Source organism: Peromyscus eremicus, chromosome 3, assembly GCF_949786415.1.
Source record: "Peromyscus eremicus chromosome 3, PerEre_H2_v1, whole genome shotgun sequence".
In the NCBI taxonomy this organism is placed as follows: domain Eukaryota; kingdom Metazoa; phylum Chordata; class Mammalia; order Rodentia; family Cricetidae; genus Peromyscus; species Peromyscus eremicus.
In genome coordinates this window covers 29,830,025-29,902,113 of record NC_081418.1, presented here as the reverse complement: position 1 = coordinate 29,902,113, position 72,089 = coordinate 29,830,025, and the positions used below count along the sequence as shown (strand labels likewise).

The 72,089-nt window shown below is 41.7% G+C and overlaps 1 protein-coding gene across 1 annotated transcript; it reads right to left on the bottom strand.

The window, feature by feature from the left end:
• Window positions 1–33,333: 33,333 nt before the first annotated feature.
• On the bottom strand, window positions 33,334–64,750 carry Cav1 (caveolin 1). Its single transcript, XM_059257396.1, has 3 exons — window positions 64,459–64,750; window positions 62,899–63,063; window positions 33,334–34,713 (listed from the first exon to the last, which is right to left on the bottom strand). The coding sequence occupies exons 1-3, from the start codon at window positions 64,486–64,488 to the stop codon at window positions 34,372–34,374; spliced, it is 537 nt and encodes a 178-aa protein (XP_059113379.1). The 5' UTR covers window positions 64,489–64,750; the 3' UTR covers window positions 33,334–34,371.
• Between the last annotated feature and the right edge of the window lie 7,339 nt (window positions 64,751–72,089).

Below are 72,089 nucleotides of genomic sequence, written 5' to 3'. Positions count from 1 at the left end.
CTATCTATCTATCATCTACCTACCTAGTGTGTGTGTGTGTGTGTGTGTGTGTGTGTGTGTGTGTGTACCAAGTATGGAGAGGTTAGAGGACAACTTGTAGTCAGTTCTCTTCCTTTCACCATGAAGTCCTTGACATTGAACTCCCGGTCTAAGGTCTTGGTAGTGCCTTTACCCTCTGAGCCATCTTGCTGGCTCCTGTTGTAATTTCCCACCATGGACTTAACTGCATATTCCCTTAGCTGGTTCCTCTGTAGATCAACTCCATGTGATTGAAGGAACTGAAATCTAGATAACTCTCTGCAAGTATCCAAGGCCCCGTGAGGTGAGGAATCGAGCCAGTTCCTGCTTTCCGTGGTTATGTTGAGGATTAACATGTTGCCTGCCAATTGCTCAGAGCAGAGCCGGATGTGCTTATCATTACCTCCATTGTCATCATCACTATTGTCAGTTTGTGCAGGACAAAGTCTCAGGGAGGCGATGTGAGTTAGCATGAGCTCTTACAAGCAGGAAGCAATGGTAGAAGTTGACTTTCTAGGTAGGAGTTGGCTATGGTAGTTTTAAGAGCTGCACTCGATTTGGAGGCCAGGCCTTGGTCATATACTAGGCAACCACAGAAGTCCACATTGCAGAGCACTTATTGGGTGCCACATGCAGAGAGCTGTTTAATAAATACCTCTTGCTGATAAACGTGATGAAGTTTTATGGCTGCTCTCAGCCTACACGATGCATTCAAGTAGTGTAATCGGTAATGGAACAAGAACTTTCCTGTATTGCCTATTAGACTCTCCTAGGGAATGCCAGTAACTCGGGCTGTGATGGAAATGAGTCTGTGATGATAGCAACTTAATGAGAAAGTTAGTGTGGCAGCCAAGTTCCCTTTCAGCTGCCTTAAATTTTACCTTTATTGTCTCAGTGCTTTTTGCATCTGAGCTTGGCAGTTAACGGTCTCTGTAATAAATTCGAAGTCAAGTCGAGCCAGTGTGGGATTTTTGGTTCTGTGAGTCTATGCAGGACCCTTATGCAACTTAGGTTCCTCCTTGGTCATTTTTACCAAGTTGATTGTTTTATCTTTTGGTCCATGTAGCTAATAATTTACTAATTGGAATTTGGATTGAGTGCTGAGAGCAGCAAGCAATCTACACTCAAGAACTTGAAGTCTCTTAGCCATCTTCTGTTTTATTGCTAAACTTCTTACAAACTATTGAAACATCAAACAGTACATATTGAAATAGGTTAAAAACCGTATCTAGAACCTCTTATTTTATTATTGAGTTTGACTACAAGCTCATAGTAGGTAAGGAGGTACCCTAGAATTGTTTTTTTACATGATTAGGAATGTTTTTTTGTTGTTGTTGTTGTTGTTGTTGTTGTTGTTTTTTTTTGGAGTCAAAACTCTTTATTCAGAGGTTGGGGAAAGGCTGGAGAGGTCCACGCTGTCTGCCGTCCTCCACAGGGCAGACCTTGCAGGTCTATCTGTCCCTAAGATAGATTAGGGATGTTTTAAAAACTACTACTCTGTTCAAGAAGAATAATTTTTTATAAAAGGTCTCTATTACTAACGTGATAAATACCACATCTCAACTGCAGTTAGCCTGCAAACCTTCAGCACGGCGTCAATCCTTCATCCGGTTTCCTTCATGCGGAGGAGTTGGGGAGAAAAAGACGAAGCACATCGTCTCCCCTGGCTGCGTTGACCCCGCCTCCTTTGACCTAACCAGATATTAATAGCTTAAGACGTCTCCTGTTTTCCTCACTTTTCCCCACTCCCTTCATCTTCTCCCTGTCAGTCAGGGATACAGGTACATAAAGGCCAGTTTCTTTTTATTTTTACCTCAAATGTGAATAAATTGGCTTTCCCGATTAAAGGGAAACACTGTGTGATTGGCTGAAAACGAGGGTGACGCGAGATCTTTCCTCGGGTTACCATTAACTGACTCTGTCTACGGAACAATCACAGCAATTTTTTTTTAAACTTAATTGAATTTCTGTTTTTTTTTCCCCAAAATATTATCTTTCAAGTATAAAATGACATGATCAAAACATTGTGTTTGTTGGTATGGAGATATGCTATAAATCAAACTAGTTACTGCTATTGAAGCTAATGTAATCCTATGATTGAAGAGTGGCCAAGGCCCTGGAGGTGACAGGAAACCTCCACCACTTCAAGGGACCATCTGTAGTCATCATCTGCAGCCCTTAGAAGTCCTGCATGAGTGTCATGAGGCAGTGTAAAACACAATCTTGGCTCTAAAGGAGAGACACAGGTAAGCTTTAGTTATTAAGGGCAAATCAAGAAAAATGAATATGAGGATGCCCAAAATGCTCCGAATTAATACATGATTTACCAGGGGCAAGCAGAGTCCAGGGAACACCTTAAGCAAAAGACAGTGAGAGAATACTACTTTCAAAAGCTATAGCCTTCCCAGAAGTCCAGGAACACAGTTGTGAGTGTTCCTCTTCTGTTCACATGAACGGAAGCAAGTTCTGGCCTGATGTTTGGGTTGAGAGGGGTAGACACTGTGAAATTTTGCTTGTGCTTTTATGATGCTTGTCTGTGTGGTTGGACTGTATGTACTTTATCACTGGGGCTATCATCCTGTCAATATTTGAAGAGTGAAGATATCACCTAACGGAACAACACAGGACTAGAGGACCAGGCTTGAAACTGGGAGAAATAGGAATTTGGAGGGTTCTAGAAAGAACTTGTCGTGTTATTGGGGTTCTCCAAAGAAATAGAGCCAATATAACAGTAATTATCTATAACTCATCTATCTGTATATCTATGCATCTATCACTGAGAATCGACTCATGATTCTAGAGGTTAGCAATTCTAAAATCTGTAGAGTGGGGAGGCTAGAGCCCCACGGAAGAATTTCCATTGCACCTTGAATCTACCTGATGGAAGAATTCTTTCTTAGGCTAACCCCTCTCTTATTAAAGACTTCAACTGAAGGACAAAGCCCGGCCCATCAGCTTACAGAGTGTGATCTGTTTTTATCAGAACCTACGAGCTTAAACACTGATCTCACTTAAAAACATCTTCACCAAAGAATACGTGAACAAATATCTGGGTATCTTGGATGAGTCAAATTGATAGTTAATCATAACCCCCAGTAATATCCTCTTTGTTGGCATAGCCTGGATCACCCTTCACTGTTGAGACCTCTGAAGAATCTCTGCATCAGAAATCAAAGTTCCAATGGTTGCCATCTTAAACTGGCCCCCTTCCGCTCTACAGCTGGGTAAGTGGAGGGAGGCTCTACCCTGATTCCTGTGGTGGGAGACAGGCAGTGCCTTCCTTAAGGCCTCTTCCTCAGTGGAAGAAAGACAGGACTCTGGATACCAGTAGAACAAGTATCAGCTCTCCTTACCTTCTGTGTAACCCATACTTTAACAGTGCCTTGTGCCTACCATGTTTCTTCACAGAGTCTTCAGAGCCCATTGATCTTGCTTTTATTTCCTCCACTGTTTAATAATTCCAGTTTAAGTGGAGATGAATAAGATCAAGGATATATATATATATTTTTTAGCCACGGCTGTTGTGTGCAGTACTCAGAACTATTTTGGAGACACACTACATGTTCGATCTACATTTCCTAGTAAATACATGTATGATGCATGTTTGACCATGACAGCACACATTTTGAAAATGAATAACAGTTTATATATCTGAATTTCAATGCTCACTACTATGATAGAAAAATAGTTTTGAAAATAGGGCTGGAAATTTCATTCTTATATTTTACCTCCATAGAACCAAAGCTTTAACAGTAGGAGTTCATCTATACCCAAAGACAGACAGACAGACAGACACACACACAGAAAGACACATGCCACCTATGATGTATTATATAGTATAAATGTTTAAAAAACATTTTTCTGAGTTTGTTTTTAAAATAAAAGTCTTTCTAAAGTGAAAGCTGACCCTGTATTTATGGGCCTTTGTCTTATAGTTTATGGCCGTATCTAAAGGTTTCGACCATCGAAACAGGTTTTCCTCCCATATGCACTGTTATCTACACTTGGGGGACTAGTTACTAAAAGTTCCAAGAGCAATAAGAGAACTGATGTCTGCCTCCTAAGAAAAGGAACAGCCCCAGGAAGGCAGTCATCGTGTTTTCCCAGATGACCAGTGCTTTTCACCGAAGAATGCTGCTTCACATTTTCCACAGCACAGAATTTCACATTCAATGCCCGTTGTTGCTAGTAAAGGCTTTCCCAGCCCCACAAGAATAATACTCAGTTAATGATGACCTTTCAGTGTGGATACTGGGAACTCTTGCATATAGATGTCTTCTACGATGGAATGGAATGCACTTCCTAGCATTTTGGTGCAATGTGCCTAGGATGATCCCAAATCTTGCCTTGTAGAGTCTTTGGTTTCCTGGCTCTCTGGATGAATCTCCCCAGGTTGTTTATGGAGTATGAAAAGTTACAAGAAACTCATGGGTGATAAGGAGTGTCCATCTACTGTGTTCACTCGTTCTAGGGATCAGTAGCTTAGCCAGTCAGGAGCATATATGACTTTTCTGGGACCTCAGCTGGGAAAATACAATTAACTGAGAGTAAGTGGGATAACTAGACCTGACCAGTCCATGTCTGAGGTCTGGAATCATGTCTTGGACCTCTATGTAGCTGAAGGGATGACCAAGAGGCTGGCCTTAGCTCTGGGGCTATGGTCTATGGGGATACAGTACTTACCGGTGACTTCTCTGTGTGGTTTGGCATTTTCAGAGCATGGTTTCCCAGGAAAACATCTTAAGGATGATGTTTCATGTTTTGAATCTCAGAAAATCTTTGTCTTTGAGGCACATGGCATAGGTCAGTCAGGTCTGCTTGAAGCTGTTCTGCTGACTAGCTAAAAGGATGTGGCTATTTCTTTTCTCCTTTTTCTTATTTGGTCAGTAATGTATCTGAATTTCATCTTTTGCATCTGTGTAAAGAGATTCTGGCAAAAGAGAAGGTAAACTTTTATTTCCTGCTGTGAGATGATCTGGAGTCATCCTTCAGTATCTGTTTTGGGGATTGGTGCCAGAACCCCCGAGGGCACTAAATCTGTAGACACACAAGTTTCTTAAGTAAAATGCTACATTTTCATACACCAGTGTACATCCTACTTTATACTTTCAATAATCTCTAAGTTACTTATAATACCTAATATAATTCAAATGGGGTATAAATTCTTGTTATGCTGTATTGTTTAGAAAATAATGACAAGGAAATAAATCTGTGTATGTTCAGTGGAGACACAATTAAACAAATTTTGTTTTCTATCCATAGTTAGATAAATCTGAAGATGAGAACCCATAGACAAAGGGGTGGTCTGTATTGGCTATTTGGGAATGTGTTAGGTAACTTTTTAATTTTGCATAAAGGGTCCAGAAGACTTTTGAGGGAAGGAATTAAAACCACCCATCACTTCCAGAAATTCCAGTCTTCCTGTGATTATGAGTAAGTAAATGTAATAAAGCAGGCCTGTTAAGTTTGAGAAAGACCCAGAGACTGTATATATGATATGACACCAAAATAAAATAATGATGTGTGTAGAGAAGACCAGAGGGTCACAGCCATTGCCTGGAGAAACAAATAAGATATGTTTTCATCTCAAGCTGTTTACCATTGGAAAAGGCAAATGAGATGGAGCTTGGGATGCCTGTTCTTGGTGTCCCTTCTGTGGAACTTTGAAGAAGAAGAGCAGGAGAAGGAGGGGGAGGAGCGGAAGGAGGGGAGGAGGCAGAGGAGAAGAGACAGGCACCATCTGTTTTTGACAGAGCATTGGGCTGGGGAGCAGGGTTATTTCAGAAAGACAAACATGGACTGAGAGGGCTAATGTCCCTGGGCTCTAGAGGAGAAGCTCTTCAGGCTATCCACTGTGGTAAATGAGTGGTCTCTTATTCTTGAGGCATCAGGAGCTGAACTGATTGCCTCTAGACTGAGGTGACTCTGGTGTCAACTATGGGATGGATGCCTCTGCCTTGAGATATGCTTCTGAACTGTAGCGCCAAAGAAATCAGTAAGTCTGGGTCTTTGAATATTTTAATTACCAGCAGAAATCCTGAGCATATTAAGGAGGAGTAGAAAGTGACAGGTGGAGTTCTCTTCTGGGACCCAAGAGACTGGTGACAGGTATAGAGCAGAGAAGAAGCCAGCTTTATCTCCTGTGAGGAGCAAACAATGTGGACCACAGAGCGTGGCTCACGTTAGGATCTCTATGCAGCACTCACTGACATTTCTCAGCTCTGTCTTCAACCTCACTGTGGTAGTCATGGTTTTCAGGGCAGACAGATTGGATTTTTCAACCTGGCTTCCTTTATCTGCTAACTGTTACTTGGGACCAGTCAGTTTCTTCATCTTTCTGAGACTTAGCTTAAGAAGAATCATTTTGCTAGTTTAGTAAATTGAAGTATGGAAACTGAATAAAATATTTCCATCTCCTTTCTAAATCCTCCCCCCCCCCCCCATTTTGTACTTAAATCCAGGTCCATTTTAAAACTCTAACTTCCAGGGGAATTTCAAAGGCATTCCTCTTGTCTTTCTCTGATTGGCTGTAGCCTTAACAAGCCCTTCTTTTGGACCATCCATGTTTCCGAACTTGAAAGTCCCCAAATATCCTTATTAGATACCCCAAGGGCCATAGTTGCTTCCTTCCTTTATCCAGGAACAAGGTGTCCTACTGTCTGGTTTGGAATGTGTCCACTAGAGCTTACACTGCTGTTACATGTGTTGGTCAACTGCCACCTAAAGTGGTAGGGTTAAATTTAAGATCCTCCCTCTTCACGGCAAAGATGTATTACCTTCAGAACACTAAAGGGAATAGTTTTCACAGGGGACATCTACATTCTCATCGTATGTCACAGTCCCATGGGTGACCAGAAGCTGAACGGCTCCTGATGATAGCTGTGAAGAGGAAGGACTCAGACAAGTTTCTGTTTTGCTGGCATCAGTCCCTACACTGAAGAAAGTCCTGGAGCCAAGAGCTACTCCGTTCCAGAAGCGTCGCCCCACAGCACAGAAAATCTCCCCAGACTTCTAAATTCTTTGGGGGTAGTTTTAGGAGTTTCCAGAGCTACCTAGAATTGGATCAGATTCTACTGTGCTTTGTACAATCAATGCTGATGGTAATCTAACTCCCCTCTTCTTTTTAACTTCTATCCAAATGCAACTCCCTGAGGAGCTGCAAATCACCTTTTAGGCAAGTTTTCACTGCCTTGTTGTTTGTTGTTGGCTTTAGAGTTTTCTAAGAGATCGAATGAAGAGCAGTGATACTTACAAGGTATTAAGGTGACTGTGGCATGTCACACACAGCCTTACATTGTAAATAGATAATTTCATTATCTGGGACTATTATCTGAATTTCTCTAATAACTACAGAGCTCAAGTATTTAAAGAAGAACAGTATGCACACCCACACACACCCCTTACTCTCCCACCTGGACAGGAGGAAATCAACCAATTTCCCAATCTTTCTTTTTTGAAATAAAGGCACATGTTGTAAGAGCAATCTCCTTTATAGGTTGTTTTGGAGCTCTCATATGCTAGTAATAATGACCCCATGAGGGCCATGAGACGGAGAAACATGAGATCCAAATACTGTTGGTTAAATAACTAGTTCCCCGGAGAGAGGTTTCAGGAGATGGAGTCCTTTGCTTGGATGTCAAGAAAGCAAATAGGGTCCTGTGGGTGAGACAATGAATAATCAAGAAGGAGCCAATAGGTAGGACTATGAGGAAAGTCTCACCAGATTAGAGGTGATGGTGTTGTGGCAATGCTTGCGTTTGGGTTGGCAGTTGGCTTGGGCAGATGCTCATCAGCAGTGACAAGCATGAAAGGCGTTCCGTTGTGACAGCCATCTAGGAAGTAAATAAGCAGGTGGTTATGATAGTCACCACTAAGCTTGGAAAGCAGGAGGACAAACATGTTGAAGCAAGCTGAAGAGAGGGTGACTGGAATGTTACAGGGCTTGGTATCACATAAAATCAGTCAAAGAAAGTAAGGTTGCTTGAGTGTTATGCTGGTTAGATTTGGCAACGTGACACACTCTCTTGCCACCTGGGTAGAAGAAACCTCTATTGAGGAACTGCCTCCATCAGATTGGCCTGTGGCCGTGTCTATGGGGGCATTTTCATGATTAATGATTGATGTGGGAGGGCCCAGCTCACTGTGGGCGGTGTAAACCAAGGGCAGGTGGTCTTGGGCTGCGTAAGGAAGCTAGCTGAGCAAGCTTTGGAGAGAAAGCCAGTCAGCATCATTCCTCGATGCTCTTTGTTTCAATTCTTACTTTTAGGTTCCTGCCTTGACGTCCCTTGGTGATGGGCTGTCACTCCAAAGCACAAGATGAAGCGCTTTTCTCCGCACGTCTGGTTACACCATGTTTTACTGCAACAACTGAGAAGCAAGCGAGAACACCTGGGAAAGAGATGACATAGGTATGTGTAAGTGGCTCCCAATAGTGGAGAATTAACTTTTTAACTTTGCATTCAGAGACTTGCTGGCAACCTGGAATTGGTCATAGTGAGTGGGAGTATTAACTCCATGAGAAGTGGCAGACATAAAGTGGCAAATGACATTTTGCATATTCTTTGGGGAACCAGTTAGTAACATTTGTTGGTAAATTCATTTTAAGAAAGATACGCCTTTCTTTTGGTCAGATGCATAGATGGCAAATAATTTTTTTCCCATTCTGTAGGCTGCTACTTCAGTTGATCGACAGTTTCCTTTGCAGAATAGGAACTAAATGGATATATTACCAAACTGCCCTCTAAATTTGTACCTCTCTATCCATAGATCAGTGCAGCTCTTAGAACTCAGTGAAATTTATTTGTGTAGTGGATGGCGGTTAACAAGAAACTCACAACTGGGCCAAGTGTGGATAATGCACAGAGTGCTCAGTCACAAATGGGGACACTTCACTGCTCCCCTAACCCCCTGCTCAGATGACGGAGTGGAGAGCTTTTCAAAACCAAAGGGCAGGGAGGGCCAGAGTGAAACCGTGTCTTCTGGACATGACAGGACCCTGTATTGGTGAACTTCCTCCTGGCAGCTGAAGTTGCCTGCACAGGATCTGAGTAAAAACAAGCCAGTTGCTGTTCTAGATTGGAGCGGGAGGGTTTCCCAAGCTCCCGGCCCTAGCTGAGGAGTTAATGAGAGTTGATGGTTTCTGGGAGAGGGAGAAGGAGCGGGAGTTTTCTTTAAGAGTGTAGCCCTTAGTAGTTCAACCACACTCCAATGTGGGCCCCACACCCTGAGTGGTGGACTTGGTGAGTTAGTTAAGGAGAAAAAAAAGAAGACACAAAATTGGGAGAGGGTTGGGAGGTAGATGGAAAAGGGCGGTAAATATGATCAAAATATATTATATAAAATGGTCAAAGAATTAATGAAATACTATATTAAAAATAAAATTTGTTTTTCAGCATGTGAATTTCAGTGGCACACAAATATTCAACCCACAACAATTGTTCTTGCTGATTAATTTCCCCCAGAAATCTGTAACATTGTATGCTACTGGTGAAGAATCGTGAACTTCAATCCGAATCATTTCCTTCTTGAAGATTTCAGGAAAGTTACGGAAGGAATCATGAGGAAATTAGTGGAAAAAGAAGACAAGGAGGAAGAGATGAGCAGATTAGGAGGAGGAGGAGCAGGAGTGGTGGAGAAGGGAAGAAGAAGAAGAGGGGTGAAGAAAGGGAAGGGGATTGTGAGAGAGGGAGCCATCTTCCTCTCTCTGCACACTGAGTAGAGACTACATGGTAAAAAGGTCACCATTTCAAACACAAGGTGACAAAAGCAGCCGAAACATTGGCCCTGGACTTTCCAGCGCCCAACTGTGAAGAAAATTTGTTAGTTAAGGAAAAAAAAAATCCTCCTACCTGAACTCCAGTGCATATAAAAGAAGAGTGAGGTTGGAGGAAGGGGTCCCATAACACTCAGGTTTCCCCTTGTCGTAGCTATCATTCCACTATAAAAGGGTCTAAGGCACCATGGTGGCACCCGACTCTGCCACGGGAATTAAAAACCTTTGGAAAAATAATCCTTTCCTCTCCTACTGTGACTGTACCCCTTCAACCACTGCTTCCCCTTTCCGAGATCTAGGAACGGGTATAAAGCAGCAGGGGTTCCCTGAGTTTTATGAGATTGTTTTCAAGTGGAATGCCACAGAGACCAGTCTGAGAACACTGGAAACCTGATTCTTACAAAGACAAGAAGAAATGTGGGTAGGAGACAGTGAGTGTCCTCACTGTTCCGTGTTCTTAACAGACTTGTAATCTTTCTCTTGTTGACATACAAAGTCAGCCCTATGCATAGTCATTAAGTTCACATGTTATGATGCTAGCCCAAATTCTCCCACTAACATCTGACCTTGCCCTTTTCTTTTTCAAAAGAAAAACTTGATTCCTGGGCAGACAATATTTGATGGAATGCTGTGTGTGGAAGGCAGGAGCCTTAGGATAAAGGCTTGAGTGACTGACTGTTCAACCTTTGGATGGACTCTTACAAGGTGGGATACCTTGGAAAGGATCCCCACATGGAGACACTTTGCACTTGTGCTTTGGTGCCCCAGTGATGAGTTAGCAAAGTCCCTGAGTCTGGGGGCAGGAGGCTCACAGAGGCTGTCCCACAGCTGGAGCAGAAGCACAGACATCCGGCATGAAATGCTTGAGTGGATCCTGATGTTTGCCGGATGCCCGGGAGGATGCCAGACCGAGACTAAGAAACATGAACAACGTGACTACAGCAAAAACAAGTCAGAATGCCACATCACTAGCTGTGCAGTGACTTTCTCAAAAGTTAACGTGACTTCGAACGCATGGTCTTTATTTTGAACATTTTCATCGGAGGCCTTCTTGTGCTTTGAACTTTGATTTCTTTTAATCTCACTCTTCCCCTTTCCCAAGAATTGCAGCGGGTCCTTTGCATTTCAAGGTCTTCTGATCCTGTCACCTCTGTTCCCTGGTTTCCCTTCTATCGAGTTCCCATCTTCAGAGGGAGGGGCAGAGTCATGGCTGGCGAGATTGCAGCCCTTATCTTTACCCACATTCCTTCCTGTCCCCTTCCTTTGCCAAGCTTCATTCTTCACTCTGCCCTTCAGCCTCGGAGCTGGCTTTGAAGGCAGAGCCTTCTGCCATGTGCCCCGTGTGTTTGAACCCATCTCTCAAACAACAGTGCCCGCGCATGCTCTTTCCTCTGCCAGATTCCTTCCCCATCTCCCTACTACCCAACCTGCCACGTTGTCATACTCCTGCTGGGGTTAAACATGTATCCCTTGCCCCGTGTTTGTGTATTTTCTTTTGAATACCAAAAATGAAGGCATTCTCTATATGACCTGGAGCTAGGCCATCTTACAGACGGATAATAGAAAAAAAAAAATCACAAGATAAAGTATAATTCCACTTTGGTCTCTTTACAATTAAGAAGTAACACATTCAGTTTCTTCCTCAATACAAATAAAAATAATTTAAAATGTCCCTAAATAATTAACAAAACTCAGTGCAGGTTTATAAAAAATAAGTATCATTCTCTTCTTAATCAGAGATCAGAAGTAGAGACTTGACAGATTATTTCACTCTAATCCACAGGGACAAGTTAAGCAGGCACAGTTTTTTACACTAACCATGTTGTGTCATTTTGCAATATACTGAAGAAATGGATTATTTCGCATTGAACGCATGCAATCTTTGGATCCATCAAGTTTAGCTTTTCAAATCTGATGACCTGACACCTAGTGTTAATTTTGAGTACTGCTAAATGTTCACATAGGCAGTTTCTGGATTAAAACCTCCATTTTTTTTTTTTTTAAATTCTGTTGAGTTTCTTATTTATTCTGTGAGATTTATTCTGGCTACAGTATGTTCTCAGTATAGATTTTGCTGACTTGTTGGTGTTCAAAATGAACAATGGGACTTACAGTCAGGAAGCTGGGTTGTAACCTGGTTGTTACTCTAAACCTTTGGTGACCTAGTGTGAATTATTTTCTTCTTAGAGTCTGGTGTCCTCAGTGGTAAAATAAAATGCATGTTCATTAACTGTATGGCTGCCGTGACATTCAGGAGAACTTCCTTGTGTTGCTACATGTTATAACAGAATGCAAATGGGATCTGGGTGGTTTAGAGTAGCATCATCTGATAGAGTCTCTGCTGTACTGATACTATTCCAGTGAGGCTACTGAGATGTGCCTGGGGACACTGAAGGTCTAAAATTTGATTACATTTAATGTAAAATGAACTTAAATATAAATAGCCACACATAGACTTCCAAGTATAGTTTTTTGCTTGTTTTTTTTTTTTTTTTTTTTTTTTTTGGTTTTTTGAGACAGGGTTTCTCTGTGTAGCTTTGCGCCTTTTCCTGGATCTCGCTCTGTAGACCAGGCTGGCCTCGAACTCACAAAGATCCACCTGCCTCTGCCTCCCGAGTGCTGGGATTAAAGGCGTGCGCCACCACCGCCCGGCTTTTTGCTTGTTTTTGAGTATGGAATGATGAGGTGCTTTTGATAAATTTGGGGTTTATTTGCCAACATACTTTGTTTACTCTCCATACTGATTGGTTTTGAGTCTGTCATTTCTAATTCATCATATTTTGGTGTGAATTCACCATACAAGTATGTTTGGATTCATTCTATAGTTGTGTTCTCTCTCATGGTCAGCTGTGAGATCTGATTCAATTAGACTGAGATAAAGATACTTTCTTTTCCTAGTTCACTAGCAGGATTGAAGTTGAAAAAAAAAAAACCTTTGAAAACTGTTGTCATTTTTGATGGAGGTAAATTTCAAAGCCCAATTCCGAATTGTTTTCTAAAGTAATATTCTGCAATTAAGAGAGCAGGTTTTTAAAAGATTATCATCCATGCGAAGTTATAAAACTATGTTATTTTTATTTGTTATGATATACAATATAAATTTCTATTAGTTTTCATTTATTAAGTAACTATAAAAGATAAAAATACTAGATAGTTTTGTTTCATTTTATGAAGCACTCTTACAATCCAGACTTTCTCTCTGGCCAGAGTCCAAGACACAATGAGAGCGATTACCCTATGAATCCCAACATGTACCCAGAGAATATACACAGATAAAAAATTTGCAAAAAGTTTATATAGATAACACTAAGGGATTTTGAATTGGAACTTCATCTTTTTTCATCCATTCCTTGTTATTTATCATTAGATGTATTTTATTTTGTCCTCTTGTGGCTGAAATTAAACCTACTCATCTAAATCTTTTCTTCGTGTGTAACCTGTTATGATTTCTTTTGTTGGCTTCACTAAAGAGAATTTAACCCTTGCCATTTTTTCTAACAATAACAAACATATATGCATGCGAGTTCACACACACACACACACACACACACACACACACACACGCGCGCGCGCGCGCGCGCGCACCCTTCTAAGATTTGAGGTTCCTGGGAGTGATTTTTTTATAAGGGTTTTTAAAGCATCTATCTTAGTGAGATTCCTGTGCACAGGAGTATTTTTATCAAAATAAGCAAATAAAATGTAATTTATGAAGGCTGGTTATAATATATGTAGTTAATATCTCTTCTATAGCTAAGCCTACTCTACTCCAAACTTCTACCTTATTATACAATTATTGTGGGTCTCCCAAAGAATGACAGGTCTATATTTGTCCTTAACCAGTTACTTTGTACACTCTGGTGTGAAATATCCCTAGCTAGTCACTTTGTAAACTTCGGTGTGAAATCTTTGTGATTTTCCTTCCATTCAAATGATCACCCTCTTGTTATCTAGAGGAACATCGGGTGGAAAGGTCAACTTGTGACAGTGTTGACAGTATTATTCGAAATAATAATTTTAAAAGTGACCACAGGACGCTGCAAAACCCTACAGTACATTTTGAATTGATGACAGGAATTTTATTAGAAATTCAGTGTGTGACGGAGCCCAAGTCCCTGAAAATAGTGAGTTCCCTTTGCTGCGTATAATTGTACCCAGGCTTATAATGTATACATTCACAACATGTGATTACAGAGAATACCATTCTGCTATTATTTTGGGGAAAGGGAACGTTCCTCCTATCTGTTTTTAATCTATCACATGAAGAGTCATCTCTGCTCCCTGGATGTATCACGGAATCACAATTTGAAAATCATTTTCTTGTCATAACTCCAGTGGCTCTGTGCTCACCAGAGTACAAACATTTCAAGTGGAAATGTGCACCCCTTTACAAACTATCATTTCAAAACCGGAACATTGTTGTGCCTACATGGTCCTATCTGTTCCACTGATTTATTCATATTCTTGCCCTTCTTATAAAAGTAGTGGATGTTTGCAATATTGTCTCCTCTTCGTTGCCCAAGGGCCTGAGGCGGCTCAGCAGTTAGTTCTCTGGATGTCCAGTAGATGGCAGTCTACGCACTGGTTTCATTGACCATCTTCCATGCATGATCCAGCCTTAACCACAAAAGGAAACATGCTCTTGTTATTTTGTGTCATTATTTTTGAAAAAGATTTTAATACAATAAAGTAAATGAAATAATTTACTTAAAATAGCCACAGATTTCGGAATAATAAAAGCAACAAGCAACTTTTTCCCCCTTGTAAGTTTTCTTGGTTTGTTAGGGGCCTACACACAGGAAGGCATGATTGGCAGCCAAGATGCTGCCCTTTAAACGAGACTATGACGTGCTAGGTGATTCTTTGACCTCCTGGAAGCTTTTCTTTTACATTGAAAGCACAGTTTAGGGGCAGATATGAACTATGCCCCCAAAGATCCGAGCCCCTAAAGGTCTGAGTTTGGTACTTGGTTTCCAGGGGGGCCACATTGGGAGGTAGGGGACCCTTTGAGAGGGAAGGTGTGGCAGGAGACTTTCAAATCCCCGAGAGTGCCCTCGAAGGGGGATTATGGGATTTTAGCTCCTCCTTTCCTTTACAGCTGTTGTGTGTGTGGTTTTGCTCTCTGTGTCTTGTGTTTCTGTCGCCAGCCAAAAGCAAGGGGGTCATCTGATTGTGCACTGAAATCTCTCAAACTGTGAGCCAAAAAGTTATTCTTGTGAAATACTAAGAGGTGCCTCTTAAAAAGCATCTAGAATGATTTGTCAAGTGAAACATATGGGAAAGGAAAAGAGAGAGAAGGAGGGAAGGGAGGGAAGAAGGGAGGAAAAGAGACAGAGAGAGACACAGAGACACACAGAGAGACATAGAGAGAGACAGAGACAGAGAGAGGATTGGAAGTTTTTCCCTAAGGAAGAGGAGGTTTTTAGATTTTCACCTTTGTGGTGGAGCCTGTGTTTCTCAAAAGATTGCATATGGATGTACAAAAGTAGAACGCTTTCTTGATTGAAGGACTGAAGAGGTGCCAGGCAACATCTCTGACTGGAAGATAAGCCTGTGTCTTGGGGTAGAAAAGCCTATAGTATTAAAACAGGGGAGGTGAGATGAGATTAACGGAACATTTCTGCACACATGCTACTACCCAACTCTGAAGACTCTTTGCCATTTCACTTTTCCCAAGGCCATTATCTTCTCAGTCTTCAGGCCTCAGGCTCATAGCAAATGTTTCTTTAATAGATAAATGAGTGTCTGATGATGCAGGAAAAAAAATTTCAAGCTTAAGAGTTTTCAGATACAGAGGAAGTGGCATCTACAGCAATAGAGATAATAGAGAGGGAAGAGCTTTTCTGTGGCAAGGTCAGTAAACACGTATCACTCTGAAAAGTACCGCAGAGTCAGGGCTGATTAGAAAGGCCAAGGAAGTCAGGAGGGAAGGGTGTGAGGAGGTTGCCACAATGGGCCTGCTGTGTGCTCAGAAGAACCAACATCAGCATATTTGCATTTCCATGTTCGCAGCAGCATTATTTTTTATTGAAAAATTAATACAATCTATTTTTATCATGTTTTCCCTCCCAGTTCCCCCCAGAACCTCCCACCTCTCTACCTACCCAACTCTATGATTTTTATCTCTTTCAAAAACAAATAAAAGCAAGAAACAAGAAACCAAAAACCCCAAGAAACAACCCCCACAAGAACACCAAGATGAAACGGAAGCAAACAAGGAGAACACCAACAAGACAGAAAGCGCCCAAACAAAGCAAGCTGAAGAAGAAGTCCCCCAGAGTACTGTGGAGCTTGTTTTGGGCCGGTCAACTGCTCCTGGTCATGGGGCCTTCCCTGAAGTGTGGTTGATATATGCAGCGAGACTCCATTGGAGAAAACTGATTCCCCCTCTGCCAAATGGGTAACAATTGTAGACAACTTCTTGTTTGGGGTGGGACTCCAAGTTCACTCCCTCCTCTCAGTGCTGGGACTGTGTCTAGTTTGAACCCGTTCAGATCTTGTATGCACCATAGCAACATTATTGATCATAGCCAAAAGTGGCCCAAATGACATGGGTTGGTAGATAGATAGATAGGTAAAAGGCTCAATAATAAACAATGTGTATATGCAAAAGAATGTTTAGCCTTAAGAAAGGGCATTCTGGCATTATAGTGTGGCTAACCTTGAAGATGCAATGTTTAGTGAATAAACCATTTTCAAGAGAATAAATACCAGATGATTCCACTGCCATGAAGTACCTAAGCAGACAAACCTACAGAAATGGAGAGCAGAACAGTGGCTGTACAGGGTTGGCTTGGGGAGAAATGGAGCTATTTAATGAAGACAGAGCTTCAGTTCTGCAAGGTAAGAGGATTCCGAAGATCGGTTGTTAAACAGTGTGAACGTACTTACTGCTCCAATAAGGGGAATGTATTTAGCACTACTAACTGTATACGTAAAATGACATCGATGATAAAATTATGTTTTGTGTATTTTACCCCTATTAGAAAGAATTAAAAATGAAAGGGAAAAATGTTGAACAGATTATGCTGGGAATGCGTTAGCTGACATCCAGATCATTCCTTCCCTTGGATCTGAGACTGCCACCTGTAGTTCAGCTTTGCTTAGATCCAGGGGACAGATTAGTTTTAGTCATACTACCAATGCTAGCTGGGTCTTGAACTCATGACATTGCCATCTTCCATCTCCACTTTGTTAAGGGCGGCATGGGGGCAGGTAAAAGGTGTGTGTGTGTGTGTGAGTGAGCCCTGAATTCTGTAATAGACACTGACTTGATACCTCTGAGACTGGGGTCCCGACTTGCCATCCCAGTCTCTTCTCTGATAACTTATATTTTGCCTTTTACCAGGGCCTAACCCAGGACTTAGGACCACCACACTAAAGCTTGGGCTTCTAATAGGGACTTCATTCCATCTGGTATGGAGGGGAAGACAGGCAGAGAGAAGGATGGTAGGGCCTAGAAGCAGGGATGGAAACAATGAGAGTTTCTTCTCAGATGTTCATTGTTCAACAGGCTCTTGCTTCCTACCAACTGCTCTCCACCAGTGAACGAGACCGGTGCAGGGGAAGTTGCTCAGCATCTGGTCATGGGTCCATTTACTGCATTTGACATCTTCCCCAAATGTCAAGCTTTACACACGCATGTGAGGCTGGGTGTGCCTGCCTCTGTACTTGTCCTTTGCACTGGGCTAGAGCAAAATCAAGTGCTGGCCACTTTCAGAATTCTTGTCTTATACAAATCATTTTGTCTTAGAACAGAACGGAACAAAGAAAAGCATACAAAACAAAACAGGAAACCCCCTTTTCTTTCTCATCTAGCTCCATGTTTTCTGCCTTGTTGAAAAGAGCCAGGGTGATAATCTTGTTGTTTAGATTTTATGTGGTATGGTGAGGGTGTATTATCTCCTTGAGGGGAATAAATATTTGATATATATGTTTGTTTTTTTGTTCTTTTTTTTTTTTTTTTTTTTTGAGACAGCATTTCTCTATGTAGTTTTGGTGACTGTCCTGGAACTCACTCTGTACCCAGGCTGGCCTCGAACTCACAGAGATCCGCCTGGCTCTGCCTCCTAAGTGCTGGGATTAAAGGCATGCACCACCACCGCCTGGATGAGTTACTTGTAAGTTGCATACCATCAGCAGGTAGGCTATTTTTTTTTGTTATTTTCTCAAAGAGCATCGACCATATACCATGAAAGTAAGATGTCCACATTTGGGTGGGTCACTCAATGTTCCATTAACGCTGATGTGTAGGGAAGAGTTAGTGGGGAGAACCTGCTTCCATGGACAATCACTCAGAGTTCTGGATTTTGTGCTTCCTGGGACACAACTCTCCTATAATACTCCTGGAACCCGGCCTACTATAGTCACGAAAACCCAGTTTTCCAACAGCCTAACTTTAGATAACTTGATTAAGACTCCAAGTCCTACAAATGCAGGAAGTTCTCTCGTGCTGTGTGCGCAACCGAAAAGAGCTGACCTTTTTCAAATCTCTGGTAACTATTTTCTGTGAAGTTAGAACTTGAGTGGTGGTTTCCTGGTGCTGGAAGACATAAGGACATTGGCTGTTCTTCTTGTACGTGCTTGGTTGGCTAGGAGAGGGATTATTTGAGCTCTCGAGGATGTGAAGTGATGTAGCTCAGCCATAGGACTGGGTGAAGTCCAGCATCCTTCATGCTACTTCCTTCCCATCACAAAGTCAAGGACTATCAAATAAGGGCACAGGCTATGCTGACTACCACCTGATTTTTCGTCCCCGTGAAAGAGTTTTTAGTGATACACAACTATTCCCATTTACTTACCTGTCGTCTCTGGCTGCCTCAGGGCTAACATGACAATATTTAAGACTCTGTCAAAGGCTCTATGTCCTGTATAACTCCCAAAGACTGTCTGACTCTGAAACCTTCCTAAGCTTGAAGGAAGTTATTTATAGAATTGGAACAGAATTGGTTGAAAATTAGCCAATACCTCTTTAACCTCTTTTGGGAATCAAGACGAAAGTCAAACTGGCCGCCACCTGGCTTGCATGGAGTCTCTTACAATTCCAGTTCAGCTCTGTAAAGGCTGTTGCCAATGAGACACTAAGCTGGTCTCTGGTCAGCACTAAAGAGTTTCTCATCTTTTCAAACCCCCATTAAAAACAAACAAACAACAACAACAACAACAACAACAAACCCCACAAGATTACAGTTTATAGAACTCAATGGAAATTACAAAGTAGGACTGGGTGCCATTTGGGCTTGCGCACTCGGAAAAGAGAGCTTGCTGGAGGCCTCCCTGGAAACTTTTCCAGGACTTTTGTCTTTATTCAGCCTGCAGGAATGCTCGCTGCCCCACCCCCACATCTTTCTTTTAATATTTTTTTGGGAACTCCGCTATCCCCTTGAGTCTTATTGTTCCCATGTATTTTTTTTTTTTTTTTTAAAGCTAGTGTGAGTCATAACTCTGCTACAATGAGAAAAACGTTTGGCCTCACAAGGCCTTGCCAAGGCTAGTGACGTGCCAAGGAGCAGAGTTGGTACTGCCCATGTTAGACTAACTGCAGACCCAGTGGTGCGTTTACTTCAGGCCCAGGCACTTCTCTGTAGAGAGGCTTTTTATGCCTCATGAGCCCGCTCCTCCCTCTCTGCCCTGTGCCCTTTACACTGTTCTGAGGAATCCATCCCCTGTGTGTAGGGCTGATGAAACATTCCTGAGTTCCCTGAGGGTAAGGAGAGTCAGCGTCTTTTCTGGAGAAGACCAGGGGTCCCCAAGACACCTTGCTAGAGTGTCTTCCTTTTCCCCAGGTCTTAGAGTAATTTTCTATGGATCTGGGTGGCATCAGCTTTGCTGCTAAGTGCTGATTCCACAGGAAAGGACTTTTCAGTTTAATTCTGTGTAGGCATTGGTTGGGCAATGTGGCTTAGACACTAAATCGTGGCAATGTGCATTTCTGATGACATGAAAATAATAATGGCATAAAGTCATCTGGAAAAAAGATGGAAACAATGTTATATTTAAACCAGGAGGAAACTGTCCAGCTGCTTTTAAATGTCCCTACTTGTCTGAAGCTTCTGTGACTTGCCTTTCCAATGGTCTCCATCAGAAGGTAGGACCCCGAGCTCAGGTCTATTCTTATTATTCATCGTTCTACCATAACTCCAGTCGTGTACAGATTCCTATCCTGCAAGAGGACGGATGCCCTAGTCGAGGGAGAAAAAAAAATGCTGGCATAGCAGCGACTCATTGTGTGGCCATGGAAAATTCTAGTTATAAAGCGTGGAAAAGTCAGATTTTTCCCCGAAGAAGCCTCTCCTGAGAGTGCCTCCCACCCATCTGCTCAGCCTATATGTCCAGGACAGCTTCTGCAGGAAGGAAAGCAGGGATGTCCGTGACTGTGGTGGGGAGGCCAGCGGCAAGCAGCTGGGGTAGTCCACTTGGGCATCGCCACCATTGCCTGTGTCATGAGTGACTGTTCAACAATGCAAGGCCAGCTGCTGTAACAGATAAACCCTGAAATTCTGTGGACCAGTTTGGTGGAAATTCTTACTCATACAGGAGATATTCGTGCTGGGTGGAAATAGATGGGCCTGGCATAGACCTCTACACAGTCTTCTGAGGGCCTGAGCTAGGGCAGCCTTTGCCATTTCAGCACGGAAGTTTCTCAGATTCTCTTGATTTAGATCTCCAGCTAATATCCAGAGATGATTGGTAGGTCATAGATGAGGCGCTATGGTTCAAGTCTAGAAAGAGAACACGTGGTTTCTGCTTAAGTTCTAGCACCAGATCTGAGTACATGGCTGACAGAAGAAATGTTGGCACGGGGAGGCTAGTGTGATCTGAGATAGATGGCCAACAGAAGAAATGCTTGAGGGAGGTTAGTGTGTGCCCAGAAGGAGAAGCAGAAGATCTCCATATAGGAGCTAGTTAGCCAGTTTCTGGCATAGTGGCCAAAGTCCATTCCCCAGCTTGGCAGGTGTTAATAGTAGGCCCATCATAGGTGCTTGTCCCCAAACAGTAGGGAGTTCTGAAGTCTGGAAATGAGTTGGGAAATCTAGACAACAATGGTCAAAGCCAAAGGACCTGAGTGGGTTTAAACAGAGGAAAGGCATAATGATCTCAAGAACAGTGTGGTGGAAGCTCAGCTTAGTTTCCAGCCCTTGGACAACTCAACCAATTGGAAGGAGATGTAGGCTGGGTTCTAGGCTATCACCTGATAGCAAGGGGTTGCTCTACCCCGTGAGATTCCATAGACTTAGCTAAGAAGCTGAGTGAGGTAGGAGTCACTAGGTCCTCCGGCTGTTCAAAGTTGAGAAGTACAGCATTACATACACTACTTCCCTCCTCCATGCAATTCACGAAGCCCAGACCTGTCTAAATGTTTGAGTCCATTCCAAACTCATATGTTGAAATTTTGACTCTCAAGGCAATGGTATTAGGAGATGAGGACTTTCAGGTTGGCCAGGTTGTGCCAACAGAATTCTCATGGATGCTGTGTTATTTGCTACTTTTCTGTGTCTACGATAAAATTCCATGACCAAAAGCAATTGATGGAAGAAAGGGTCGGTTTTACCTTACAGTTCTAGAGGGACAGATACCACCTGGCAAGAAGAGCTTAAGTCATCCAGCTGGGTAAAGGGAGAGCTCTCAGGCTCTTCTTGAGGGAAAACAGATCATTACACTCTTTGTGAACTATGTTATAATCCTGTAGTGCTAACAGAGGGGTGTGTGTTGCGGGGGTGGTGGTGGTGGTGGTGTGTTTGTGCTTAGTGTGTTTGTGCTTAGTGTGTGTGTGCTTAGTGTGTATGTGTGTGTGTGGTGTGCTTATACATGTGTGTATGTTTGTGCATGTGTGTGTCTCTCTGTGTGTGTCTGTGTGTGTATGTGGTGTGTTACAGAACAGCTTAGTAGTGGGCAGTTAACTTTCATAATTGTGAGACAAGACATTCATGATCCAAGGGTGTTCAGCCAATGTTGGAAAGACCTAGCTAACTGTCCTATTCTAATGTTATTTCTAACGAGCACAGTAAGGTTTGCTAAGCACACAGGAATACCAGAAATAAACAGCAATTGATGGTATGAGCGGTGATCAAGATATGTGGAGTAACAGGAAATACTGTGTAGGCATGTTTGCCCTTGGGAATATAACAGGAAGGAAGGAAAAATCTGGAAAAAACACCACTGACTGCTTCCTTCTCAGCGCCATTTTTCAACCACAGCTTCATCCAAGTCCACACACAGCCAACAGCCTGGGACCCACCAAGCTCTGACCAGCTTAGCTGAATTCCTCATTGAAGTATTGATACACCAAGACTTTCATATGGTATTGCCTGGCACTTTGTTGCATTTATGTACCAAGTAACATTATCATTTCAAAGCCTATGTTTAGTATTTAAACATGTGACAGTTTTCATCTCAGATGTACCATTAATATGATTTGTCAGCTAGTAAAGAACTTGTGGGGGAAAAGAACTACAATTCCCACCTGTTCGTAGCTACAGGAGATGGTCACTGCTTACCAAAGGAGCATAGCACTCATGAATGATCAAATTTTCTTCCATCAGTTTCCTAATTGCACTCACTTGATCTAAGAAACCATTCATGGACCAAAAGAAGCAGCGGTGAACACAGCCCTGGAGCATACTGTAACTGACTTCACACTGTACTCAGCTCTCTTGGAGGTTGTGTGTGGTGTGTGGCAAAGGAGGAGTTAAAAATTCCACTTCACCATGGTCTCTACAGGGGAGGAATGGAAGGTAGCCCTGCTTTGAATCACAGTCATAAAGTGGTTAGCAATCTGATTTTATTTTAAAACACAGGATGTGAGTAATGTTACATTGCTTTCCTTTCTCTGTACAAACTGAATGTGATCCAAGCCATTATTCTGCCCATCTGGTGGGAAGGTCACACTTTATCATGACAGTGTCCTTCCGTGTGCCATGTGAAGGTCCTATTTGATTTGTCACTAACCACAGGTCTACAGAGAGAGGGTCTTCCTTAAGGATGTGGACTGGGCTGCTCTTCAACAGCATGGAAGTCACCGCACAGGGTCCTTAGGAGCACCAGCTGGATATTTCCCATTGGGGACATATCACATTGTGGGGGGCTACAAGGGAGCAGGGTACATGGTGCCTGTGCCTGTGAGGCCCACGAATTCTTGTTGTCTTCTCAATCTTGGAAGACACTCCCCAGATTTCCCTCTTGTCTTGTATTTCCATTTCTTCTGTGTCTCAGAAGATCCTCTGTATTGATTTTTCTAAGATCCTTCACAAACACTTGTGTTGGAGGAGTGGTTGGGAAAAACAAATCTACACTAACTACAGATACCATCTCTACACTGTAATCAACTTGTATTGACACAACCCAGGGAATCAGTGCACAGGAAATGCTTTAGCTCCATAGCTGAGAGCTGTGTGCAGGGTGCAGGTGTACAGAGGGAATGAATGTTCATTCATTCACTCATTCAGAAACATTCAAATAGTAACTACTATGTGCCAATCATCATCCTATAATCTATTTCTTCTCTGTCTAGAATGGCAATCATAAACCACAATGGTTGAGCCAAACATAAATTAATAGAGATAAATGAAGTTAATTTTTTCTCACACTAGTTATATTTCAAGTGTACAATGGCCATAATGATTAATGACTCATAAAGGAAGACACTTCAAGAGTCTCCATTTAAAAAAAAAAAATGAGTGTAGACCATTTCCACCATCCTAAGATGTCTACTGGACAACAAGGATTAAGACTCACAAAGCTATAAAGAGACTAGGTGTAATGCCACTTAGAAGGATTTGTAATTGTGCTACACCCACAGCAAACCTTTGCCGTGTGGTAAGGTACACTCTGTGTAGTGTATTCTTTAACAGGTCGAAGTTTAAGACATTATTTTGGTAGGCATTTAGTGTGCTAAGTTCTGTAGCTAAATTGGATTCTACCACTCCACCTTCCCCAGTAGTTTACAGGTCAAAAGAGATAAGAACAAATGTCTCATAGTCTTTGAAGCCAAAGTAACTTTCTGTGCTTGGGAAAGTTATCAGGGAAAAACATAATTATGTTGATTTCTTTTGTCTTCTCAATCAATGTGCATGCCTGTTCCTTGAACAATGGAAAATACTTTAATAACTGTATTATGTAATGAGCAATTATTATAATTTTGCATTGACATTCTCAAAGCTTTGGGCTCCCTTTGCTCCATTTTCTAAATGAGTGTGGACCACAGGGTGGGAACTGTGGCAACACACAAATTTGCTGAGCAACATTAATCATAGGACAGGCAATTAGACCTCATGCCAAGGATGTCTCTCACTGTGCTCTGCTGAGTAAAGCTGAGACAATCTCCCTTCCCACTCACACCCTCATCAGAGGTCAGGTGGAGGGTACATTTAGGCTTCCTAATGGTCCCACAGTTTTAAGGGTACAGAGCAGTGACTTTTTACTGAAACTTCTTCTGTTGGCTCTCTTCTCTCTCTAGTGTTTTCATTTTAATTGTACAGATAATGGAACAGTTGTGTCCTTCACAGTGAGATAACTCACTTCATTTGTAGGCAGTGGCTTCTGGGCACTGTGTTTTTTGAGACTTGTATAAAAGAGAAACCTCTTTATCTATTGAGTTGTGAGGGCAAAAGGTGCTCTTCCTTGCCACTCAGTCCTGCCCAAGGATTTAGCCTTCAGGTTCATTTCTGACTTACATCAATGTCATTGCCAGGGAGGACACTCCCCAGAAGTGAAAACGTTGCCACTGAGATACAACCTATTTTAAGATGTTTTCTAACCTTAGCTGTTTTCATGCTCCTTATTCTCTGTGGGCCTGAGTCCACTTCTGCTGTTGATATAGATACTACATTACTGTACTTGTAAATGTTTTGAAATTTTGCAGCATCAGTTAATAAGGAGACAGCAGCCAGCCCAAGCTCTTAACTCTCTTTAATCATCACTTGCACCTGGAAGGAACTTTCATCTTAGTGGTTCTGGCTTCCTCTCTGTAAAATAGGGTTGTAAGCCTCCCTTCCTATCTCATGGGATTATGAGGATGCATACTGGGGGAGAGTTTGAAAGATTAGTGTTTTATGGATATATAGATTGTGAAGAGAGGTGTCTGCCAGTTTCCTGTTATATCCCAATTTCTAACCAACTTCGTAGTTGCGTCAAATCTGAGCATTGTGCTCCCATAACTGCTTGGAACCAGGATGGACTACAAATCTAAGATGAATTGACCCTATGATCTAGCTTGAACCAATAAGATGTCACCCACTGAATGCAGGGACAGTAAGGATAACACAACCGGTGAGACCTTAAGGTTGAAAGGTCAGGTGTATTTGGGGAATTGTTGACTTGGATCATATTGAAGGGCACACAAAGAGACTGTATTCTATAAAAGAAAGCCAGAGAAAGGCTTGGCTATGTTAAGAAAATCAGGTAAGTGACTCTGGGATTCTAGAAAGAGTACTTACTTAAGGTTCAGGTAGCAGGAGGCAGCCTGAATCTTCCTTATTCCAAAGAGGTCTGAGTCTGTTTAGGAATTTTCAGCTCCCCTCCCCCCCCCCCCCATCACAACCTAACGAGGTAGTATGGCTTCCAAAGAAGAGTTGCATGACTCATCCAAAGTCACACTTGGTTCTGAAATTAGCTTAGGTTTGACTGTAGGTTTCTGCCGCTAATTTCAAATCCTTTCCTGCTTATTTTCTTTAATTACTCTTTAAGGTTGGAATTGAAAGTCAAATAAGAGCTAAAGAAGTTCCTCTAGTCCAACGTACAAGCCAGAGGAAGGCTGATACATGTAATTTGTTTGAGCAATATTTTACAGCCTTTCAGACATTCATCTGAGCCTTGATAACCTCACTGTTAAGTTTATTTCCTCCCCTGGAATATGAAGGACACTACCACATTTTTCCTATTTGTCCCACGCAAGTCACTGACTTCTATTAGAGCAAGGGTGTGAGAGTTTGCAAGGCCATCATACATTTTAATTGGTATTTATTCATGGCTCTGATACATGTTTCCTGTGTTTGGTCATCTACTCTGTTAAAATTGCTTTTTAAGAATATTACAGCTCTGGGATAGAGTTGCAATCCATAAACAGTAATGGCTCAGTAGTGAAGAACTTACAATGCCCCTGGAGAGGGTCCTGTTTGGTTCTCAGCCCATGTCAGGCATCTCAAAACTGCTGGTAACTCTGACTCCAAGGGACCCCAAACCCTTTTCTGTGCTCAGTAGGCTGTTACATTCATGTGACATACACACATACACAATTAAAAAAATAAAATTTTAAGTATTACTACCCATATATTTATGTGTTAATTATAAAAGCAAGTATCAATATTTCCTTTAAGATCTAAGTCAGTATAAAATATGCATTTATTTTATCAACTCACACAGTAGGTTTTAGATTTTTCTCTGTGATGGAGCATGGTAGTCAAAGAAAATGTGAGAGTGAGAATCAATACAAAAAGAAATTCAACCAGAACTTGTCTGCCGAGAAGTGCCAGAGACCATCCTTCTACATCAATCCCCACTGTACCCCAAGGTTCTCAGGGGTCCTACAGGGCATAGTTTTAAGATCATTGTATTAAGCTATACAATTTGTTATAAAAAAATTTTGTTTCACAAAAAGCTATTTTTTTCCCCAGCAGAAGACAACAAAATACGAATCCATCTGATCTTGCAATTGCTGCCACTGGGGCTTCATGAACACCATGGAGAAAAAGACCTTTGTTTTATTGACCTTCCTATTCCCCATAATGCTAAATCATTGTTCCACTAATGCCTGTTGAGAAAATAAATTTAATAACGTTGTTAACAGAACCATATACTAAATACATTGTTTCAATCTCTTTTAACCATTTGCTATTGTTCTATTTTTCTGGCTGATGACATACAATGCTGTTGGAGGGCTTTAAAATGGAACTACACTTTGGAACATTCGTGCAAGAATAATATGAGCTTTTCCACCCAGAAAAACTTTAAAGCTAACAGTCATGGGTCTTAAATTCATTACCTGACCCAGATTGAGTTATTGACCTTCTCTAAGCTTTGGTTTCCTAATCTTTAAAACAGATCAATGGTATTCACTGGACTTCGGTAATACGAAAGTAAAGGCTGTTGTGATATTTATAAAATGTTTAGGATGTGCCTAGAGTATAGCTCAATATGTGCTAAATAAATGTAATCTATTATTGAGAATAATAGAAAAGGCAATAAGGCAAAAGAAAAGTCTCTGCCCAGCCCCAAATGACACCCATCAATGAACAGACTGGCTGTGCACACCGCAGAATGCACACTTGTATTATATGGTCAGCCCAGCCTCCTGACTTAGAGTTGGCAGGTAATTGATGTCACTTTTTCCAAGATGCTGGGCGATATGATATGGGATTTAAGAGAAATATCCTTGAAAGGAGTGCTGACTAATGTCCAGAATAGCTATTAACTCATTAATAGTTGGCAGAATTAATAAAGCTGAAAGCAAGGAGCAGGCTTCTTTATTGGAAGTTCATAGAACGGCTCTCGCTGGCAGCTGCTGCCACCCTTTGCACAAAAAAGAGGATATTTTCTTTCTGTTGTAAAAATCCCACTCCTTCTGCAGTTTTCAGTTGTTCCATTAAAGCACTTGGTAGATGCACCACACTCTTTTTAGCACGTGGATTACTCGGCTTCTATAGTATGCAATCCCTCCTTCGGTTGGCTACTATTTTTCATTTTCTCTATGTCTAACTCTTCCCACTCTTCTCATCGTGACTGAAAAAAACCCCTACACTCCCTCAGTTGTAACTGTGTAGCTTAGAATGACTCATTGCATAGTGGAATAGATGAAGTCAACAGCTGCTGGAAATTATTTCTCCTTAATAGCCCTATCAACATGTGTTTGCTATTATCCCAGTAAGAAAAAAATAGATGCATCAAACCTCCATGCTAGCCTTCACTAAAATTTTCACTAGAGGAATTCATGCTTCCAAAATAATTTCAGTTTTGATTTTAATTTAATTTTATGTGTACGGTTGTTTCTCCTGCATGTGTATCTGTGCACTATTTGCATGCCTGGTGCTCATAGCGGCTAGCAAAGGATGTTGGATCTCCTGGAACTGGAGTTACAGATGGTTGTGAGTCACTATGCTTATGCTGGTAATCAAATTTGAGTCTTCTGGAAGAGCAGAGTGTGCTTTTAACCACCAAGCCATCTCTCCAGCCTTGAAGTTCACATTTTGACACAGAATGTTTGAATGAGGACTATAGAAGTTCTGATGGAGAACAATGAATGAAATAAATGAAATAAAAGAAGAACAGAAATGACAAAGGTCTTGTTGCTAATGTTGTAATTCTTTTCAGAATTGGTTAGGGGACGTCATGGCCTTTCTAGAGATAAGGGCGTGAACTTGATAGTTCATGCCTTCATAGGCCTCTGGACAGTTTGAGAAAGAATATATCCAGTAATATGAACTATTATGATAAAATACCTGTCTTCTGAACAGTCAGAGAAAACAATTGAAATATGCTGAGAAAGAGAAGGGGAAGAGGTCAAGGTAGGAATTGAGAGGAAAGGACTTAACTCAGTTAAGGAAGACATGGACTATCTCTCTGCTGACATTCAGACTGGGAGCTAAAGGGTGAGAGTGGGGAGCAGAGGCAGAGGAAGCAACTGCGCATGGTCTTGTGGCCAGGAGGGTACAGCCCACTCCTAGAGATGGGGGAACATAGGTGTGTCCAGAGCACAGGCAGGGAGGATATGGGACAAAATGAGGTCAGAGAAATGGGCATGGACAGGACTATATAAGACTATGCAGGCCTAGATAATTTTATACCGAATACAATGAGAAACCATAAGAGAGGTATAAGCTGTGGTATGTGTGTGCTTCCTTAAAAGCAACCCTCAAAACCAGAATGTTTCCAACATTTACAAGTAAACTTAACTTGTTAGTCAAACATCATACTGCCAGTTCCAACTCTGCGTTTTCTAAAAGACATAATATATAGGTCCATAGAATGCTTACCTGTGTACAACCCAAGGGGTGCTATCTGTATAGCAGTCTCTCTGAAAGACACTACAATGTGTATAGTGTAGTTTTGTATACTGTACTACCAGTGCGACCTTGCATAGCAGCCCAGAAGGGAAAGACTGGAAATGAACACATCAGGCAAGAATGGTAAAGTCACATAACTGTCTGGCAAAATAAACTTTATCACATGCAGATAAGTCACCAAGTTAAAGCTATCTATCTATCTATCTATCTATCTATCTATCTATCTATCTATCTATCTATCCATCCATCCATCCATCCATCTATCTAATCAATCTATAGAATCTTCCACAGTTATGTAATGAGTCTTTCTATATTGAATGAATTGTTTTGTCTTAAAGTTTATTTTGCTAGAGTGCTATACAACCCTATACAAAGAAGTACATGCAGTTAAAGAATGCTCTGAATGGGAGAAATAGTCTTCCCTGGAGAAGAGCACATCAACTGGTTAACCAATACCACTGGTCAGCCATGAAAACAAAATATACAAGTAATATAAAAAAATGATCAGCGGGGCTGGAGAGATGGCTCAGTGGTTAAGAACACTGACTGCTCTTCCGGAGGACCCAGGTTCAATTCCCAGCACCCACATGGCAGCTCATGACTGTAACTCCAAATGACCCCCACATTTAGACGTACATGTAGGCAAAATACCAATCCACATAAATTAAAAAAGGATCAGCTTACATTTAGAAATATATATATATATAGACATATATATATGTTTGCATATATGTATGCATATGAATAACAATGAATGAAAAAAGAGGCCATCAATTTGAGAGAGATCAAGGAGGGGTTGTCTATGGGAAGATTTAGACAGAGGAGAGTAAAGGAGAAAATTTAATTGTATTATAATCTAAAAAAAAGTGAAAAAAAATAGATGCAAGTTGGGTCTGTGGTGCAGAGGGTAGAGCCCAGGACCTTGCACGTGCTATCCCTTGCACGTGCTATCCCTTGCACGTGCTATCCCTTGCACGTGCTATCCCTTGCACGTGCTATCCCTTGCACGTGCTATCCCTTGCACTTGCGATCCCCACACCTTGGTTTCTTGAGATGGAGCCTCACTACACATCCCAGGTTGGTCCTGTATTCCGGATCTTCCTGTTTCAGCCTCCTGAGGTATAGAGTCTATGAACCCATGCAGGACAAAACACCATAGTTCTAAATAAGTATGTTCTTCAATATTTGATTGTGGTGGTACTGTATTCCCCAAAATATTGTGCACCCTAATAAATTTATCTGGGGTCAGAGAACAGACAGCCACTAGATACAGAGGCTAGAAAATGGTGGCACTCACACCTTTAATCCTAGCATTCCAGAGGCAGAAATCCATCTGTTCAAGGATACAGCCAAGCATGGTGACTCACGCCTTTAATCACAGAAAGTGAGCCTTTAATCCCAGGGAGTGACGGCAGAAAGAGAAAGATATATAAGGCGTGAAGACCAGAAACTGGAAGCATTTGGCTGATTAAGCTTTTAGGTTTTGAGCAGCACAGTTCAGCTGAGAACCATTCGGATATGAGGACACAGAGGCTTCCAGTCTGAGGAAACAGGACCAGCTGAGAAGTTGGCCAGGTGAGGTTAGCTGTGGCTTGTTCTATCTCTCTGACCTTCCAGTGTTCACCCCAATAACTGGCCTCAGGTTTGATCTTATTAATAAGACCATTTAAGATTCATGCTATATTTGATAGTTGACATGAACTACATATGTAATATAGTCACCATTCTAGTCTTTGGTTTGGTGATGATTTCTTAGGTGTTAATGATAACTAAGCAACAAATTAAGAAAAGGGGTTTGGTGGGTGACACACAGGAATGGAGCAATATTACAGTACATTAGCTATGGGGAATACAGACTCAGTACACCCTGTGAATCTTATTGTAAAATGGGGGCAGTTTTTACAAACTCAACTAGTTTTAAATATTTTACGTATACAATGGTAAGTATCTGAGAATCAGAAATAATGAGATATTTTAATCAAATGTCCCTTTTCTATTTTCAAAGCAAAATATCAGCAAACCCCACAAATAATTTAATTTGCCTAGTAAAATGTTTTATTATTATCATGTGTGTATAAATTATTAATGCCTTTTTATTTTCACATTTACTATCTTAATTTAGGAAATTATAAAGAATTTATATTTCAAGTATATTATAATGCGGTGTGCTACATAATTTATATATAAAGCAAATGGTTTCTGGTTCTCTTTGCCATTTATTTTATATATTTTTGATGTATAGAAATTTAATACCTTTATGTATTCATAAAGCAAATCTTTGCTTTTGTGGCTTTACGCATTTTCAATAGTAAGGGTGTCTTTTTTCAATTTATATCTCCTCAAAATATGGAAAATTTGAAAGATAAAATGTTGGAAAATCAGTACTCATGTTGGAGAAGATATAAGTAAGTTATTCAGAATGAGCCCTAGTCCCCTGGGTTGACATGTCTTTTTATGTACCTGGAACTATATAAATGTGTGATATATGAAGCTGTTTATTGTCAGCATGGAATTAAAGTCTCTCCAAACCATGTGGCTGTTTATGTATCCAGTGATGGACCTGTTTCATGTGTGTGGATGAACCATGCTACAGTGTGATTTTTGTTCAAATATAGACAGTCAGAGATTCACATCACAGGATAGAAGGATAATTTATTCCTGTCTATGGACACCTCACTCATTTTCCTTTAAGTGGAAATCCCATTTCCGCCTGGATCATGTGATGATAATCAGGGTGTGTGTAGTGGAAACAAAAAAATGAATAAATTCATATTCCATGCAGAATAGTCAGCTAAGCACCTTCCATGTTTTCTCAGCAAAGAGAAGAATCTTGTAATGTTCATGAAATTTTCTCAGCTGAAAGAATTCAGGAATTAAAAAAAAAAAAAAAACCTAGATTGAATTTGGAAGCTTCTGCTGGCTAATTTTATTTGTCACATTGACTGGATCTTGGGCTGTCCAGATTTCTGGTCAGTCATTATGCTGGGGTTCCTTCAAGAGTAGTTTGAATGATGTTATGTTTTAATTGTTGCCTTCATTTGCATGGGGAGACCTCATTCCATCAGTTGGAGATCTAAGCACAATAAGAGGCTGATCTTCCCTCAAGACAGAGAGAGGTCCTTCTGCTTGGATGCTGCCAGCTGGTATATTAGTTTCTCCCACTGTTATTATTGAAAAAGTGGAATATTAGTTTTTCTGGAGTCTTGAGCTCATAGTCCTTTAGCTGGATCCCCAGGACCCTGGCTCACCTTCTAGAACTAGCCAGTATCCAAAATCATAAAACCAAGTTCTTCTGATAAATCTCTTATTCTCTATTCTTATCTTGGTTTCTGTCTCAATCTCCATTGTTATCATATTTGTTTCTTTGGAAAACTTTAATACAGAAGTCCAAATATAAATTTAGGTAGAATTAGATGACAATATTATTATCCATAATATAAGGTTATTTGGTTTCAGGTTAATAGGTAATAAATCATTGTGTAAATTGCTAAAAAAAAAAAACCCTTTGTTTTTAGTTATGAATTATAGCTAAATTATTTGAAGTAATCCATGAATAGCAATGAATTTTAGCAGAAATATCTCGCTTAAATGAATTTTTAATATTTCAGAAGTTTGCTACCCCAAAAACACAATACAAACATGCAAATACACATTATACACATGCTTACTACATACAAACACATACACACACACATACACATACATACACACACATACCCATTTAACTGTTAAACATTTTTATTGTGCAGGTTTGAAATCTTTATAGGACATGCAGCATAAAAAAGTGTAAAATATATCAGTAAGCATATAAAATTTCAGTAACTTTTTGAACCAGCAACTGACTTACACGAGATCAAGCATCTAGAAGAACAGACATGTCTTAGGACACACAGTTTATAGACTGAATCGCAGAACCATTTCCCAAGTGATTCTCCTTATATAAAGATAAAGATTATCTTTCCATTTAAACAAGTATGCAGTATAGTACATTTTCAGTTATGCACACAGTTGAAAAGTCAAACTGTGTCCACGCCAGTGTCTGTTTCCAATGCAAACAATCAAAGCAGGTAGCAGGTTGGTAGTTAAAGTGTCAGCGGAACTGAGGGAGGAAACAAAAGTCAAGCAGAATTCCAATAAATGTATGAAATATATTAAAAGAAAAGCCTACCTGGAATTAAAAAAAATAGCCCCCAGGGCAGAGCTGAAATGTGAGTGGGGGACTAAAACGCTTCTGGGTGTCTCAGGTAGGCAGCTTTCAAGAGGGACTCAGGTATACAGGTGAAATTCCTCAGTTTGGGTTCAGAAGAACTAGAACTTATTCCAGCAAGAACATCACCTCAAGCTTTTATTGCTGCCCCTCCCCCATCTTCACTCTGAGCAAAGTGATGCTTGGATTAGTCCAAAGGCTCCTGGCAGGGGGAGGGGTCACGTGTCACAGCATTACAGACTATTGCAAACGCTATGCGTAGAAGGGGTCATGCTTGCAACAGCTTTGGCGGTCTCATTTTGGTGGCCTCCTTTTTGACAGCCCTCCCTGGAGGCCTACTGATCAGGGAACACAGTGTTGAGCCACTAAACCATCCCAGTGATGAATTAGCTTCAATTCAGGAAAGTGTGGTTGTTCTTGAAAATAAGTGAAGTTGAATAGACATGCTGACCTCATTCTGTTGCTGAGAGGCAGGAAAAACTGGCTTCCACTCCTGCTGGCCCAGAGAGAGCTCAGCCCCATTTGCCTGCTTTAAATCATCTCTTTGGGTTAATGTTGACCAGGCTTGACATAGAGAAAGATGCTACATGACCAAGCACAGATGTCAATTTCAACAGGTTCTGTATCTCAGAGTCAGAAACAAGTATAGAGAACTAGCAAGTAGATTTTCTATGTTTTGTTTTTTTAGGAAAGCTGCTGGCATAATGAGAGCTGATGAGTTACACCCTCTTTGAAAAGGAAACATGGAAAATTAGAAGGCACCCAGGTCTTATTATAGGTAATAACAAATATTCAGGTACACAAGATAATGGGTTAAAATGTCAAGATGAATAAGACATTACTGAAACCATGAGCATGAAGGTTATTGTCTCCAAGTTGACAGTGGTCACTAAATCCCACTAGATTGTGATTGTTAAGAGTAGTGGCAACAGCTAACTCCTCAGATGGCTGAGGAAGTATCTGTTTAAAACCTGCCCTCATGTCCCTAGACATGAGGCCTTAGCCTGGAAGTCTTCCCTTTCTATGACATCATCATTTTAGAATGGGCAGTTGAGGTTGGTGGTCCTCTTTTTCCATCCCCACCCTACCCCAATTCTAATCGTTTTTCTCTTTCAACGATATGTTTGTATTTTAGCCAATCAAACAATGATCCACATGCAAAGAGAGGGTGGGAGTGGGTTTAAACATTTCAGACTGTCAAAAATAGATGCAGTAGCTCAAGAGACAAGTAGTACATAGGAAAACTGAGCAAATGACTTCTTTGTTCTGGACCAAGACAAACCATTCATAAATTGCTGCTGTGATAGCAACTTGAAATTGGCACCAAGGAAATAATAAGGAAGAAAAAAGAATTGAGAATACTTCCATCCCTGAAATGTCACTCATATTTCTTTCTGCATGTTGATATGGATATTGCTGAATATCTTGCCAATAGCTTCAAAGAGTGGGTCACAGAAGGTGTGGACACAGATGGAATAAACGCGGCTGATGCACTGAATCTCAATCAGGAAGCTCTTGATGCACGGTACAACTGCCCAGATGTGCAGGAAAGAGAGAATGGCAAAGTAAATGCCCCAGATGAGCGCCATAGGGATGCCAAAGATGGTAGACAATAAGCGGTAGAACCAATATTTTGTCACAGTGAAGGTGGTAAAGCTGGCCTTCCAGATGCCGTCAAAACTGTGTGTCCCTTCTGGTTCTGCAATCACATCTTCAAAGTCGATCTGAAAGAAAGAAGTTGCAGAATGTGAGTGTGAACAGAAGAAAAGGGGGAGACACAACTGGAGATTTATGCAAATGTCTAAGATTTGTTTGCCAGCCCTGTGCCAGATAATTATCAGGCATCCGCCTCCTTGCAACTCACTTGGAAAAACGAATATGTGAGTGCCTCTCAGATCTGATTGTTCGAGGGTGGAGCTCAAAAGAATTTTAACATATTCTCCAGGTGTTTCTTTACTGCGTCAACAGTTGAGAACTACTGCTTTTAGAACAAATGAGTACTACTGCTTTTAGAACAAATGAGTACGTTTAAACTTCTTGCTTTAAAGTAAAACTCAGAAACATGGCTAAGGACACACAAAACATGGTAAAATGTAAAGAATGTGACATAATTTAACTGCCTTCAAAGACAGTCATACATACAGTACTGAGTACTAGTTAGTTTAGAATTCATTAATGACTTTCCAAAGAGAATTAGCAGAATCATCTCAGGAAATTAGATCCTGGGTGAGCTGAGACATTGAGATGAGAGGCAAGACTCTAGCAGAGCTTTGGAAATGTATGTGACAGGGAAAGGAAAGAAGGAGATTGGAAATGTTGGGAGCCAAGCCTCAGGAGCAAGTTAGAATGAGGATGGGGAGTATCACAGGCAGAGGAGACTAGAACGACCAGGTGGAAAGAGGTTGAGACAAAAATATTGTTATCTAAATGGTGAGGGTCTATGAGGATGTTAGAGCAGGGAAGTTCAGCCACAACCATGTAGAATTTCATCAATGAATTTGACAATGTAATGTGAGTACATGTGCATGCGCAACTGTGTGTGTGTGTGTGTGTGTGTGTGTGTGTGTATGTATGCTGGACAAAGGGGAAAGGAGACTGATGGGTGATATGACTCTGTATGCTGTGAATGTGCTGCTCTGATTGGTTGATAAATAAAATGTTGATTGGCCAGTAGCCAGGCAGGAAGTATAGGCAGGATAAGCAGACAAAGAGAATTCTGGGAAGAGGAAGGCTGAGTGAGGAGATGCCAGCCTGTCATCCAAGGAGCAGCACGTAATGGCACACAGGTAAAGCCATGGAACATGTGGCAACACATAGATTAACAAAAATGGGCTGAGTTTAAGTGTAAGAGCTAGTCAGTAGTAAGCCTGAGCTAACGACCGAGCAGTTTTAATTAGTATAAGCCTCTATAGTTTACTTGGGGGATGCAAATGGGAGAGATTTGTCCCAACTGCCAGCCAGCCAGGACACAGGAAAATTTCTAGCTACAGGAGAACAGCAGGGAGCCTGTGGCACACCCGAGTGAAGACTGTGCAGTCAAGATAGGAAAGCAGTCATAAAAGGAAAATAAAAGGAGGAAAGAAGTAGGGGAGAAAGGAGGGAAATGGTGGAAGGAAAAGAAGCAAGAGAAAAGAGAAAAGAATTTCTGGATATTATAGGAAGATTTGGTTACTTCAAAACGAGGAGCAAAGGATGACCTTTGAACTCCTGATCTAACTGTTGGGGAGAACACAGGCAACAGTTGAGCAAGGAGAAAATTAGAAAGAAAAAAATTAAATTAGGAGAAGAGAACCTGACTTTAGATTAGACAAGTTGAGAATATAGTTTTTGGTAGCGATCAAGATAAATACCAGTGGTCCAGGAATCATGACTACTTTAGAAATGGCTCCTGGGAACCAAGCAAGCAAGTTTGCAGTCACATAGCTCTTCACCCACAAACGCTTCTGTGGGTTGGTGATCTGGGATTTCAAAGCTCCCCGGAACAGCAGGTTCCTGTCCCTTTACAGAAGAAGAGACTCACGGTGACTTTCTAAGGACAGAGTCACAGCAATGGGGGGATTCTGGTGCAAACTCATCCCTTTCGCACTAGCGTCCACTTCTAGGTACCTGCTCACGGACATAGTTAACTCTTAGACTTTATATAAACTAAATGAAGCACAGGATTGAAAACAAATTATCACCAGGAAGACTGGCTAGTTCTGGGCTACTGCTTCCTGGTAGCTGCTACGTGGAGGGTTCTAGCGTAGTCTGAAATTCGCACAAACTGATGACTATTTCTGCAGCTATTCCTGCAGCCACCAGAGCTCAGAGTCAAGGCTAGAACTTCTGGTCGCTGCTCGGTGCCAACGAGCCACCTTTGATTTAACACACCAAAATGTCTTTTGGAAAAAGTACATGATGCTTACCAGTTTTAAAGTTTATTTTCCAGAACATTCTGTTTCTTGCTTTATTGCCCAGTGTCCTAATAGTATAATATGCAAAAATAGTTCAGCTATAATTTTGTAAATAGTCATTGTATTTTTTTTCCTCAGCACATTTAGAACTAGACTCAGAGGTAAACATCCACTTGTGTTTTTTTTCACAGCTTGTAAGAAGTCAGGAAGGTAGCTCAGTTACAATCACAAGGGCTTGCGTTTAGCCCCCAGAACCCACTTAAAAAAAATCAAAACCAAAAACCAAAAACAACAGACGTAGAGCTCCGCAGGCCACCCAGCCTAGTCCAATTGTGAAGTTCCCAACCAGTGGGAGACTTTGTCCATAATCAAAAAAGATGGGTGGCTCTGGAGTAAACAATGCCTGATATGTCCTCTAACACACACACACACACACACACACACACACACACACACACATGCACACACACACGTAACTGTACACATACACATGTACATGTACACACACACACACATACACCATACAGGAAATACAAGGCAAATCAGATCAATACTTGAATAATGTAATATATTTATTTATAATTATATTGTATTATAATATTTATTTATAATTGTCTGTTTTCAAGGTTATGAAAATGAAAAATGAGAACTGATGATTTTCCCTCAATTCAACTGAAATATATTCCTTTTTTTTTTTTTTTAACTGTTTAAAGATGCCATTATTTTGTAAGTGAAACTGAAGATGTCAAAATTGCAAAATTTTCAGGAAAATCTAAATCTGGGGTCAAAGTATAAACCATGGTGGTTTACAAGTGTCCTGGGAGTGCACACATGCTTGAGTGCACAAAGGACAATGGTCCATTGTTTTTATTAAAGGGAACGTCTATTACTTATTACCCCAGAAATGACAATGACTTGTCAAGGTGAACAAGAGGTTGGTTTGAGACTCAACTCTGTTCTAAAGGAAATTGATGCTTTCTTAAATACTGAGCCACTTTTTACAAAACAAAAATATTCTTCATTTGAATATGAAGAGTATTTCACAATAATGAAAAGGCATGTTAATAGCTTTAGAAGCTTACTACATTTAACCTTTCCTTAGCATGGCCTTAGGGGCAGTACAACATATGTGTGCATGTCTGGGTGTGTACATATATGTGAATATATGTAATTGGCTATATTGTCAAAGTATATTCTGTTAGGGAAGATATCTAGGAACATGTGTTTATACGTAAACTTTCTTGATAACAATTTCCTTAACTGTACATCTAAGTAAGCATATTGGAAATCCTTTTTTTTTTTTTTTCTCATTTTAGATACTTTTGAAAGATTTTCAGTGCCTTCCAAAAACAGGAAGTGAGCACAATATTCAAGTATCCCAGAGAATTTTGTTCAGGTTTTCTGGAAAAAACAATGAAAAATTACATAAATATAGTTATGTTGCTAATTTAGTCTTAAGAATTGACAGTGGCTTAAAAGAATGAAACAGTACAGCCCAATCAGGTGTAGATGGGGGCAGAGGCAAGAAGGACTAATGAAGCACTAAATCCAGAGGATGTTTCCTCCTCTCCACCTCTCCACCTCCATTTCTACAGCGACATCCAGGTACTGAGGAGAGTTCTTCCTGTGAGTACAAAGCCCTGGAATGCAGCAACTTCTCAGCAAGCAACAGCATTGACAAGCTCCTTGATCTGCTGACTAGGGTTTTAATAGATAAGCAAGGATGATTGACACAGCCCAGAAAAGATGCAAATTCAGTGCCTACCCCTGGCTCACAAGGGCTAACCTGTGCTTGTGATCGCCTTTCTTGCAAGCCTCTGAGATGCCCATTCTCACTCCTTTTCGCAGATGAGGATATTAAGGGAAGTTAATAATTTGCTCCAGGTCACCCAGATGCTAGAGAGCAAAGCCGGCATGTGTCACATTGCAGGTCAACCTTCCTTTTGCTTCTGCATTGCTGGGAATCCAAACGCGTACACTAGCCTTAGTGCTTAATTTTTGCCTGGCAGACTGGCACCCAGAAGCACTCTGTAGTTGAAGGAATGGCTCTTGTTAGCATTACCACTTTAAGTCAGGACATCTGGTAACAGGGATATTTTGAGTTGTGTGAACTGATTATATTTATATTGCTTGGAACAGTATGTTCTTACTATCCTGGGAATTCAGCCAGGGACTGTCAAGCTAAATGGTAGATATGGAAACTGAGGCACAAAATGATTAAAACGAGGCAGACAATATCATGGTCCCAAGTGAATTGGTAAAAAAGCTAAAATTAGAATGCTAATTTTACAATTTCCAAGTGTACAAACAGCCAGAGCTCTGCCCACTCCACCCCCCCACCTCCCTTTTCCCACGTATCTATTCTATCTCTAGGTGCCCATAAATCTCCCCCTGCCATCTCAGACTTTGGCTTGGCAGTATCTCTGCATATGTCTTAGATAGATGTCTCCTTAATACTGTGCTCACGACATTTTCATACTTCAGCCAGGGTGAAGAAAATTAGAAATGGATACCTTTTTTTTAAAAGTGTGTGTGTGTGTGTGTGTGTGTGTGTGTGTGTGTGTGTGTGTGTGTGTTTGTATGTGCATGTGTGTCTGCTCATCTGGGTGTGCCTGTCTGTGGAGCAGTGGTAGGGTCTAAACTTTGTCGTCCATAATTGTACAGCAACCACTTTTAATCACTAAGCCATGAGGAATACTTAAAAAACAAACAAACAAACAAACAAACAAAAAAACTACCTTTAGTATATATTTTGACTTGTATTCAAAGTACACTGAACTGAGCATAGTTCCTTTAAGTGAACAGTCATCTAGTCAATGGCAGGGCAAAATTCCACACCAACCAAAGTAGAGTTATGTAGTAGATTGATAGAAATTTAAAGCAAAGGATTCATAAAGAACCAGAGTCCCATTTAAAACACAGGAACCAATGACCACCACTGTCCTGGCTAGAACAAGGCTATCTACTCATCAAATGATGGACACAGGATTGGAACTCAGGCTCAGCAACACTCCTGGCTTCTGCTACCACTGCCTGCCATCACCACATGGTCCCAGTCAGTCTGGTGGCTGTGTTCTGTGACCAACGAGAACAACTTCTGGTCTTGTACTTGAATGGAAACATTGTCTTGATCGCCAGAGGCCCCACAGGCCCATTTGTTAGACAAGTGATTGTGTCTTTTTCTGCCAGTTCCCCTGGGCACTCACTGTTTACATAAAGCATCAGACTGATTAACCTTCCATCAAAACAGCCACTCTTGAGTCCGGTTTCCCAGGGGGCTTATTCCACTTGTCCCTCTCCATTGTGCCTGTACCTTGGTTGGTGTGGAATTTTGCTCCGGCATTGACTAGGTGACTGTTTGTGAACCATGTTCTGTTCAGTGTTGCTGGCCTCACTGAGAACAATACTTCATGTGCTCACTCAGATTCGGAATGGCATACGAGTTAGAAGTTGTCTTTTCTTCAAAGATGAGACAAGAACACACCCAAGTGATGTAAGCACCTGTGGGTTAGAATGAGGTGCCTCTAATGACGCTCAATTAGCTCACTGAAGAAATGATTTTCTGTCCTGTAATCTAAGGACCATGTTGCCATTTTGCTAAGAATCCTTCCGTAGACCTACAGATCAAAAGTACGGATGTGCTTCAGCAATATTTCCGTGTCCCAATGGATGCTTTCTCAGGAGTCAACAGTTTATATTACTAGATTTTTATAAATGATGCTAAAATACCTTTGCAAAGCAGTGGCTGTTTCTGAAACATAACAAAATCTAGCAACAGATGTCAAGAAAAGCAATCTGTCTTGTTATGTTTTGATAATGTTTAGCTAATGCAATAAATCTCAGAAGGCCCATCCTGTTAAATGTATCTTAAGATAATATTTTAAAGGCAGTTTACATGTACACAGGATTAAATAAACATGGTCAAGTTTTTTTTTCTGTCTCAAAATATGGATCTTTTTTTCTGAATAAGAAGTAGTCAAGGAAAATTTAGGTACCTTTGTGGTTTTATGCACAATGTTTTCACATTTGGTTTCTGTGAGGAAGATATATTTTTATACTGTTAGTGGAAACTGATTGTATTAGAACATAAAAAATATCCATTAGAACATTATTAGCATGTTTAAAATGTATATGTAGGACATATCACAAAGCAGCTACCAGGATGTTTGCTGAAGACCCAACTGTTGTCTGTTCAACACAGTCATACTGCTGTCCCAACAGAGTCCTAACCATTTAGGTAATTGGAAAGGTCTTCTGATCTTAGAGTTATGCCATGGTTAGTTTATACCTGGGATTATTATGCTAGTCTTCTTGGTAAGTGGCTTGTGGTTTATTGAGAATATAGATGTGACTAGTTCTGACCAATAAGATTTAAGTTAGTCGGCTAGGTAGAAATTTCAAGAACGTGTTTCTTTTTAAGATTTACATTTTATTCATTTAGTGTGTGTGTGTGTGTGTGTGTGTGTGTGTGTGTGTGTGTGTGTGTGTGTTAGTGTGTGCACATGTGTAGATGAGCTGGCAGAAGCCAGGATAGGGCATCAGATTCCCTGAAGCTGAAGTTAGAGGCAATCTTGAGATACCCAATATGAGTGTCAGGAATCTAACTCTGGTCCTCTGTGAGAGCACTAAGCATTCTCAACTGCTAAGTCATATTTCCAGCCTCCAGGAAAACTTTATCTTCCTTAATAAAAAAGACTGGTTCTTATGGGGGAAACCCCTCTCATCCTGCTTATAACAGTATGTGCTGACTACATAAAGTGATGTCATCTCATGACCATGAGGTAACATGAATGAGTAAAAGGGCAAGGGGATGGAAATGATGCTCTTTTGCCATTTACCAGCTGTGGAAACAGGGCCAGCAATGTTGACCAAGTAGCTTTTCCTATGTGGTATGTCCACACCATTATTTTAAACCATAGCTCTAGGTTTAATTCCCAGAACACATTTCTCTGTTGGTAGGCATACTGTGTACACATTTAGAAACATGTTCCATATCTGGCTTCAACCTCCCCACATTGTGAGAAATTCCCACAGAATGCAGCCAAACTTAATTTAGGAAATGTTTACATTGATATCAGAATGATAAATTAACTTTGAAGGAAGCAGTACAATGTGTTTCTCATCTATAAAAATGAAATTTAAATGTAATAGTATCTACAATAAGTCTCAAGGATCCCTCTCCAGCTATTCACATCTTTCAATGCCCTCTGCTTGAGTTGGTGGCTAGAAGTTGTGATTGTCCTTCAAAAGTCAAGGGTGTCGTTTTGAAGATGAGTTTACAAAACACTGTAACAGCTACTGTGTGCCTTTCCTGCTCTCTGGCTTGCTCTGCTGGAAGTTAGCTGCCATGATTGGATTCCCTTGGAAGAGTAAGGCATGGGTAAGAACTAAAGGCAGCCTCTAGCTATCAAATACTGAGACACTGAAGTCCTCATTCCAACAGTTTGAAAAGAAAGGGTTAGTCACCACCCATGTGGATGAGTCTGGATATGTTACCTCTCTGACCTTGGCTTTGGAAGGATCCAGTCCTGACAACTGCCTTGCACCTTGTGAGAGACCCCGAACAACCACTCAGAGAGGTCATACTTTCATGCCCACTACACAGAAAGGGTAAAGTGATGGATGTTTGTTGCTCTACATTACTAAATTTGAGGATAATTGGTTATGAAGGTGTAGATAATGAGTCCAATTCTAAAGCAAGTCACTCTTATGTTATCATTTTAATTTTATCTTTTATATTAGACAATTTAACTTTCATACTTACATATAAACGTTCACAGTGAATGTATACCTAATTTCTTAGAATTTGGTGCTGAGGCAAAAATTCGTAAGTATATGTGAAGGAAATATAACATCTTAAACTTTCTATAATCCACACAATCTTAGAAAAATAATTAGACCATTTACAGTGTTTGTATAAGACTATCCACTCATATGCCTCAAATGGCTTGAGCTTATAACCAAATGTGACTGTAGCTAGAGAGTTTTCTCTCCGGGTCCTGCCAAACCCTGGCTATCCCTTAGCCCACTTATAAAATAAGCATACAGACACTTATATATTTAAACTGGTTGGTCATTAGCTCAGGCCTATCATTGTCTAGCTCTTAATCTTATATTCAGCCCATTTCTATTAATATATACTTTGCCACGTGGCTCGTGGCTTACTGGTACCTTACATCTTCCTTGTCCTGGCCGCGGCAGCTGCAGGCAGTCTCCCTTCCCTTCCTGTTCCCTCAATTCTCCTCTCTGTTAGTCCCGCCTATACTTCCTGTCTGGCTATTGGCCAATCAGTGTTTTATTTATTAACACATTTGCCATACAGAACATCCCACAGCACATGATAGCTGGTCTTAGTTGTCACCTTAACAGGATCTAAAATCAATCCAGTATTTACAATCCAACCCATACCATGGCATTTCCAGAGTGGATCAACTGCCTTAAGATGGGTGGTGCCTTCCAATGGTGGCTGATATTTGAAGAGGTCTGAAGGAAAAGCAATATTGTCTGCTTGCATTTGTTTCTTTCTGAGGGCATCCAATTCCAGTTTCTTTGGCCTTCCACTGTGGACTGGATACTAGCAGCTCTCCAGGAATCTTCCTGGCATACAGGACCTGTTTGGGTCTACTGAGACATCCAGTTTCCTGACTGAAGAAGCTACTGGATTCCAAGCCTGTCCAGTGTGCAGTTGGTTATTGTTAGACTATGCAGCCCCTATGTGTAAGTTGCTCTAATAACTTCTCTTCTATAAGACATACATTCCCCTGGTTCTATTTTCCAGGAGAACCCTGCCAGGACATCAGATGTGCTCCAAAGACCAAGAGACATTTTGATCTAGAAAACACACCTAGACAAGCAAATCTAGACTTTTAAATTTACTACTTCAAAATGCAATAGTTATGGTTCTTGGTTTTCAGAAGTTCTCAGCATGAGCCGCATGACAAGAGGATTTTTCTAAGGAAAAAGTGCTAAAATGCATACTCTCAGTTGACACTCTCATCAGACTCTCTGGGGTGGGATCTGGGGTCTGCACTTTCATTATTTCAGACAAGATCTCCTTATGTAGCCCAGGCTAGTCTTGAACTGATCTTCCTGCCTCAGCCTTCTGAGTGCTAAGACGACAAGCCTGATTCTGAGGCTCTCATTTTATTTTTAGTTCACTTCAAAATCTTTTGTGTGTGAATCTGTCTGCTTGTGGGTCAGTATAGGCACATGAGTGTAGGTACCTGCGGAGTATAGAAAAGTGTGTAGCATGCCCTGGAGTTGGAGTTACAAGTGATTGTGAGACATCTGATAAGGATGCTGGGAACTGAACTGGTATCCTCAGAAAGAGCTTTTCCCTCTCTGAACCACTGAGCTGTTTCTCTAGCCTCCAAGGCTTTCGTGTTAAACAAGATTTCTTTTCTTATTTCAGTGATAAACAGTACTGGAGCCCGCCATGGCTCCTGCAGTTAATGGCAGCCCTGTTGCCTTTACGCTGTATCCTCTGGCCTTGCAGCCCTGGCTTCCTTCTTCTATCTCTGGGGTCCTGATATGCTGGATGACACCAGGGTCTAATGGATAAACAAATGGAAACACCCTCAGAGCAGGTCTTCTTAATTTTAATCTACAAATATGAAAAATTGGTTAAAATTTACCATGATTATTATGAAAAACCACTCAGTAGAAATCCTGGTGTACTTCTATCACCCTATATTCAATAAAAACAAATGTATGTTTTTTTCCAAATTAAATACATATTTCTAAAATTCTAATGTGTACACCAAATCTAGTCACAAGCAAAGAGTGTATTTCAAACCCCTTCTCTGTTCCCACACAGATTTCCAACATGTTGAGAGGCCTTTGAAGCTGATGGAATAATATTGTGTATGAGCATGTGGGTATGGATGAAGATGAGAAAGAACGCAATTAAACGTTACCAGAACACAGCAGCATTGTCATAATTCCCATGTGTTTTCTCAGAGGCAGACTTTACTGGGCAAAACTGGCACCACTGGGCAAGAAGCTGTGGCGTTCTTGCAGCCAGTTCTGAAGGCAGAGGGTCTGGATTATGTTACAAACACCTACAGTCACATGAACCCCACTGTGAACCACCCGTAACTTTAGAGGAATGTAAATCTGGGGTAGGAACATTGAGGCATGCTCTTGGCTTGAAGGCCTGCTGCTTTGTAGTGGAAGATGGGAAGTAACCCCATCTTTCAAAAGTTCCCAGGACTGTCTTTGGAGGAGCAAGGGGGAAGGATGCATCCATAACCAGAGTGTCAGTGCAAGTTGACAAGCGTGAACAAGTGAAGAGTTTGGGGTATGGATTACAGGGCAGGAAAGGGTCTGCAGTGAGAAGCCTGGATTTAACCTGGCCTTGAACTCTCTCCCTCACGTCCAGTCCTCAGCAACCTCACTCTTTTCAACCTCTGGGGCCCTTGCCTTGCTATTCCTTTTGTTCTCTTCCTTCCTTCCTTCCTCCCTCCCTCCTGCCCTCCCTTCCTCCTTCCCTCCCTCCCCCTCCCCCTTCCCCCCCTCTCCCTCCCTCCCCTCCTTCCTCCCCCCCCTCTCTCTTTTGGTTTTTCAACGCACGGTTTCTCTGTATAGCTTTGCCCCTTTCCTGGAACTCGCTTTGAGGACCAGGCTGGCCACGAACTCACAGAGATCCGCCTGCCTCGCGAGTGCTGGGATTAAAGGTGTGCACCACCACCGTCTCTCTCTCTCTCTCTCTCTCTCTCTCTCTCTCTCTCTCTCTCTTTAAACCATAGCATTTTATTTCTCCCTTATCCCTGATGGACAGTTTCTCAAACACTGAAATACTTCAGAGTTTCCTGGAGATACTGTGAAAACCCAAGAGTGCACACTGTATATGAAGAGGGTGATCTGGGTGGGAACCTAAAACTAGATCATGTAATCAAGGCCCATTGGCCAGGAGTCTCCTTAGGGAATCTAATATACTTTGTTCATACACCTTCACATTTTCCTTATCACAAAGTGTCTAGCTGCAGATGTCTCTCTACAAAGCAGGCTGAGTACCTCCTGATTCCTTTTATTCTCCACAGACTTCTGGTGTCCATTCGGTGCCACTTGTTGATGCTGAGTGTCACCAAACAGGTGACAGAGAACAGACAACAGTGTAAAAATAGACCAAGAAAGGGCCAGAGATAGGAAGCTGGAGACTGCGCGTTAGGGAACTTGCACAGAGACGACTGACTATTCGGGCCCACTTACATTTGCCATGCAGGAGAAGGAATAACTGTAGCCATCCAGAGCATCGTAAATGCTGTCTCCAACAGAAAAGGCCTGCCTCACTAAATGTATGGAAATCTTACTTTGTGCTAACACCCAATTAGAGGGCTCATCTGAAGGTCTGGCTTGCTCACTGAGTTCTGTGTTTATGCTCTGGTGTTTGCTATTCTTTAAGCTTCTGGACATGCCATGGGATAGATATGAATGATTACCATGCTAAAAAAAAAAGGCTCTTTATATTTTATTGAAGATACAACAAGCAGACATGTCTTCGCCATTTTCAGGCTACTCCTGTAGTCCCTAAATGTGTTTGCTTGAGCTTTTTAAACAGTATGGACTCCTTTTGCAGCCGTCCCAGTGTCCGTCCTGGTGGCAGATGCAGCATCCTACCGTTCCGCTCAAAGGCAGCATCCTACCGTTCCGCTCAAAGGAGCATTATGAACAGCATTCACTTTGCCTCACGGCTGGAATATTTTTTCCTCCAGTGCTTTTAGTCTGTTTATTAAACAAATAGAAAATGAATCAAATAAATCCCTGCAGGCCCGGACGCGACTTGGGAAACAGGGGGAAGGATACAAACGAGTATCCTCGCAAGGAGGATCACAGCCCATTGTACAGAACTGACACTTTAAGCAAAGTAACTGTCCAGACACAGCCCCTGACCTTTACAATGGGTTTGTGCACACGGACATGATTGGCAGCTTGATATTTAGATTTATATAAGCCCCCATTGTGAGGGTGCACTGTGGGATGATTATCTGTGTCCCTGAAGCCTCCTCACTAGATGCCGGTAACATCCTCTAAATTGTGACAAGTAGCGCCGTCTCCAGACATTGCCAGATAGCCCCTTGGAAGGGAGGAAAAATTGCACCTGGTTGAGAATCCTGCCCTAAAAACATCATAATATGCTAGGATAAGGTGATACCTTCAGTTTAGAAGTATCTGCAGCCTGGAATGCCTCTGTTTACTGCAGGGATGTTTGCTTTGCACGGCCGTGGCCTGGTGGAGCCCTTTATTTATCCAATCTAACATTTGGGAAGCATTTGCTTTTTGAGGATGGAATAAATGAAACGAAGAGACAGGGCCAGGTCAAGGTCATAAGGGTGGCTGCGGGTCGTAGAAAAGGGGGACAGTATAATTAAATAGACACGAACTTTGGCTTTGCAGACTCACTTAGGAATCATCGCCAGGGATGGGTGTTGTCATTCTGGGATGGACTCATTTGCTTTTAGGTAAGAGAGGAAGTCATTATCCCTCATGGCTCCAGATCACTAGTTACTAGAATTTCGAGGAATCAAGGATGACATGTCCCAGGCACAGGCCTAGACCCAGGCCCATGCCCAAGTCCATTCCTGCTACATTATCCCTCATGGCTCCAGATCACTAGTTACTAGAATTTCGAGGAATCAAGGATGATATGTCCCAGGCACAGGCCTAGACCCAGGCCCATGCCGAAGTCCATTCCTGCTACCGAGCCTCTCACTGGCTGTGGGATGTGCTTGGCTTGCTTCCCCCACCACTGTCTACCTGGCTACTTCTCTATATCTCATCCTGCCTTGAAGATTTCCTTCTAGCCTCACACTGGTTTCTCACTTGAACCCTTTTTTTCTACCCAGGTTATCACTTCATCTTTATATCACTTTATATCTTTATCACTCTATATTTAATGGTATGCCTCTCTGTCTCTGTCTCTGTCTCTCTCTCCTTCTCTCCCTTTCTACCTCTCTCCCTCCCTCTCCCTACTCTTTGTGTGTGTGTGTGTGTGTGTGTGTGTGTGTGTGTGTATTGTTTCTGCTACTAGACTCTAAGTTTATGAAATACAGTGGTTCATAAATCAGTATTTGTTAAATATATGAATGAATTAGTGAAACTTGCTGTCTTACTTACTCTTCTATTGCTGTGAAGAGACACCATGACCAAGGCAGCTTATAAAAGAAAGCGTTTCATTGGGGCCGTGCTTATGGTTTCAAGGGTTAATCCATGACCATCATGAGGGTGGGGGAAGCATATGGCAGGCAGGCAGGCATGGTGGTAGAGTATCAGCTGACCTTACAACCTGATCCAAAGGCAGAAGGCAGAGGAAGTGAGACTGGGTCTGGCATGGGCTTCTGAAACCTTGAAGCCCACCCCCAGTAACTACCTCTTCCAACAAGTACACACTACTTAATTCCTCCTGAACAGCTCCACCAACTTGGAAGCAAACATTTGAGTATATGAGCCTATGGGGGCCTTTCTCCTTTGAAGCACCACACTGGGAGTTTGTAGGTCAAACCTCCTCCTCCTTACAAGAGCAATCACTGTCTTCCTCACGTCCCCTTTGAGAAACAGAGTTCTGAATATGTTATTATCTGGCTCATGGATTAGAAACTGAATTCACTGGTATAGTCATTTTTTTTTCAGTCCAGGTATAATAATTTTGGTAAAAGCATGCACAGAGACTGACTAACGGCAAGGAAGATGGCTTAATTTAGTTTTGTGTACAATGAAAATTAGGATTCCTACCTACAGGTCTGGGTGTAGCTTTGCTTGTGAGAGCTGATGAGTCCTTCTAAGAGTGCTCAGGTGGCCTAGAACTCAAGTGACTTCATGTTTATCTTCAGAGTCTCACAGCTGGGGTGCTAAGTGATGGGATTAAAATCATGTGGGCCTTTAAATGCTAAACTTTATGTCAGTTGGAGAGAAACAAATTTTACAGCTCCCTGACAGGAAAATATGACTCAAAGTCATGCTGCCTTTTTTGTCTGTTAGTCATCTGATCCTATTGCTCACAGATGGGCCTTAAAGGACTCCAGAAGCAGGGCCACACGAACTAGGTGAACTTGACAACTGTTGGCTTCACGGGAATTTTCTATTTAGCTAGGTCTTTATTAGACCATGGCTCTAACCAAGCTTCAGCGATGACTTCTCTGCTTTCTGAACTTGGATTCAGAATTGACTAGCTGCAAAAAAGGAAAAGGAAAACGTGAAGGTTTGTAGCCAACTTTGGAACTGACTTCTGGTTCATCTTGGAACATAAGCGACCAATCTGGAGGCGGTAAAAGAGAAGAGTGCGAAGTACAGAGTCCGGATGTGTGACGTGAACCCCAGCCCAGATCGTCTTCAGAACTACGTGCATATTGTGGAACACATGGGTTCAGCAGGCCACCTTTAGTGAGTTTAGTCTTTCAAAGATGATTTAATTAATTGTCGTAGTTGCAGTATTAAGAGCAAAGATGCCAAATGGAAAAATTTAGGAAATTCATAATAAAAATACTATTGATGATTAGCTGGGCTTGGTGGCATAAGCTTTTAGTCGAAGTACTTTAGAGGCAGAGGCAGGTGGCTGTCTGTGAATTCAAGGCCAGCCTCACCTACATAGATGGTACCAGAGCAGCCACAGTTACTTAATAAGACCCTGTCTCAACACACACACACACACACACACACACACACACACACACACACACACACACAATTTATTGATGCAAAATCTTCCTCTTTGTCAGGTATTTTTCTGGGTTTCTACTGTTGTATGAATGTTTGTATACTTGAGTTACAAGTATACAATATACAAGTATACAATAATCTTTAGAAATGAAAGTTACTTAGGGATTGTCTTGGTTCTTTGTTTTTGATTATTATAGACACAGGAAGTAGATAGGTCTTTTCCAAGGCCCCAAATAACACTGGAGATACGTGTCGAAGAGAGGACTAGAATTAAATTATGCTTTTGGACTTAGTTTCCCCTTCTGCTCTGAAGAGTGACTGGCATCAGTTAATGTCAGTTAGTAACTTGGATTCTCTTCTCTGTGAAGCATTGGAGAACTTTGAAACACCTGCCTGGTGTGGATTCTCTGAAGATCCCTTGGCTACTGGTATAAAGGTGTTTTACAGCACTTTTAGGAGAAAAACCAGTGTGAGTTGACAGCTCCAAGGTAGGTAAGAAAAAAGAACTGGAGGTGACATTTTGGTGCTTCAAACAACAGACTGTCCTCTTGGGGGAGAATAGAGAAGTATAATCAAATGCACAGAAGGCAGTCCATAGCTGGATTTTACAAGTACCATGAACTTCACTCTGCATGGAAAGTGTATCTCATATAGCTGCTACAGAAGAAAACATTATATTCTGGCAAAATGGCTAAGACCCTCCTGCACACCATTAATAAGGAGCTAGTGAAGTAATACCTTACTGCCTTTATGGTTGTGAAAATCTTACTGTGACACATGATTTTTTTATTAATAAATCTCAAGAGTGTAACCCAATGTGAATTTAATTCTGACTATGTATCAGCTGTATCTAGGAGCTACAAAGGAAGATTCCATGGGGCTTGGGCCCTACCATAGACCAATTACATCAGATTTTCTGCATCCAATGTGCAGATGTACAGTGTTTTGAAATGCTCTCCAGATGATTTGAGGCTGGATGAAGAGCTTCTCCATGGAAGCCACACATTCTCATGAAGTTACATCTCAAGGTTCTACCACAATGGGGTTTATAAATGCAGCCAGCTCTGTGAATATGTGCTGTGTAGGAGGGAGTGGAGGGCGGGCTTGCCACACAGATAATGCTTCGTGCTGACCTTTTGGTCACTACAATGCATGCATTTTTCAGTGTTCTGCTTTTGGATGTTTACCTCTTTCATTCTCCATTGCTGATTAAAGCAAAGCTACTCAACTCTTTACCCAAGCAAATCAGGTACTCTGCTGAAATAGAGGACGGTGTTCATACATGTCTATGTCAGGCTGCATGTATGTGCTGTCATATACAAAACTGTAATTGTAGAGGGAAGGAGGAAGATTTGAGAAGTTGTATAGACAAGGAAATAAACACAACTATCAGGGAGCTGCTTCTTGTGATACATTCCTGGGATTAACCACTGTTACTACTTGATAATATTTTATACTTTTTTTTTTTTAAAGCAAATCATGTTAGGCTTCTCTTTTCTTGAATGATGACTCTATCTGAATAATTTTTCTATTGTAAATCTCCCAGTAATCTGACAATAAGCAAAGGGCTGTCATTCCTTGTTTTTTTCCAAAATACCATTTTTTCAAAATATTATCCAGAGTCTCCACTCCCTTTCAAGACCAAGCAGTCTGTAGCCTGGTAAGGTAAAGAATCTTGACGGTGACATTCCTTTTGAGACATCAAATCACACTTGCTTTAAAGCATCATTTAATTTTGGAGATGCTTAATGTTCTGGAGCAATGAACATACTTAATTGGCATCTCCCATTGCCCATGGGGTTTTGTGTGTGCATCCATTAGGGGCATATTTACACCAGTGATTCTCAAAACAGGTCCTGGTCCCCAAAGGAGGTCGTGATCTCAGAGCACTGTGGAATCATTATGGCGGAGAGTTCCATTCCACTATGCTCAACGGGAATATTGGCTTTCCACATCACATGTTCCCTTGAAAAGGACCATCTTTCCCTGTTTTTTTTCCTGTTTTTCATGTTTAATTATCTGCTTCTCATTATATATTTTATTTCTAGTCCTTTAACAAAATTGTGCTTTGTAATGGTCATTATGTTTACAGTCTATCTGTAATTTGTCAGAATCACTTTGATTTTGTTTTAATCAAGGATATTAATAACTGGTGTCATTTGTGAGATGAAAGACCTCTTAACTTGTCCACTCCAGTCTCTGACAAAACATTGTATGTACTAAGATTGTGGTTCTGGCCTGCATGTTTGAAACCAAGTCATACATCACCTCTAACATTCTCATTACACTTCAACACTCTTTCTTGACGGCACTTCCTCTTCCTATACATTTTTAACTGAATAATAATGCAGATATTTTACACTCTTCCTGTTGCTGAGACTCCTATTGGAAGTCAAGCTGATGATTCTTAGATGTATTCTAGTAAATCTATCTGCTATTATAGGAGACAAGAATAGATCACATATCTGAGATAAAAGCTGACCTTTCGTTGTTCAATGCACAGACGCAGTAATGAAGTAGTACCATCTGACTCCAGAGTTCCATTTTGTCTCTGTTCTAGTTTTATTTTTAGCTTTTTCTGTGAGAAAAGATCTGTGATCTGCAAGAGATCAGCTCTGGGATAAGAGGAAATGTCTCTGTTGTTAGAATAGTGGATGACAATTCAGATCCACTAAGCTAGTAAACCTCAGGTTCTGCATGCTCATCATCTCAGAGTGATAAAGCAGAAGTGAAGGAAGAAGTGGGGAAGCCAGGCAGCAGCCAATGGCATCCTTGGAATGTGCTTGGGATACCCTGGAGCTTGGATTTGATCTGTGGCACCCCAGGAGGTCAACACTGGAAGGCCCAAGGAAGATGTATGATATTGTGTTCATCTGATACTAGAGTTTAAAAAAAATCAAAATAACATTGAAAAAAATACATCTTAAAAATACATATACAAGTATTATAAATACAGACAAATATGTGTATCTTTAGGCATATATACATATAGAACACATTTTCCTTTGACTGATAATTTGGACATTTTTGTCACTGCATCAGATTTTTGTTTTCTTACAAAATTTTAAGCTGTAGTCAATAAAAAAGGCACAAATGAAGCCAGGTGATATTGTAATCCATCTGTGTTTTCATACAAAAAGACTAAATCAGTCAAAGAAGTTCAGAGTGTTGATTCAATTGAGCCTCTATTTTCTGGTGGCTGACTCAGTGCTGGGCTGTGGGGTCTACCTGGAGGTTTGGGGCAGCTATAGAAGTGAGGGCCATTGCCTGGCTCTGCGGAACTCAGACATGAAATGAGTCTAGAAAGAGACAGACCACTCTCCTCAAAAGAAAGAGAGGAAACCACTTTGCTCTTAGTGAGCCATGAGACTGTGACTGGAAGGCTATACAATGCTCTAACAGTGAGAACATAACTGCTAGAGGAAAGAGCAGACTTGGCCGACTCCCGGGCATCCCAGGCTGCTGCTGCTGCAGGATGGCTGGAGTCCTGCATGGTGAGGTGTGGAGTAGTGTTCTGGGACTCCATGTACTCTGGGTCTGGTGGGGAGTTGGTCTTCCTAAGTATTTCTTGAGCATGTTTTATTGAAACGATTCATTCTCAGATCTATTTAACTACAGAAAATAGAAGGGGGTTATCAGAAAATAGTTTGGGGAATTGGTTGGAACTGTTTTTTGTTTTGTTTTGTTTTCTTCTTCTTTTTTTCAATGATGCCATTTCCAAAAAACGAAACAACGAAACAAACAGACAAAAAACCTGGCTTTTTGAGGAACAAACAAGACAAGGATTTACTGAAGTAACAAAAGGAATCAGTGATGATTCTAACACATGTAGCGCCCTTTCCTTGCTCTGTGCGGGTATGCCCACTTCCGGGCGTGTTCTATGGCTGACAGCCTCAGGAAGGCAAACCGTGAGGCATGACTGATGTAACACTTCAGTTCTTCCAAGAGACTAACTCTGCCTTGTAAAATGCACTAGTTAAGTCTGTTTTTTGTTCCTGGCATTTGTTTTTTAGAACAAACATGTAATGCCTAGGGAGGAAGTCTCAGAGAAACTCCCTGCGGAACTCAATAGACCTTTCTCCCACCAGCATCTAACTATTTCAATAGCTTCCTGTTTTCACAATGTATGGCTCCATGACACGTATGTCTGTAAAGACTGAGCAGGCAACCGAGGGCCTTCAGAACAGTTGTTTTGTACTTGTTGGGACTGGCTTCGTTGTTCGCTGGTGGTTACCCCACCCTTCACATCCAGCAAGACCAGCCCTGCCCCAGGTACTTTCATGAGCCTGGATAATCCAGGCACTTTAAAAGCTCTCCTATCAATGCTACTTCCACTCACTGAGAAGCCCCAGGAGTTTGTCCTTATTTCAGGTCTTTGCAACTTAGTGTCCTTTACCTCCCTGGGAATTTACATAGGTTTGTACATCAGTTTTTCTTCTCTCCTACCAACCCATCAGAATCTGGAGTCAGGGCCTACAGTGATATTCCTGTCACTCCCAACAGAGACCACATCAAAAATGCCTGTTTGGTCAAGGTGAGGCTGCCATCACGTATTTCAGATATTTCAGAGCATCACTGTTTCCCTGGAGTGTGACCTGTTTGCAGAAGGGTATAGGATTACAATGGTTAAGAGCCTAGGCTTTTATGTTCTACTGTTTGGGTTCTAATCTCTACTCTTCTACTTTCTATTTGTGAAGCTCTGAGCAATCTGGGTTTTCTTTTTGCAAAATGAGTGTGCTGTTGATAGTAGTAACAAAAGTATGTAGCTCACAGACTGCTGGAGGAGTAAGTGCCATTGAGCCATGCTGTAAGAAGTGCTGGAGGGGGTGTCCCATTCCTCTCTCCCTCCTATGCACACATTTAGCACCAGGATGCTGGAACCAGCCCTTGAAAGGGTTTGTACCATCAGCTGACTGTGTGGCCCCAAAATCTGTTTGTGGGTCACCGATACCTATAAAGATACTCTGGTTGGGTGAAGAAGGCTGTGCTGAACTGACTTCTGGTTTGCATGTGGCTCTGGCCACACTAAGCTGCTGCTGGCGCCAGGCACCTTCACCTCCCTGGCTGCTCTTGGTGGGAACCTTTTCTGCACAAATATGCACTTGATTTTGAAGACTGAGAAGAATTCTCTGCTTTGTGCCTGATTGCTTTAGTTATATGATCTTACTCACAGTTACCTATGTGCATATCTCTCCCCTAAATCCTATACCTTTGGGGATGGAGCATGATTTAGCTGCTCAAGTAATGCCTGAGCTTGGCTGTATATATGAATGTATGAATTCATACCTAAGTCTGCCATGCATGAATACATGGTAGCACTGTGTAAAAAGAAGTGAATATGGGAAAGTTGGAGCTGGAGTTGATATTTGTGTATAGCCCAGCCTAGCACAGAGCAGATGGCTAGCCAGGGACAAAGAGTTTATAAAACTTTTTAAATTTTTTTGTTTGCATTCCATCTCCTGCTTTTTCACTATTTGGGCTCAGTGTCTTTCAATATTCACTGTAAATGAGAAATGCAACTGTGTTTGACATCTGCAACACACATGACCCAGGATGATTTCTAGACACAAATATCTAGCATTGAATCTGTCATGGTCTAGCTATCATATAATGCTGTTATTGGGCTCAGAAAAGGTTTGTATATTTAATGCAGCTTTAAAATGTTAACTTTTAAATTACTGTGAGATATACTCCACCAAAGCATATTTAAGTATCCTCAAAATTAAAAACGCCTGGTTTTTAATCACCAAAACAGGCAGCAATGGCTAAAAGGAAACTTGAACTTCCCTTTCCATGAAGTAATGACCAACAAGAGACATCTTCATCAGGTTCAATAAAGAAAGCAAGATGTATTTTATATCTGAACCATCAACACAGTTTCTGGGAGAGGCAGGAAATATGTATTCTCTGCAGGTGTACCACTGTTCTACCAACTAAATCCCTTGGTAGTTGCCCAGTACATGGATCACGCAGATTTCCTTTAAAACAGAATTCAAAAACATTTCCCCCTCCCTAAACAATGGCTCATGTGAAAATATGCTGTTTTATGTTTCCTGGACTAACTGAAAAATAGTTAAACATTTTAGTCTTTGGATTGAGTCACTGACAAGTATGTGAAGGAGGCATGTCAGTTTATTTAACCCTGTGATTTACGGAAAGAATCCAATGAGGTAGTATAGGGTAGGTTGAGTTTTGAAACTGCACATCCAGATAATGGAGCAGCTTGCTGGCTGTGGTGAAGGGCAGGAAAGGTGTGATGCTGAAGAATGTGGAGGGAGGGAGGCAGCGTACACTTGGGATATGAAAATTTTGTACCATCTGTTAGACAAGTGAGTAGAGAGATTTCTAGTGTGTCCCAGGTATAAGAATCAGTAACAGGTGATTGCCAATGTATTTTTGATCATGCTTTTGAACATTTTTTTCTTCCAAATTGAGGCACTTCTGGGTATGAATTGATAGTTGCTCAAGGTTTTAAAAAAAAACCTGGTTGCCCAAGACTGATCAGTGTTGTCTGGTATGGGGCAACGTGGAATATATAGTTGCCTCACTCAGGCTACCCTGGGGCTTTGGGATTCCAGTTGGCTCTAAATGCAAATGGCCTCAAGAGACAGAAAGCCATTGAGCAAGGCTGACTTGGGAGTACTCCATGTTGTTTCAAAATTCTCTGGTGAGGTTTAAAATTCCAGACCCTCAAATAGTGTTCTGTCACAGAAAATGTCAAAATAAACCCAAAAAACAAAAAAACAAAACCAACCAACAAACAAAATAAAACAAAACAAAAAACAAAAAAACAAAGCCTCTACCACGTGACTCATCTGTTCTCTTGGGGTAGAAGAAACCTGAGTATGTATCCTTAAGCCAACTTGGGCACAACTTTTTCTAAAGCTGACTTAACGATGTAATCATGTGGAGAATGATCATTTGGAGCTCTGAAAATGTAGGTACTCAGGCCTGCTGTCTATATGTTCCAATTTAACAGATCTTGGTATTCCCAGGCATCTGGATTTTTAACAATTCCTCTCTTGACTCTGATGCTTTGACTAAATTTGTGAAACCCGTAGGGTTTGTAAAGGAACTACACATTTTCTTAAGGCTTCAGATTTTACATTTTCAATAGGAAAATTGGAAAAACAATATGGGAGGAAAGAATATTAAATATTAACTGTAATATTTTATACAATCTAATCACAGTTTACAGAACTCCAAAAGAGAACATTGTTTATAAGTATTTTCTTAGCACAGTACTCCTCCCACTACACCAGGATATCTCTGAATTCCTCCTTTGTGGGAGAGGAGGGCTCTTTTACTACGTTCTTTTCAAAGACATATATATCTTTCAAAGACAAAATATCTTTGCAAAGATAATTCATTGGCATCATATAAGTTATATATATATATATAATATATAATCTTATGTACAATGCGTATCATATAATAAACAATTCCACAGAGTGCATTTGTATACATATACGCATATACATACAAGTTGTCCAGAGCAGAGAAAAGAATGTATACATCCTGGAATAAGCCATCTTCGTAGGAATTCATCCTCCCTACCCTTTCCCTACTGCAGACGTAGCATCATAGAAGCATCCAGAGCTCCACAGGTCAGTCTACACAGGCCCCTCTTCCTAGCAATTGGCTCTCTCTAGGTATTTCATCATAGTGAACTGCCGTTTCAAAGTGGGACACACTCGGAAGAACTAAAACGTGCCTGCTGTGGTATACACTTGAGTGGACAGGATGCATAAGCAGGTGGCTTTGGAAATTTCTGGACTTTTTAGATCCTGTTCCCCACTGCAGCTGTTCATAACTCAACCCTCTTAAAATGTAGCCAGCACTGCTCGCTGTTAATGGAAAAATATCCCATATCATGAACTCTGCATAATTCAATGATATATAGTATACTTGGTTATAATAAGTAATATACAATTTTATACAGTTAAAGTCAAAGTTTGGGTAATTTCTCACTGCTTTCTAACCTTAGTTAAGAGATAGAGATAAAAAGGGCAATTTTTTAAAATGCATTACACACACACACACATGCGCAGACACACACACACACACATATCATTTCTGCTGAACTTAAAATCACTTCATATGCTTAGAAATAAGCAATGTTCCTCATTTTAGTATCTTTCTTTGCTCAGTAACATGTAAAGACTTCCAATCAGAGATGATTGCAATGTGGTTTTATAAACTGGAATTCCTGAATTCCAGATATGATTTCAGGTGTGGCAGAATATTAATTACCATCTTATGAAGAATCTTAAACAAAGAAAAAAACACGTACAACTGCTATCAATCTAAACAGAAAAGGATGCCACCATGGCCTGGGAAATGTGCTTTGACTATATGTATATTAAAGTGCCTTAATTTTATGTGATGCTTATCTGACATTAATCACAATTTTTCTAGACTATTTATTTTTCTCACATAAAAGGGTTATAGATGCATCAGGAAACTCCACTGATATTGGTCTGCACACCACACACATGCCTTCACTATATGATTAAAGAAACTTGTGTATGTATTTAAGAATCACTACATTCATGTTTAGGAGAGAAAGTTACAAGTATAGGTTTTTACTTTTGAACAAAGACCTCTTCCCAGATGTTCTGATTTGTCTCAATGCTAATCTCAGAATCACTAAACTCATTTCTTCCCCACAACAATAATCCATGATGAATCATGTAATCTTATCTATTCTTCCTTAATCATACATTTCAAAATATCTGTTTGGAGCACTCCTTGAAACTATGGGAAACATTTTAAACTTCATTAACCCTTAATTTCTATTAATGTCAAAAGGGGAAACTAGAAGCCTGGATGGTAGCTATTACATTCCCACAAATTACGTTGTTTTGTGTTAGATGATTCTATTCCCAGTGTATGTACCATCATTTTTATCTTTACATCTGGATCATGGATTAAATAGAGATACTACTCAAATTACTAGGGATTACATTTGATTATGTTCATTTTAAGTTGAAAATATTTCATGTCACGGATGCATTTAATGGGCCTAACATACTGAACACCATAGTTTAGCCACCGGTACACTGTAGTTTCTTCTTGTAATCTTGTGGCCAACTGGCAGCTATGGCTCCCTGCCACTGCCCAGCATCACAAGAGACCATTGTACTACAAATCACTCGACTAGGGAAAGGTCAAGATTCACATTTTTGAAGAATAGTTCCTACTGAATTTGTTATGTTGTTGTAGCTTTGTAAAACTGAATAATCAGGTTGAACCTTTGTGCGTTGTGGGCCACTTGTATTTCAACTCTTTCCTGCTTCCCCAGCATGGCTGCATCACACCTGCACTTGACCCCAGTCTTTTCCAAAACTCCAGCTTCTCACACCAAGCCCATACTTGAATTCTTCCACAGCTTTGCATGGCTGGCTGGGGAGCCTACACCCTTCAAGTGAGTGTGAGATTCAGGCCTCTGCTGTCTGGTCAGAATCACTCATTCCATTTTTATTGGCTTCCGCTGTGCCATATGAATCTCTAGATTCCAGTCGGAGTGAGATGGTAAGACTTGTATGGTACAGCCATACCTAATACCCAGGGGTTGTTGTGGAAGAGGGGGTGGAAGGATTCTAAGAGTCAGAGGAACAGGAAGTTTACTGTGACGCTCTGTCTCCTAGGAATGTCAGAGTAGCAACATCCATGAATCTTCACCAACATGGCTGACTGAACAAGACCTGAGCAAGGATGGCATCATCAATAGATGTGCTAAGGAAGGGGTAAAGATCATGAGGCCTCAACCCTAGACAAAGAATCACAAGTAACTAAGAGTGGGAGAAATTGTCTTCCTCAGGGAAGAGCACACCAACTGGTTATCCTTCCAATACCAAATGGTCAGCCCTGAAAACATATACACACAAGTAACACTATATGTGCTGAGCAGGTCGGATCTATATATTTAGAAATATGTGTACACATAGATATGTAACAGCAATTAAAGAAAAAGCAGCTACGAATCTGAGAAAGAGTCAGGGGTTACAATGGGAGAGGCTGGAAGGAGGAAAGGGAAGGGGGGAGTGATGTAATTATAATTTCAAAAACTAGGAAAAAATGTAGAAGTGTCTAGGGAAACAAAGAAGACAAATGAGAAGAAGAAGGGTGAAAATGGAAGGGAAATGGTAGGGAAATATAGAAGAGAATATGCTCAAAATACAACGTATATTACAAATATAATATGTATGAAATATATGTCAAAATATAATATATATTATTATATTATAATATTATATTATATGTATATAAATTTAATATGATAATATATGATATGTTATATATCTCTCAAAATATAATATATGAAATATGTGTATGAAAATATTTTTTAAAAGTGTCTGTGTGAGACAGTCCTGTCTCTCTTCCTTGCATCCTCCTGCACCCCCTAAGCAATGCATGCAGACTGTGGTCCTCCCCTGGTCAGATTGCACACCCTTCATGACCTCTCCATTAAAGTGTTTGTAATGAATCTTCCATCCACCTGTTGCTCTTTCCATAGCAGCATCTTCCTGACAGTTAGTCAGTGGCAATCACTATTTTAAAAACATTTTCATCCTGCAATGTGTGATACTATTTGCTTTGACTTATATCATATATTTTGTCTATTTCTAAAATGACAAGGTTTACAATAAAGCCTCATAAAACTGCATGCCAGTTAAAAAAAAGGAAGTAAAAACATAAGACCACATGTGAGAGAGTAAATAAAATGTGCTAATAAAATAAAAAATAAAAAAATCTAGCTACATGTGTCAAGGCAGTTAAGGCAAAACTAGAGGACCCATGGTACCTGTGTGTGTTTTTAGGATTAAGATTTTAATAATATGTGCATCTCTTGTCTCATTAACAGTAATATTCTTATTTGCTGGATTTATTTTAAGAATTAAATAGCAAGCATCCAGTCTAACACATCATAACAATGTAACAAATTGATGGATAATTAATAAGATATAAGAATCATACATTTTAAAGCATTTTATTTACTTCCAAATTCTAATCACATGTAATAAGTATATTATGAACATAATATACTTATATAATAAGAAAACTTAGAAATGTTAGAGGAAGAATGGTGGATCTGAGTTTTAACCACTCAGTAGAAGAAAGTTAAGAAAACATTCAAATCGCAATATTTTGGGGTAAATGTGTCTATGCAGATAAATCATTATGTGGAATGGCGAACCTCTATACAAAAACGATTTTGTTGGCAATCAATTGTACATTTAAATTGATATTCTTGCCACCAGTGGCCTGGGTAATTATGCTCTGTGTTACTGAAGAGCAAGTGTAGAGCGCACAAGGCTTTGGAGGCCAGCCACGCCTCCATACTTGACGTGCAGGACTAGAAGGATGTGCACAATGCACTATGTGGTTCACACTTTAAATTTGGGCCTCATTTCTTCTCTACAGAGAGGGCTTGTTTAGTTGTGTTTTTCATCTTGATACGAAGGTATTCGTGAAGAGCGGGGGACAGTCTAGCCAGACATTGTCCAGCAGAGATGTCTATGATGATGGAAAATTTCCAGCTAGTACCGTGGGGGAGGGGAGGTGCAGAATGTGCAGGGGTAGCCTGGGTGTCTCTCTACAGAGCCAGTGTTCCCTGAAGACATCCTCCTAGGTAGGGCTTCTGCCTAAATCTTGCCAAATTCTTTTCTCAAGGTGAGTTTTTCTCATCTGCCTGACTGTCTGGAGTTGCTCCTGTTTCTGTGAGCAAGTAGGCAGGCGTGGCTGTAACTTTCTAATTTCTCTAATGTGAGGATCCCCACACTCGCCCTTGAAATGATACTTTGTAAACTGCTATTTCCTCCAAGCCTGTCATGCCTTTTTTCCATCTGTGTTGAAGTCTTTTTTTCCCAGCGGGGCCTTCTTTCTCCACTTAGTCATGCTATGTGGAGACCCACATCCACACTGCTGGCCTTTCTGACTCATCCCAGGAGGCTCCTTGGCTCCAGGGAATCCCTCTCTCAGCACAGGGCAGCAACAGGGAGGGTCCAGCGAAGGGAGCCCATCTGAAATCCTTCCAGTCCCCTCCTTGACCAAAGCAGCCAGCACAAGATGGCTGAGAAGCAACACGTCCTTTCCCCTTTAAGGAAATGTGGCTAATAAACAGATTTTAGCAATCTTAACTTCCAGTTTATGAGTTGCCTTCATTGCTGGTTTTAAATATTCCACAATCTGGCCAGCAGAAAACGGTCCAATTTTCCCTTTCTCTCTACCAGCAAACCAAGAGAGTAAATTCTGACAGGTACACTTTCCCTCCGGTTGTAGATTAAACCGCTTCCCTTTCTGAAATACATTATTCATAAAGGTGAAACTGTGTTGGAGCTCCTCCCATCCATAGATAGGAGGCTGTGGGAGGAAACTCCATGAGCTGCTTCGTGGTGCATTAGAGGCGGGGCAGGACAGTGGCTTCCCACTGGAACCCTTGAGGCCAGGATTTTCCTTGGCCCTCCAGGCCACTCGGAGGAAACCCTCTGCCAAGGACAGCTCAAGTCCAGGATTTCTCAACCCACACGGATTCAGACAATAAATTCCTTGAGCTGGAATTGCTGGAAGGGTCAAAGTTGAATAACAAAATGACAATGATAATCAGACCACTGTGTCAAATCTACATTCGGCCAACCACCCAGGAAAGTAACGTATTTGTAATCTCAACAAGTGTATCGTGAAAGTGTAAAACAGAACTCCAACCTGAATGTTCTGTTAGCCCAGGGCAGGCTGACCTTGGCTGTCACCACAGATGCATCTTTCCACATTTAGCTAGAGGGATCCAGAAGTTGAGGTGGAAATTATTTGTTTGGTAAAATGGCTTAGCCTTGCACATGTGCTGTGTTTTTATAGTCAAAACACTATTCATATACATGTAATATGCATACAAAATATGTACATTATCTGCATATGTTATTAGTGTTAAACATTTCCACTCACTTAATATTTTAAGCTAATCACTTTAGATTATTTTAGCTGAAGGAATATGCTCATTCTGTATTCTGACCTTCACCGGTAGTACAAAGTCTCACACAATTATTTTGCCAACACATAAACGACCTGTCACTGGAGTTACAACACAGCAATAAACCACAATCATCTTCCTTTCCCAAGGAGTGTGGGGGCCCACCTGTGGCTGAGGTTCTATGAACTCCCCCGCAAGGCTCACTTTAGCTAGATTCCTGCTGAACTAGCCAGTAGGAGGAGGAAGGCAGATGAGATATTTCTGACAACGAACCGCAGAGGTTCACATACAGCCAAGCCTAGGAAACAGTGCTTGTGTGACGAAGCTATGAAAAGGTGTACAATTACTTGCGAGAGTAGGGTTGTGGGACCCAGACAGCCACCAAGGCTTACCTTGACCACGTCATCGTTGAGATGCTTGGGGTCCCGGTTGACCAGGTCGATCTCCTTGGTGTGCGCGTCGTACACTTGTTTCTCATTCACCTCGTCTGCCATGGCCTTGTTGTTGGGCTTGTAGATGTTGCCCTGTTCCCGGATGGGAACAGTGTAGAGATGTCCCTGTGAGGGCAGCCGGCCAAGCCAGGGGAGGGCGGCGACGGCGGTGGGAAGAAAAGTTCAGAAAGAAAAACAAGCGTCAGGAGTCAGCCTGGCTGTCGGGGGAGCCTGGAGCTCCGAGGCTCGCTAGCTTCAGCCTCGAAGGCGTTGCGCACAGAAAACTCCAGCGCCGCAAGCTTTTTAAGAGGACGGAGGAGAGGACACCACACCCCTCGGTACCAGGCAGGGAGCGCCTGCCTCCCGCGCCCGCCGCCAGGGGTCAGGGCGAAGCCCCATGCACGCCCTTCTGCACCCCGCCGCTCCCGGCCGCGACTCCCCGGCCTGGGGGTCTGCGTTCCGCCTGCTGTGCATCCCTTCTCTCTGCCAGGCCACCAGCGTCCCCACAACCTCACCTGTTCCACTGTCCCACCCTGGCCTTGTTAATCCTGTCCCACGATCCTTCCACCATTAACTTTAAGATCCAACTGGACCTTACAGACTCAGTGGTCCCATCTTCTCTGTTCCTCCATGTGTCTCCCTCGCACCTGCCGCGTCCCCTACCCTTCTAGCCCCTTTGGCTTCATGGTTTTCTTTAGGCCGTGGGGGTGGATTAGGTGGGTCAAAATCTAATATCCTTTCATCTCCGAGCAGAGGCATTGCCAGACCCCACCCCCAACCCCCAATGTTCTAGGACATGTCACCTGAAGGACTCCCTGACCCACCCTTACTTAGATCACCCCTAGGCTGTCTGCCCGAGGCAGAGCTGTAGTCACGTTTGGGAACGGAGGTCTCCACGTTTAGGCCACCTGAGTGCCAAGAAGTAGTTGCCAATGGTGGTGGTACTTGTGAGGAAGGAGGCTCCCCCACCTCGGAACTCCCCCGGCCGCCGCCCAGGGACAGAAATTGTTGAAGTGCTCAAGAACTTTGCTAAGTGCAATACACGCGCGCCACCGCCCAAGCCGGCCACTTTAGGCTCCTGATGGGGATTGTCCTCAGGACTGTGGGCAAATGACCCCCCCCTCCAAACACACACACACACACACACACACACACACACACACACACACACACACACAACACAGCACCAGCTCTCAGCCTCCCAGTAGTAGGGGCTTGTGCCTGGGGGTCTTGCGAACAGTGCCACCTGGGAAACTTTCCTAAGTCCGGCAGACTACCAACGCAGGACGCTGATCCTCTTCCCGGTGGGCTCTGTTGGTCCGCTCTCCAAAAGGGAGCCCTAAAACGTTCCTGGCTTTTCTTCACCTCCCCACCCAGGCCCATTCCTCAGCGGTGCCAGCACTAGCGGAGTGCTCTGAAGGTGGAGAGAGGACTCGGGCTTAGGAAAGCAGCTCAAGCATTTGGAGAGGGAGATAGCAAAAGCAGGTACTTCGGAGCCGGCGCGCCCTCACCCAAGCCTACCTCGGAGTCTACGTATTTGCCCCCAGACATGCTGGCGCGTGGCTGGCTGCAGGCTCTGAGGAGGTTTCCCTGGGCTGTGATTTAAGAGAACTGAGGAAGGAAGATCTTGTATTGTATAGGGGGGGAAAGGCGCTGGCGGGGGGCGGTGGCTGGGAGGGAGCCTCTTGGCTGTCGGCCAGTGGTTTGTTCTGCTCTCAGTTGGCTGGGACGTGCTCTGCGCCGGGTCTAGGCACATCCCCAAGGTTCTGGCAGCAGAGGGCGGGGAGCGCCCGCGGGGAGCTGAGAGCCTGTGAGAAAGCCTTCATCAGCGCTGGCTGTTTGGGCAGATATTTTCGACCCGGGGCAACGTTTTCCCAGCTATAAACCAACAGAGAGGCATCCCTGGGAGAGCGAATGTTTTCCCAATGCATCATCTCAGCAGGGGTGGAGGGAGCACAAGAGTTTGCAGAGATGCCCAGTATGGGCATCCGGCACAGAAGGAATCCTGCCCTGTCCTAAGCTGCTTCCCCGCTTCGCCCACATTCCATTACCTCCCAGGGCTGATCTGTCTCCCAGTTTCACAGAGGAAGGGATGCAAGATGACTAGGAAACTGAAGGAGTACTTTACACATAAACACAAGGAAGGAATCTGCGTGGGTGCCTGTAATGTCATTATTGATCTCTGTAAAAATGAAAATGAAATTTCTAACAACAGGTCATGCCGTAATCATAAGCACTTTGAATATTTTCAACTGTAGAAAACTTTAGTTAGAGGTTTGTTTGTTACCCGAGAGGATTTTTTTTCTTGGCTTGAGATCAAACCCAGGGTTTTGTGCATTCTACCTGGCGGTAAACACTATACCATTGAACTACACCCTCAGCCCTAGAGGATCCCTGCCCAGAACGATACACTTGGCTGTGAGACTGAGAGGAGACAGTCTTTGACAAACTGACTAGACTTTCTTTTTAAGTTAACAAATCATATATCAGTTTCAAAATCTGGCCAATCTCCTTTTATTTTATTGTAAAGAAAAAAAAACAAACTTTTTACTAAAGAATAAAGTAACTAACTAGAGGCAGCAGCTAAGAAATTCACCCCCTACAAACTGAAAACCATGTTTTTACTTAAGCATCCACAAGCAAACACTTCCATAGCACACTAGAAGAGGATAAATTTTAAGAACGGCTACCAGAAGACCGCAACATGGGATCAGGGAGAAGATGAAGAGGAAACACCGGCCTGAGAGTAGAGAATAGCACCCTGGAAGAACTGATCATCCAGCTGGAAAGACAGGAAAAGACCAATGATCTAAGCAGACTCTTATGGGGAAAAAAGGCAATCAGTATTTGAATTAATTATTTTGATTAGCATGTGATAACCATACTACTAATGATGTGATATTTCAACAACTGCATATATTATACTGATCAAATAAGGGTGATTAACTGTGCATTGTAAAAATAAAAGGATCAATTTTAACTAGAAATGGCAGGGGAAAATCAGTGTGATAAATATGAGATGACTTATGCTGGCTATTATTCACTGTGAGAGTAAAGATATTCCAAAAGACAAGTTCCCTTGGTTTTATTTCTGCTGTTACCTTTTCTGAAGTCTTCTATCAACTTGTATGCTAATGAACATGATAGACGACCAGAAAAAGGATGCTTTCTGGCTTCACATAGCCTACATTGGCCACTTCAGATGATCTCTTAGCGTGCCCTTTCTTTCATCAATATACATTTTCTTTCATCAATATTTGGTGCAAGGCAATTCTGGTTCTGTTCTAGGGAAAATGTAGTAACTGGTTCCCACCTATTGTTACTCAGTTTGCAGCTGCTGGTGAGTAATTCTGACTGTGAAGTCCACAGGAGTTGGGAGAGCTCGTCTTACAAGAAGTCCACAGGGGTCAGGAGAGCTTGTCTTAGAAGTCAACAGGAATGGGGAGAGCTTGTCTTGCATTCCAGGGAGGAAAGGAGCTTCAGGAGAGAGAGGTCCTCCACAAATGCCTAACTAGTTTTCAGCAGAGGGAAAGCCACCTCTGGGGCGTGGGGAATGGGACACCCTGTCAGGGGACACGATATAGATCCAAGTCAAATCAGCAGTGGCACTTGGCATCATAATGATCAGTGAAGCGTTGCCAATGCCAAGATGAATTCTTAATGAGTGGAAAACCCACAAACTGTTTAAGTAACCTGCCTCAACAAGAAGCAGGTACCAAAGACAAGCTAGTCTTATGCTGGTTGTTACAGCTGGCTGAGAGAAACAACTCTAATCCCATGGAAAGTAAAGATGCAGAACTTGTTAACTTAGGTATAAGATTTCAGTGAATAGATGACATAAACAATTCTTTCCTTTGATAGGTACTGCACAGATAACTTTAGGCTCGAAGGCAAGTTAATAACTTTCTCTAAATCATTGACCAGAAATGAGTGGAAATTGCAGTTTATTTGCTTTGTTTCCATGTTAGAAGCAACGTTAAAGGTCAGCTTGTGGGTTATGTGTTAGCAGAGATACTGAACTAAATAGGACACAGATAATCTTAATTCCCACTACTTTAGAGATGAAGAAACTGAAGTTTTCACAACTAAAAGTCCTTCTGAGGAAATTTTGTTGAAAGATAGATGATTTTTAAGTTGACAAATAACTGCATCTGGTAAGGTCTGGGACACGGGGGTATGCTCATGGCTAAATAATGAATTAGGTGATTTTTGTGTTCTCTCCTTTCTTCCAGCCTCCTCATCCTACCATGCATCCCTTTTCCCATTCTCATCAGCCCGATTCCTCTTCATCTGCTCATCTAGTTTTATCTTCTTTCTACTTTGTGGTTAGAATCCTAAGGTTTGATCACATACAACATCCGTGGTCTTAAGAAGCAAAACCTGGGGCAGGAGCCATGGCTCAGAGCTGAGGAGAGTTATGAGAACTTGCTGCTCTTGCAGAGGACCTGGGTTGAGTTTCCAAATGGTAGGTCACGCTGTCTGTAACCCCAGTTCTAGAGGACCCTCTGCCCTCTTCTGTACTGACACACACATGGTGCTCATACATGCATGCAGGCAAAACGTTCATGTGGGTAGAATAAACTAAATACATCTTCAAACAGGATGAAAAATCTTTTCAATGTTTTCCAACATTCAGATGTCTAGATTACCTGTGTGTCTTTGTCAATTAGTTTAAAAAAGAGATTTTGGCGTGGATTGTAAATGGCTCTGTGTGTGTGTGTGTGTGTGTGTGTGTGTGTGTGTAAGTATGACAAAGTCATTCACCACTCATTCCAGACTTGAGCTGTGACACTGGGGCTTTTCTCAGAGCATTGATAATTAGCTGATGACCCTTTGGGTAAAGGGTACATGTCAAGGGAGTTGCTAGTTACATATATGTGTATAAACATGCCACCATTTTAGCAATTGCTCTGTCTAGCTGATAAATAGTCACTAGTTTATCATCATTACCACCTCACATACCTTTCCCTGCTCAACTTGTCTCCCAGATTCCATGGAGGTCTTCCTTCTGTATTTTCTGGTTTTTACTTGGAAAGTAACAGCATTTTGAATGAACACTTGCTATGTTTTGATAATTCCTTTCCTATCCCTGTCTGACTTGAAGCCTACCTGGGACCTTCTATGGTTTAATATTGATTGTCATCATCATCATCCAAAGTCAAACTCCCTGTATGTATTAGAGGATGCTGACTTTGAACTCCTGATCTCTCTGCCTCTACCTATCAAATACTGGAATTTATAAGCATGTCATGCCTGGCTTTTCTTTCCGTATTTTGAAGGCATTTTTTTTTACTTAATTTATTAAAAAAAAAAACCCTGTTTCTTTGTTTTTCTGATCAAGATTCCTGTAGAGTACTATTTTAATCTTGTTTTTAATTAGCTTTACATTCTTTATTATTATTTTTGTTTTAACTAATATTTTATTATTTTTATTGTAATGACATGTCATGTTTGGTTTGGTTGATATCCCTGAGAGGCCTGCCCTTTCCTGAATGGAAATGGGGAGAAGTGGATCTGGGGAAGAGGGGATGTAGGAGGGGCTGGGCAGGGAGGAGAGAAGGGAAACTGTAGTTGGGATGCAATGTCAATATATGAAAGAATAAATTAGGGAAAAAAAGACAAAAAAGGAAAGGTATAGTTGATGCATACCCATCAGGAATGCTGTGACCACTCCATGAGATGACACAGTTAAAGTATGGGTACAGCCAAGAAAACCCACACAATCAACTACTGGGCTCATAGCAGCTCATAGAGTCCGAACCAACAACCAGGGAGCCTGCATGGGACTGACCCAGGCCCTCTGCATATACGGGACAGTTGTATAACTTGCTCCTTTTATGGGACTCCTAACAGTGGGAGCAGGGGCTGTCTCTGACTCTTTGGCTGCCTGCTGGGACCATACTCCTCATACTGGGACCCTACTTCTCATACTGGGACCATACTCCTCATACTGGGACCCTACTTCTCATACTGGGACCATACTCCTCATACTGGGACCCTACTCCTCATACTGGGACCCTACTCCTCATACTGGGACCATACTCCTCATACTGGGGCCCTACTCCTCATACTAGATTGCCTTGTCCAGTCTTAATACAAGGAGAGGTGCTTAGTCTTACTGCAAGTTGATTGATATGCCATGTTCAGTTGATATCCACAGGAGGCCTCCCCTTTTCTGAACAGAAACAGAGGAGTGGATTGGGGAGGGGCAAAATGGAGGTCAGGCAGAGGTGGGAGGGAATGAGGGGAGAAGAAGAAAGGGAAACTGAGGTTGGGATGTAAAATAAATTAACTAACTAAAAAAATGAAGTATTGGTGAAGCTACCTAAATTGTGATGGATGCTACTAACTTTGGGGATGGAGTTTAGACCACAAATTCAATAATGGAATGGATACATTTTATTTCACAATATGTCTTAATCCATGTTCTATTGCTCTGAAGAGACACCATGACCCCAGCAACTCTTACAAAACAGAACTTTTAATTGGGGCTTAGAGTTTTTAGAAGTTTAGTCTGTTATCCTCATGGCGGGAAGATGGCTGCAAGCGGGCCCACAAGGTTCTGGAGAAGTGGCCGAGAGTTTCACATCTGTGTCTGCAGGTAGTAGGAAAAAAGACAGAAAGAGACACTGGGCCTGGCTTAGTCATTTGAACCCCCAAATCCCAGCCCCAGTTCTGCCAACAAGGCTACACTTCCTAATCCCTGTCATGTAGCACCACTCTTAATGACCCAGCATTCAAATCTATGAGCCTTTATGGCCGCTCCTTTTTAAACCACCACACAATATTTTTACTATAAAATAATCCAACTGTCCAAAGTGAAAAAATAATATGATCAGGCCCCATCAAGCTTGATGGTATAATCATTTTGCCTTGTTTCATATTTGCTTTAGAATTTAAATGGAAAACATTATAGACACTGTTAAATACTCTTGTGAACCATAACAACCCTTTACTACGGCTGAACTCAATTTCTCTTAGAAACTCCCATTTCTTTAGTGTGTGTGGCAGAAACTTCACTGAGGGCGATTCCTACTTCCCTCTGTTTTCTCAGTGGTGTATCGAAAGGCGAGCTTATGAATTGCTGAGGAATTTCCAGGCATGTATGTGGAGGAGTTCCTTCATTTGCTTTACAGCCTGACAACTGTTGAAAGGTACATCACCTGTCTGTCCTCAGGCAGTGGATGTCCTTACACCATTCCTCATGGTCCTTCAATGTACCTCTTAGGAGAGACTCTAGTCTGTATCTTGACTGTCCCCCGAGTCCCCTGGGTTGTGCTATTGGGAGGTGGTAGAAACATTATGAGGTGAGATCTTTAGGTCACTGTTGGCAAACTCACAAAGAGTGCTGTAGGACTCCAGCTCCTTCTGCTTCCTCTCTTTTACATCCCTACCGTAAAGCAGTCAGTTTTGTCCTTCTCAATGCTCCCACCATGTGCTGCTTTAAATCTGTCCCCTGAGCCGTAGGAATAACTGACCATGGACTGGAGACTAACTGGGAGTCAGAACAACCCTTTCTTCCTTACAAGTTCCTAACTCAAGTATTCGTTCCAGTGAGGGGAAGTTGACTAGTCTACGACCAGTGATGCTTTCTTACTATTTCTGTACTGTCCCTAGGGCTCTGAAGGAAGATGATGAACTGGGAAGACAGGAATGATGCAGGGGCATAGAGTCCCATCCCAAATTACACACAGTCACTCCCTAGGCTTGCCTTGGCTCAGAGAAACACCAGGGTGTTGCTCCAAGCACGAGTCCTGTCCAGAAACAAGAAGCATTATCTTTGCTCTCTGAACCCCTTAAATTATCTGCTTATGAATGCACACCTAGAATATATTGCTCTTTCATTCTCTTAACTTCGTTTGCCTTGAGCAGGCAGTCTAGCCCTGACTCACCCAGTAATATTTCTATGTTTCTATGCTCTGAATCCACGAGGAGCAAGACTTTGGGGATGAAGAGCCTCTACTCTGCTTTTTTTTTTTTCCATCATAGTCTTGCTTTGGGAAGAGAAGGAAAACTTCGGAGGCATCAGAAAAGGGCATCAGAAGACTTTGGGAAGTAGTATCATCATGCTCAGTAACATCTCTGGGCTCTATTTACTATGTCTGAACTGTAACAAACCAGCAGACTCAAGTTGCAGACAACACTTCTATTTCATGGACAGCGTTGTAGTAAAGCTTTTCTCCCTCTATTTAATCTCAAAATAGTAATAGTGGAACAATATGATCTCCATGTAGCTTTCACTACATTGGTTCACACTTGAATCAGTAAACCTTTTACTACTCAATTCTAAGTCAATCTGACTGGTTACTCATTGTGAATGAAATCTCCAGAAAACTTTCGAGCACCAAATCCTGTATTGAAAGTGAATTTGTTTTTAGCTGGGCGCACCTTTAATCTCAGCACTCAGGAGGCAGAGGCAGGTAGATCGCTGAGTGCGAAGCCAGCCTGGTCTACAGGGAGAGTTTCAGGACATTCAGGACCACACAGAGAAACTCTGTCTCCAAAACCAAACCAAACCAAACCAAACCAAACCAAACCAAACCAAACCAAACCAAACCAAACCAAATCAAACAAGTCAACCAATCAAACAAACAAAAAAAGTGAATTCATTTTTGAGTCCCATCAAAAATTGCTGAAAGCACCGTCGACTTGTGACAGACTGGCAGTCCATCATGGCTTTACGGCTCTGTCTATGTGGTGCAATAGCTAACTGAAAGTGGAAGTTAGAGGGAGCCAGCATGATTTTACTACGATACATATCTAAAAACTACACTTTAGGGTGCACTAAACAGTTATTGTTTCATATAAATGGCTATATAAATAAGCCACTTTATATAAACTCCAGTGGTTTTAAACAGCCACCATTTCTTCTGTAAGATTCACTGGCTCGTTCATTGCAGTTGGATGATTTGGTCTGCGGAGGCTGGTCTGGATGCTTCTCATCTTCCTTGTACCAGCTAGTTGAGTGGTTCATGTTCTTCTCATGCTCCAAGAAGGAGCTGAGGCCCAAGAGGAGAGTGCTTCCAAAGCCTAAAACTGCAATGGCGAATTATGACTTTTACTTTGTCCCGAACCTAAGGAAAATGATGTGGCCTAACCCCAGGTCAAGGGAGGAGAAACTAAATGTTACCAATGAGAAATCCATAGGAAGG

What these genes read in the sequence shown, in the direction of transcription:
- Cav1 (XM_059257396.1), bottom strand. Translation starts at nt 64,488, where the DNA reads ATGTCTGGGGGCAAATACGTAGACTCCGAG. An exon ending in GCAAATACGTAGACTCCGAG is followed by an intron (nt 63,064 to 64,458) that starts GTAGGCTTGGGT and finishes CTGCCCTCACAG; the next exon opens with GGACATCTCTACACTGTTCC. An exon ending in TCAACGATGACGTGGTCAAG is followed by an intron (nt 34,714 to 62,898) that starts GTAAGCCTTGGT and finishes TCTTTCTTTCAG; the next exon opens with ATCGACTTTGAAGATGTGAT.